This window comes from Eulemur rufifrons, chromosome 7 (assembly GCF_041146395.1).
Source record: "Eulemur rufifrons isolate Redbay chromosome 7, OSU_ERuf_1, whole genome shotgun sequence".
Lineage (NCBI taxonomy): Eukaryota > Metazoa > Chordata > Mammalia > Primates > Lemuridae > Eulemur > Eulemur rufifrons.
In genome coordinates, this window is record NC_090989.1 from 152189257 (window position 1) to 152258171 (window position 68915).

General features: G+C 56.7%; 2 protein-coding genes across 5 annotated transcripts; one reads left to right on the plus strand and one right to left on the minus strand.

Moving 5' to 3' along the window:
- Positions 1 to 14464: 14464 nt before the first annotated feature.
- Positions 14465 to 19474, minus strand: MYL3 (myosin light chain 3). 2 transcript variants are annotated; one of them, XM_069473572.1, is made up of 7 exons: positions 19293 to 19474; positions 17086 to 17113; positions 16803 to 16952; positions 15974 to 16147; positions 14947 to 15024; positions 14821 to 14861; positions 14465 to 14676 (listed from the first exon to the last, which is right to left on the minus strand). In XM_069473572.1, exons 1-6 carry the CDS (start codon positions 19419 to 19421, stop codon positions 14833 to 14835), a joined length of 588 nt encoding a protein of 195 aa, XP_069329673.1. In that variant the 5' UTR covers positions 19422 to 19474; the 3' UTR covers positions 14465 to 14676; positions 14821 to 14832. The 2 variants fall into 2 exon arrangements, with proteins under 2 accessions (XP_069329673.1, XP_069329674.1); XM_069473573.1 differs by lacking the exons at positions 14465 to 14676; positions 17086 to 17113; positions 19293 to 19474 and adding an exon at positions 18042 to 18051 and having other exon boundaries at positions 14833 to 14861.
- Positions 19475 to 33556: 14082 nt separating this feature from the next.
- PTH1R (parathyroid hormone 1 receptor) lies at positions 33557 to 57593 on the plus strand. Of its 3 annotated transcripts, XM_069473575.1 has the most exons (16): positions 33557 to 33679; positions 35880 to 35935; positions 38212 to 38334; positions 47672 to 47774; positions 49856 to 49981; positions 51736 to 51846; positions 51960 to 52078; positions 52253 to 52347; positions 52563 to 52755; positions 53221 to 53374; positions 54874 to 54934; positions 55245 to 55311; positions 55577 to 55671; positions 56306 to 56447; positions 56528 to 56569; positions 57055 to 57593. In XM_069473575.1, the coding sequence occupies exons 3-16, from the start codon at positions 38260 to 38262 to the stop codon at positions 57439 to 57441; spliced, it is 1770 nt and encodes a 589-aa protein (XP_069329676.1). In that variant the 5' UTR covers positions 33557 to 33679; positions 35880 to 35935; positions 38212 to 38259; the 3' UTR covers positions 57442 to 57593. The 3 variants fall into 3 exon arrangements, with proteins under 3 accessions (XP_069329676.1, XP_069329677.1, XP_069329675.1); XM_069473576.1 differs by lacking the exons at positions 33557 to 33679; positions 35880 to 35935 and adding an exon at positions 37013 to 37030; XM_069473574.1 differs by lacking the exons at positions 33557 to 33679; positions 35880 to 35935 and having other exon boundaries at positions 38049 to 38334; positions 56528 to 57239.
- Positions 57594 to 68915: the final 11322 nt, after the last annotated feature.

A 68915-nucleotide genomic window follows, 5' to 3' on the forward strand; every position in this document is an offset into this window, starting at 1 on the left:
TGAATAGATACTTCTCCAAAGAGGATACATAAGTAGCCATTAAACACATGAAAAGAGGCTCAACATTATTAATCATTAGGCAAATGCAAATCAAAACCACAGTGAGATACTACTTCACACCCATTAGGATGGTTAACAAAATAGAAAAGAAAAGAACAAATGTTGGAGAGGATGTTAAGAAATTGGAACCATGTGCCTTGCTGGTAGGAACGTAAAATGGTGCAGCAACTGTGGAAAACAATATGGCAATTACTCAAGAAGTTAAAAAGAGAATTACCATGTGATCCAGTAATTCCTCTTTTAGGTATATACCCCACAGAACTGAAAGCAAGGACTCAAACAGATACTTGTGTTCATATCCCCAAAACCTGTGAATATAAAAGGAACTTTACAGATGTGATTAAGGTTAAGGGCTTTGAAATGGGGATTTTATCCTGGTCTATCTGGGTGAGCCCAAGCTAATCACATGAGTCCTTAAAAGTAGAGAACCTTTCTTGGCTGTAGTCACAGGCAGATGTGAAGGGTCAGCGAGATGCAACATTGCTGGCTTTGAAGATGGAAGAAGGGCGATCACGGGCCAAGGAATGCAGGTGACATCTAGAGGCTGAAAAAGCAAGGAATGAGATTCTCCTCTAATCCTTCAGAAGGAACTGGCCTGCCAACACCTTGATTTTAACCATCTAAGACTCATTTCAAACTTCTAACCTACAGAATTGTAAGAGAATAACTGTGTGTTGTTTTAAGCCGCTAAGTTTGTAGTAATTTGTTACAGCCACAATAGAAAACTAATAAACACAGTCCTACTGATGAAAAAGCTGAAGCAATTAAAAGGATGCAATAGAACAACCTGCACTGAAATAGGCACACAGTTAAATAATTAAAGAAAGAATGCAAAAGGGAAGAGCAATGTACACCACGTAAGCCCACTCGGGTAGCAGCAGAAAGCTCATGCTATATACATAGCTGTGTATCTACACATGGAAGCCCAGTGTTTGCTGAATATCTGCCTTGGGCCAGAGTCCTCCTTTCTGTAACTACCTGCCTCCATTAGGTGCCCACAGGTCTCTGAGAGGCCCTGGGGAGGCACAGAAGCCAGCCCTTTGCCCAACTATGGATATATTCACCATTATCCCATCCTAGGCTATAACTGTTGGGTCAGGAATAGCAGGCAACCCTGTGCTAGCCAGTGAGACTCAGGAAAGGTTTACAAGCACCTCAGAAGAATGGGCTTCCTCACTCTCCTCAAGAAGCTTCTAGCAGAAAGCACTACCCCCGCCCCACCGTGAAACCCCTGAGAGTGAATGGATTTGGGTGCACTCACTGGGATGGTACAGACCCCCTGCAAGCTCACAGGAGCCAGCCTTTGATGTCATTGACCCTAAGGATGGCAGAGCACAGAGGAGTAAAACACACACCCACCAAAACTGCCTGACCTCTGAAATGTCCAAGGACAACCATCCACCAGTCTCCTTTACTCTTGGAGCCACGTGACATCAATGTTCTGTTCCTTGCAAGAGAGCATCTTCTGATCGACATAGGCATTCATTCCACTTCCTCTTGTTGGAGTCTATGCACGGCTCTCTGGGTGCCCAGACCCACGTTGAGGCCCAGACAGGGGACCAAGCTTCTGCCCCCAACCCCAGGGAGGCCAGCAAAGGTACCTGATGGAGACGTCTCTCATTCAGGCTCTTTTGAAAACTTAACCTCTCAATCTATGAGGGGAAAGGAGGAAAGATGAGGAAGAGAGGGGAGCGAAGAGAATTAGAAAAAGAGGAAGGGAAGGGAGGAAAGGTGAGGGAGGTGAAAAGAAGGGGAGGAGGGGAAAGGCAGGGGAAGAAGGGGAGAGGAAGGGAGGAGTGAGGTAAGGAGGAGAAGGAAGGAGGGGAAAGGAGCGAGGGAAAGAAAGAAACCGAGTTATACATAGGCAGGAAGACATAAAATGCATCATTTACAGAAGATACAACTGTCCTCTAAAACAAATCCAAATGAACTGACTGAAAAATTAATCAAACTATAAAAGAATAAACTAAGAGGGCTAGAGAAAAAGATCAGCATACAAAATCAACAACTTCCTACCCAGCATCAATAACAATTTAGAAAACATAATAGAAAAAAGATGTTCCATTAATAATAGCTATATACACTTTTAAAAATACTCAGGAACCGCCACATGGCCTTGTGCCATCTGGCGGGGTCCCTCTACCCCTTTTGTGCCCTCTCCTCCTTGCTCACAGGGCTCCAGCCACACCAGCCTCCTTGACCAGCCTCCAGGCCACCAGCTTCTTGCACTGGCTGTTCCTTCTGGCCCCAGATATCCACACAGCTCACTTCCTCACCTCCTGGGTCTGTGCCAGAGTCAGCAAACGTTTCTGTAAAGGGCCAGATCATAAATGTTTTAGGTTTTGTGGGCCGAGAGACAAAATTGAAAATATTAATGTAGGTATTTATATAACAAGAAAGAAAACAAATTTCTGCAAATTTTTTATTCAGGAAATTCAAATATAATAACCACTTTTTTTTTTTTTAAGGACAAGTCTACTAAGAAGAAGAATGGAATTTTTTTAGGGGGATAATATCAATGTTAGTGTTCCCTATCATGAAATTGATTGCAAATGTTCTTCTGTAAAAAACATTCTCAGTTCATGGGCTAAGACGCGGCGGGGGTGGGGAGGGTGCAGACTTGGTGTATACTCAGACAGTAACTCCTCAGTGAGGCCTTTCCAGGATACCCTCAAAACTGTGTCCCCCATCCTGTCCTCCCAATCCCCCAATCCTCCTCTCATTTTCTCTGTGGCACTTCTCACAATCTGATATACTCACGTATATTTTAGCTGTCTTCCTCTTTCATAAACTCTTCCTCCTGTAAACCTTATGTGGGCAGGGTTTTTTGTCTGCCTTGTTTATTGCTGTATTCCCAGCACCTGGAACATGTCTGGCACACAGTAGGCACTCAGTAAACATCTACTGAATGAATGAATGCCTGAGTGAATTAATAAATAAATAGAATTGTAGTGAAGATAGAACATGTTGACACCTATAAGTGCTTAGAGCACTGCCCAGCACACACTAAGTGCTCGGTAAATATTAGTCACCCTTATTGTTGTTATAGTTGTTACTTTCAGGAAGGACCCCAAGCATCTGGAAGGTGCAGGCACCAGAGAAAACAAAATCCTCCAGCCACCATAGTGTCCAGCCCCAGCTCCCCTGCCTACTGCATCTCCTCCTCCTGTCTCCCTGCTCCTTCTGTGGCTTCTGCTCTCCATCCCTCCCACGGGACCCTGCATCCCCCTCTGGCTCTCTCCGTCTCTGTCCCTCAATTACAGATGGGATTTCCCAAGACCCCTCACTCCCCGCAGTGCCTGGGGCAGAGTCCCCCCTGATACCCAAGATACTTTGAACCTGACTGCCTGGTTCCACTCACCTCCATTCTGTCCCCCTGCCCCACTCCACCCCTTCACTGGTTCCAGCTTCCAAGCCATTGCCTAAAATCTTGCCCCCCCCCCCCCGCCCTCGCCGTGTCTCCACCTAAGTGCGCCTCCTCTGGGTGCCCACAGCCCCCTGTGCAGATCCCTCAATGAACACTCTCATTGTGCCCAAACACCTGTTGTGTTCCTTTCTTCTCCCAGGCTGACAATTTCCCAATCCCTTCCCCTACCTCTGCCCTAGGAAGTCCAGGGCCTGATCTCCACCCCTCAGCTCCCAAGAGTCCCCTCCTCCGGCACCTCTGGAAATGTTCCTGGGGTCTATCTATTCTCCCGGCACTGATCCCCTCTCTAATCCCTACAACAGTCCCACTCTACAGTGGAGGATATATTATAAGATGTGAGAGATTAAGCAATTTGCCAGGATCGCACAGGTATAATAAAGCGGGGCTTGAACCCAGGCTCCTGGGCAGGGCTGAGGTGCAGCGGGTTGGCGGGTACCGGCCCGGGGTACACACACAGCACACAAATAGATGGGTAGATTTTTGGATGAGCCAGCAGCTGAGCTGGGACGAGAAACCGGAGCCTCTCCCCGTGCAAGGCCAGGAGCTCACACGGGAGCCGGCTCCCTCCCCCTGGCCCACGGCCAGCCGTCATCCCCATGAGGTCAGCCACGGCCGGCGATTTCGGGGAAATACCAGCTCCTTATTAAAAACAGGCGGTGGTCAGGCCCCCGCTGCTTTCCCAGTAGAAACCGGAGTGTTTGTTCCAAGAGGAACAAGAGTGGGCAGGGCCTGGCCGCGGCCCTGAGGCGGGAGGCTTGAGCCGCAGTACCTGGTTGAGTCAGGGCGTCCAGGGGAACTGCGAGGGGCTGGGGCAGTGCGGGTCCCCCGTGGGGCCCCTGGGGCTCTGACCCCGGCAGCCCGGGTGAGAGGTGGGCACCGGTCCAGGGAGGGGACCGTCACACAGCACACGGGGGCTGCCCCGACCAGGGAGGGGTCGTGGACTGTGACCCCCACAGCCGCCCCCACGAGGATAGAACGAAGGAAAGGCGGGCGCGTGACACAAGGCCCTCCTCTTCCGGGCGCGCAGCCCCCGACCCGCGCGCCTCCGCCGCCGCTCTCTGCCCGGCTCCCCGGGGCCCCGCCGAACCCCGCCTGCAGGGAGCGCCAGAGCGCCGCGCCCCCGCCCGCGCCCGCCCCGCGGCTCTCGGTGCGGCAGAGGCCGCCCGGCATCTGGAGCAAGTTAGGGCTGGCGGCCTGGCGGGCGGCGGCGTGAGCTCATCCCGGCCCGCCCCGCTGCGGTTTCCACGCGGCTGTGAAGGGAACAGAACACAGAAGCGCCGCGCCGAGGGCCCGGCCGGGGGAGCGCGGCGCAGCAGCCGCTCCTCCAGGGATGTGGGTGGAAGCGCGAGAGGCGGGAGTGTGTGTCACTGGCGTGTCGCCGAGAGAGGCTGAGCCCTGGGAGCCGGCCGCCAGCATGTGTCGCTGGCTGTCACCGTGCGTCGTGGCTTGCGAGGGTGTGTGTGTGTGTGTGTGTGTGTGTGCACAGTGCCTAGGGCTCACCTTCCCCTGACACACAAACATGCTCTTCCTGGTCACCAACCCCCACATCCCCAAGGACCTCAGGCACGCTCCCCGTTCTGGAGGGAAGAAACCCCTTCACACCAGGGCCATGGCTGACAGTGACACACAGCCACACAAGGAGACAGGGACAGACCTAGATACAGACTCACACATGGAGGCACAGGGCAAGGGAAGTCCTTTCTATTCTAGGAATCCTAGTTGGGAGAGCCAACAGGCAGGTGGCAAGGTGGTGACAAAGCTTGGAAAGGCCTCTTGTTGTGATGCCCCTACCCCCTGCCTAGGCTGGAGGTCACCGAACCCTGCACCTTAGGGGCCTCAGCTCCTTGCCATGGGCCCTGAGGATACTGCCCCAGTACTCTCAGGGCCAGGAGCCATGGTGGGGATGGTGGGCAGTCAGTCACCAGACCCTGGGTGGGGAGCTGGATTGGAGTGGGTGCCTCAGAGCATCCAAGGCTTCTCACACCCATTAGGCCAGTCCTCACAGTGGGCTCTCGCCTCAGGGACCTACTGTCCTAGCTTTGGGCAGATGTAGCCCAGCTGCCCTGGAGACCCCAGGGTGCATCCCTGGCCACCCACGACACACCGGCCAGGGCTCACAGGGTTGTCATGCTCTCGTCCTCCTCCCTTCACGCCACAACTGGTGTGTGGCTCTGAGACAATGACCCTGCCTGCAGGACAGGGCACATGAGTCTTTCAACCTTCCTTACCAGCTATTGCCCCTGTGGCCCACAGCACAGAATTGCAGAGGGTTGGCGATGCAGAGCTCACTAGGAACTCAGGTCCTTCACATCCCCCCCTGTGAGACAGAGAGGACACCCTGTCCTGGCCAGGCCACCACAGGGCACATAAACTGTAAAGGGGTTTGCAGCCACAGGGGTCTTCAGCTCCCAAAACTCGGGGCAAGCTGGGTGAGGGATTTTTTTAACTGGAATGGCTATGGTTTGCGTAACCAGAGCTTCCAAATTACTTAGCAAAACATGTTTGCTTTTTAATTAACATGTGCTTGGAAAACAATGGTTTTAATTAAAGTGGGTGGGGGAGAGAAGGGACAGTGGGAGAGAATATTTCAAGGAGCTCCAAGTCCCAGGCTAGACTTCTTAAAAATAAAGTAGGAGTCTTGCCCCAAGCCAGCATCGGCAGCATTGCTGGGAGGTGAGAATTCCTGGGGAGCCCCAGGAGCAGCCCTACCTGCTTGCTCTCCAGCTCCCTTGCTGAAAATTTGCCCTTCTTCAGCACTGAGTTGCTCGCTTATCCACTGTTCCCTGGGCTGCTCTGGGAAGGGATAGACTTGGAGAAAGCAGCCTTAGGGGTAGATGCATGGGGTCCAGCAGGCAGATAAGGGAGATAAGCGTGAGTGAAGACCTGAGCATGTGGGCCTTGTTGGGGGAACATTAGATTTACTGGGAGAGAAGAGAGGTGGAGAGAGGTGTCCTGTAAAACCATGGAAATGTCAGATCCCCTTCCCCAACTGGTGGACTGGAAGGGCCATGCTGGACCTGGGAGCCACTGATGTCCAAGTCCCAGCGAGACTGGGGAAGGGGGGACTGAGATGGTGCCAGGGACATAAGGTTGGAAGGAAGGGTGACCACACATGGGGCAGAGGGGTATGTGAAAAACTGGCCAGAGAAAGGGGAGGGCTTGGAGACTGGAAGCAAGGGTGTTCTGCATGGAGAAGGCACTCAGTCGGCACTCAATAAATGCTTGTGGAAGGATAAGAATGAGGAGATGGTCCCTCGGGGTCAGCCACACCATCTCCCCCTTCTGGGCTTTTGGGGTTAATATCAGCATGAGGTGCAGTTTGGGGTCAGATGTCAGCACAGAGTTGGGAAAACACCCAGCCCTTCACCCATGCAGACCAGGGGAAGATTGAGAGGAAGCCTCTGGGGAGTAAGGGCACCTCCAGGGGTCGGGTCAGATGGCCCAGAACCCCTGGCTCCCAGCGGCCCCATCCAGGACCTGTTTCTCATTAGGGGCCTTCTTGCTTCCCCAGCCCACACCCCCACATGAAATGTGCCTCCCTATACTTAATTCATTACACCAGCTGGGTGGGAGGCCCGGCGGGGGGAGGGGCACTTTTTCCCCTGAGCTCAGACATTCCTCACTTTATTATTCTCCACATTTCAAAGCAGCTGTTGCCTCCCCCAGGGGCCCCCCCGCCCAAGCTCAGAGTCCAGAAGGGGCCTCTCCAGGGCTCAGAACGCCAGAGTCTCCAATACCTCCAGCTGGTCGGTCACAGGAGGGAAGTTGAGGCCCAGAGATGCATGGGGTAGGGCATTCCCCCAACAGTCTGCACCTGAACTTATCCTCCCCTGTGTGCCTGTCACCCTCCCATAACATTGCCTTCCTTGCTCTGTTCAGCCCTTGCCTCCCATCCACTTTCTACACAGGTGACCTCAGTGGCTCCTCCACAATGCACAGAGACAACCTTTGCCTTCCTGCTCCTGGAGCAGGTGCTAGAAGGATCCTCAGAGTCCCTGCTCTGCTCAGGGCCCTAGCAAACTGAGCCCCCACTGAGCAGGTGGCCTTACACAGGGCAAGGCCCATTCCAGAGCAAGAGCTCAACCTGGAAAACAGCAGGGCTGGAGGCAGCCTAGAGGACCACCCGGGGCCAGGCCAGGGGACAAACAGCTCTGGGGACTCAGCTGCAGAGAACAGGGGAGGCCCTGGGCAGATATCTATCTGCCCCACGTCAGAGAGCTGCCCATGCAGAGCTGCCTCAACAGGAGGTGAAATCCCTGTTGCTAGGGGCATTCAAGCAACTAGCAGTTTGGTCAAACTTGCCCTGGAAAAGAGATTGGCCCAGGTATCTGAGGCCCCTTCCTGCCCAAATTTTAGGTCAGAGTCTAGGGCTGGTGGGCACTCCAGAGGTAAGGAATTGGAGTCCCTCCTCACTCACAGGCAGCTGGGTAAGTCCAGAAGCATAGGCCAAGGCACATGGACAGAAAACCCAGGAACTTGGCCAAGCCTAGAGTAAGACCTGGCCAAAGTGTTTTTCTCATTGGTTCACTACAGTGTCTTGGCACCTAGCAAAGGGTTGGGAGCACAATAGATGTGTGGCCACTGTGTACTGATGAGCTTGGAAAAGACATGCCCCATTCAAGGGTCTTTGTCTAGGGGTTTGGGGAGATGTTGATTGCAACAAACTGTGAAATTTCCTCAAAATTTAAAAACTGACTTGTAATGTTTTATTTTGCCAAATAAAGACGTAGAAAACAGCAGCTACCAGCTACCATCATCATTGTTTTGTAAACAAAAGGATATTCTCAAGGCAAAAGAAAAGTACACAGGATGCAATCTTGGAAGAAAGGCAGGCCTCAAAGATGCGTAAATTGGGCTTCATGGAAAACACAACATAGGACTTATTTTTCTCTCATCAAAACTTTCTTTGGTATTGTGATAGGTTGGGCCCTGGGGCTTGGGGATGCCCAGGTGCTTCCAATATCCACCAGGGCAAGAACTTATGCAGTCTTCCTGGCTGGGATTGGTTCCCCTCAGTTTGCACACTCCTCAGGACAGGGTGCTCACTACCTCTCACAGTTAGCTCAGGAGGATGCCATTCTAGAGCACCTTTAAATGGCTTCCAAGTCCACCATGGAAGAGAGGGAGAGAGACCAGGAGCAGGGTGAGATGGCAGAGGTGCTGAGGGGAGGGAAGACAGAAGCTTCCAGACCCAGGGCTCAGGAATGGTGAGGACAAGGGACTGCTCATGTTTAGCTGGACCAAAGCATAAAAATCAGAACACTGGCTAAGACCTGAACTTTCCCAGGGGGCACCTGGAAGTCCTCAGTCTGAAGTCCCAGGGTCTTCCAGCTGTCCCATCCCACCCTCACCAGCCCTCCAGAAAGGCTCTCGTGCGCCAGTTCGCACCAAGGCCTCAGTAGATATGTGAGGTGCCCACACCCACAGACCAGAGAAGGGGCCGGAGACTGGATGTGGAACCCCAGGCGTCCTCAGCAGACGGGAGAGGAGGGGGCAGGCGGGGGACCTTCCCAGCCCCGGGCCCTGGCTGCTGAGACTGGAAGGGCCCGCTGGGCTGTCAGGCCTGGGGGGCATCGTGTGCACACTCACACACACAGTCCGCATTCCAGTTGTGCTCTGTCAGCGTTTGGGCAAACCAGGATTGTGCGGCTTGGGGAGGGTGGGGAGCAAGTAACCCCCACACTGGGACTGGTTGGAAGGAACTTGGGAGAACCCCAGGGAGCCACTCTGTGCTGGGTCACCAGGTTCAAGGGCTGGGTCTTCCTGCTGTTCTCTGAGGTGACTGGGTCAGCACTCCCCCGGGTGGGGCTGACCTTGCTCCCAGGCCGGTCCCGTTTTCCCCTCCCCACAACCCTCACTGCCATCCAAGGCCTCAGGACGGACCGCGGAGCACTGCAGCCTGGCATCCCAAACACCCCCTTATGCAACAAGAGCGCCTGCTTGTCACACTGCTGCCCGATTTCTTCAGGGCCCTCCCTCCCGGTTTCACACATCCCTCTGTCCGGACCCTTTTACTTCACCCTCTGACGTCTCCTAAGGCTTCATCTGCTTCCTGTCAGCCCCTCTGCTGCTGAGCGCTTGGAGCCCCAGGGTCCAACTTTTCATATCTGGTCTGATTTCTTTCCTTCTTGTGACCTGGCAAAATTTCTGTGCAACGCCTGACTTTTTCAAGATCCTGCCTGACTTCATTCTACCTTGGCATGAACTTCCGGCCTCCCTGGCCTCCCACTCCATGCCATCTAATTCATGTCCCAGTGGTGACCCCAGGATCCCTAGGGATGGTGTCTGGAAGAGAGGATGCAGGGTGTGGCAGGCTGCCAATAGCCATGGGTGGCCACATAGGGACATCAGAGCAGTGGAGGGACAGTTTGTTCTGGGCCCATCGCAGGCCCAGCTCCCATAATTCTCTGCCCTTTGGGCTCAAGTTCCAGATCTCAAAACTCTGCCCTAAAGCAGTGAGTTCAAAGGGTCCGTTAGAATTTTGTTCCCACAATATCGCTGGACCTTCTGAGTTAGGTTCTACGGTTTCAGGGGGACTGCCCGACCCTGCCTGGCATCCTGATGATGAACTCTGGACTTCCACTACCCCTGACTCTCTGATTCAGCCTGGACCAGGACTAGAGAGGCGGCTATTCCTCCACCTTGGAGAGACCTCAGAGATCAGGCCTCAGGCCAGATGAGGGAAGTGGGGCATAGAAAGACCCCAGAATAAAGCCCATCCTGTTGGGGCACATGACCTGGCACTTCAGGCATGGATGGAACTGAGCTGTCAGGAGGGCAAACCCCTTGCCCCCTCCCATCCTTTCCACTGGCCACAGGGCCACAGGCTGGACCACCCTGCTTGAAGGGGGAGCTGGGACCAGTGTTTATGCAACTGTGGGGAGGCCACAGCCTGGCTGGTAGTGCTGCCCGCCCAGAGCCGGCGCTGACTCAGCAGAGCCCCCCAGCACGGACACACTCAGACACGCATGCAGATACGAGCACACACACAGCAGTAAACCCACATGTACATGTGCACGGACAAATGGGCACATGCATACACAGGTATATACACGTGGGCACCTCCACGCTCACAGACACACACACACAACACACAAGCACAAGCACACACTCACAGACACAGCTACATAGGTACACATGCATACCTGTGGACATATGCACACAGGAACACAGAGAAATACACACACATCCCACCCAGCCAGGTGGGAGGGCTCTGAGTAAGGAGAAGGCTCACCTCTGCAGCTGAGTTCCAGCTTCTAGGTACCTCCACCCATCCACTCTGATACCCACAGCCAGTGACCCAAGCCCAGGAACAAGTGGTCAGTAGAGCCACATATAACAGGTAAATGGCCCCAGACTGGCAATGGCTGGAACAGAGGCACATTCCAAATGGAGCTGAGCCTCAACAAGTGGGACCAAACTGCCCCAGCCAGGGCTCATCAGACACAATAGCCCCGGCCCGGCCCTCACCAGCCACCCCCAACCTGTCTCCTCCCAGTCCAAGTCCACACAAGAAGATTGGCAGCGTAGGGGCCACAGAGTGTCATGGGGGGATGTGTGGGATGCTCCCTCCCACCACCAAGCCAAGCACAGTGGGGTGGTAGCTCCTAGGAGCCAGGGGACCTGTAAGATGGAAGGTATGTTTGGGGGAGGGCTGGGAGTACTGCAGGGCACTCTGGAAACCAGAGGAGGGGCCGTCATTCTTGAGAGAGGAGGACACGTATGCCTGGGGACCGAGACCCAGGTAAACTCGGAGGCAGGGCCACTCCTTGCCTAGAGATGACTGAGAGCAGGTGCAGTCCCTGCTCCGGACTCCAGCTCAAGGTAGGCATCCCCAGGAAGAAAATGCTGAGATCACCCAGTTCCATGCAGACTTGCGAAGGGGCGCTCAGTGGTTCCTGGGCTTGGTGTCCAGGGCTGCCCTGCCCAGGAAGAGTGGTGGAGCCTCATTAGGGCCTGCTCTCCTCTGAGGGGTCCGCAGCCACTATTTGCCCAGGGAGGCTGGCCGGAGCCCAGTAAGATCACACATGCACACAAAGACACCCTCCTTGGCTGAGGCCAGCATAGCAAGGCCCAGGGACCTCTGTCTCCGTCTCACCTGCCGACAGACTGGGCACCTCTGAGTGCTTCGATGGTAAACTGTGGAAGAAGAGATCACGGCCCAGCCCTGAACCAGACCTGAGGCTGGAGTGGACTGAGCTTAGGTAAGGAAAGGAACCGAAAGCCTCAAAATCTGCCCTAGAGGCTGAGGTACTTTCAGCACTGGCCTGGAATCTGGCCGCCGTGACTATCGCTCCTGCCAGCGCCCTGGGCCAAGCCTGCCTCTGCTTCTCTCTCCCAGCCCCTCCTAACCGGCCTTCCTGCTCCTGCCTGTTCCCCGCACAGTCTGTCTCCGCACAGCAGCCAGAACAGCACTGAGAAACATCAGCACACACCAAGGCCCTTCCCACAGCCCTTGGGCCCCCCATCACCTCTCTGACACAGCACCTGTCACCTCCCCATCGTACTCTCAGCTCCCATTGCAGGGCCTTCGTGCCCTCTGCAGGGACGTTTTCCCTCAGATGCCCACAGGGCTCCCTGAAGCAGATGCTGATGTTCCACGGGAATGTTGCAGCCTGCCTAGGGGCCCTGCCCGCCAGGGACAGAGGGAGTCAGTGCATGGTCTGGTTTCCTCAGCCCTCAGTGGAGCAACGCCACCATCTCCCCAAGGTTCCCAGCAGGGCTGAGACCCCGTGTCCACGGTGCCCTCCGCTCCTCGTGCACCTCGTAGGATCTGTCTTCCTCTCCCAGCCTCCTTCCATGCTGCTCTCCTGTGCTCCCTGGGGTCACCACCCAGGGACAGTATTTGCAGGTGGTCCTCATACCCAGGGTACTCAGGTGCATGTCTCAGGGTCTGTTTCTGGGGGTGCCTGGCCTAAAACACTTCATCTCTCCTCTCCTTTTTTCCCCTTTAGCTGTAACTCCCCACCTCCCCTCCCCCGAGCCCCGACCATTCTACTTTCTGTCTCTGTGAATTTGACTGCTCTAGGAGCCTTATAGAAGTGGACTCACACAGTATTTGTCTTTTTGTGACTGGCTTATTTCACTTAGCCTAATGTCCTCAAGGTTCATCCACGTTGCAGCAGGTGTCAGAATCTCCTTCCTTTTTAAGGCTGAATAATATTCCACTGTATGTATCCACCACATTTTGCTTATCCATTCATCTGTTGATGGCCCCTGCAAATGCTTGTACCTTTCCGCTATTGTGAATAATGCTGCTATGAACATGGGTGTACAAATACCTCTTCAATACCCTACTTTCAATTTTGGGGGGTGTATACCCAGAAATTGAATAGCTGGGTCATATGGTCGTTCGATTTTTAATTTTTTGAGAAACTTCCATACTGTTTTCCACAGTGGCTACACCATTTTACTTTCCCACCAGCAGTACACAAGGGTTCCAATTTCTCCACATCCTTGCCAACACGTGCCACTTTCTGTTGTGGTTGTTTTATAGTAGCCATCCTAGTGGGTGTGAAGTGGTACCTCCTTGTGGTTTTGATTTGCATTCCCTAATGACGAGTGATGTTGAGCATCTTTCATGTGCTTATTGGCCATTTGTATACCTTCTTTAGAGAAATGTACATTCAAATCCTTTGTGCACTTTTAATTGGGTTGTTTGAGGGATTTGTTGAGTCATAGGAGTTCTTTGTATGTTCTATTAAATAAATATTATCTCCTCTGCTTTACATCTTTGCCCAACTATTACCTTCTCAGATAATTCCTGACCTCATTATTTAACATGTCAACTACCTCCCAACTCTCTCTGTCTCTCTCTCACACACACACACCCCACAGCCTCCCTGCTTTCATTTCACCCCATTTGACACGCTACAGCCGGGACGTGTCTGGGTTGCATGAGCTCTGCAGGGCAGAGATTTCTACTGCTTTCTCCAGTGCAGTTTCCCGTGCCTAGAACAGAGGTGACCCACAGGTGGTGCTCAATAAATGCTGACAGAATGAAAGGAAGATGCAACAGGCTCCCATGGCACACCCACACCCCTCACACATAGTCTCTCCCACCCGCTGCTGGCACCCCCCCACACACACGCTCTCCCACGTGCAGTCCTGACACGCTCACTCACACACTCAAGACTCCCGCCCCGCACACCACCTCGGGCAGCCTGACCCATGCAGGCCCTTGAACTCACACTCGCACACCCACACCCCCTCGCAAGCAGACGTGCAGCAACTGACATGGGAGTGCAGCCTGCTGGAGCCGCCCTGGCCTCCTGGTGCTCCTGCCTGCGGGCGGTTTCCTGCCCTGCTGGCCCACTCAGCAACCCCTACCTCTGGGCCCCCAGCCTCTCTGCAGAGCTTTGCTCTTCCTCTCCTCAAGCCTATGTGGCTCCCCTCACCCACTGTGTTCCAAGGCCCAGGTGAGGGGAGCAGGTCAGGGGCTTGCAGGGGGTGTGCACCTCCTCCCACCACTTCAGGGATTGCACACTGTCTTCTGCTGAGAAGCCTGGGGCTGAGGAGCCCACCCTTGCCCTAGTAAGGCCTCTACCTCCAGCCTGGAGCCATGCTGCAGGCAGAGTGCCTCAGTTTCCCCACCGGTGACACGGGTGGCTCTGGGCCAATGCCCTGCAGCCGCCTAATTGCTGAGCATGGAGTAAGACAGCTCAGACAGTGCTCTCAGGCTCCTGGTGCCGTCCTCCTGTTGTGGACACAGCATGGCTGCCATGCACAAAAGGCAGGAGGAGCAAGAGAAAGGGAGGGGGTCCATGCCTCCTCCAGCTCAGCTCCACTCCAGCGTGTGTCCATGGGCCGCAGGATTCACAGAGGTTGGCCAAAGAGAGGCCACAGAGAGGAAAGAAGGATGGAGGGAGAGATGGAAGGGAGGAAGGAGAAAAGAAAGAAAGGAAGGAGGAAAGAAGGAGGAAGGAGGAGGAAGGGAAGAAGGAAGGGAGGGAGGGAGGGAGGGAGAAAGCCAGAAAAGAAGGCAGGCAGGAAGCCATTTATTCATGGGACCCGTGGGGTGGGGACAGAGATGCAGTCACAGGTAAGCACAGCCCGATGGGGCCAGAGATGACAACCATGCAGAGAGGTCTGAGGGCTTGCACAGGAGTCTTGAAACCTCCCCTCCTTCCCACATGTCAGCATCACACATAGGAGAAGAGATGTCCCCAGCACGGCCTGCCCTGGGCTCCCTGAGAGCAAAGGCAGCCGTGCGTTACAGAGGAGGAGGGAGACAGAGGCAGCAGGATGTCAGCTACACACTGGAGTGGTGGGGACAGGAAGGTGACAGCAGCAGGTGTGAAGGGCACTGGGGGCTCAACTGGGTGGGGGCTCACCTGGGTGAGGGTTCAGCTGGCCATGATGTGCTTCACGAATGCTGGAAAGAAGGGGAGGGTGAGCCGCCAAGGCTGGGCCTGGTCCCAGTGCTCCCTCCTGGAAGCCCCCGCCCTTGCCGAGCCCACCTTCGTAGTTGATGCAGCCGTTGGAGTCCTCTTGCCCCGCCATCAGTTTCTCCACTTCGTCTTCCGTCAGCCGCTCACCTGGCAGGAGCAGGAGGTGAGTCACCACCGCTGGAAGTGGGACAGGCTGGGGGGACCTGCCGATCCCTGCATGGTGTCTCCGCCTCTCCAATGTCCCCCCCACCCACCGCCAGCATTGCTCACTGCCCTTGACCATCACCCCGACTCCTGAGGCCAGGAGAATCAGTGATCAGAAGGGCAGGGCCTGAGCCTCAGTATCTTGGTGTTTGCATGACCAGCGTGTACTGTCCTTTGTCCCCACTAGGCTGCAGGGGCTTCTCCATCAGGAGGAAGCCAGGCCCCACACCCCTCTGGAAGCAGTTGCCTTGGGGCAGCCCTTTGAGGACAGAAGAAGGGCCCAAGGGGTGGAGCTGGGGACCTTGGGGGATGATATGGAGGGGACCAAGAGACCACCCACTGCTTCCTAGACAAGTCTGGCACTTTCCTGCCTTGGTACTTTTGTGTGCTGTGCTGGTTCCCCCATTGGAGTGCCAACAGCAGCTCCCCCACCCCTCGCCCCTAGACACACACACATACACATACACGCATGCACACACAAAACAAAGGGACCAGCACAGGCCTGAACACAGTAGGCACTCAATAAATGTTTGCTGCAGAAAAAAGTCACTTTGAGGAGGGGCCCCCAACCAGCCAGGCACCTGCTGGAGGTGGCGTAAGTGGGAGGTGCACAGGGCCCCACGAAGGTTGGTATGCCCACCCCGTCCACATGAGACCACTTAGTGCTGTGGCCCTGGAATTTGACCTTGGAGCAATGAACACCAGGAGTTGATCTGGGTGCACCTTCCTGCCCTGCCCCACTCCCAGAGCTGTCCCTGCTGGTTCTGTATTCCCCACCTAAATGATGTCACTCTCTCCATTTCATGGGTGAGACACCGGCCTGGCAGATGACAGAGCGGTTTCTCCCAGGATGTCCCAAAAGAAGGAGGGGCGGGGGGGAAGGTGCCCTCACCCAGTGTGGCCAGCACATGGCGGAGCTCGGCGCCCATGACCGTGCCGTTGCCCTCCTTGTCAAAGACCCGCAGCCCCTCCACGAAGTCCTCATAGGTGCCTGTGTCCTTGTTCTTGGAAATGTGCTGGAGCATGGGCAGGAACGTTTCAAAGTCCATCATCTTGGTATTGAGCTCTGCAAAGAGATGGTCCAAGTCCCAGTGTCTAAGGGGTGTGGGCACACCCTTCCCCTGTGCCTTATAATGAGGAGCTGTCACCTCTCACACAGTTCCCAAAGCAGTCTACACCAGTTTGCCATTTGCAAAGCATGCCACCACCACAAGGCACAAGTCTGCTGAGAGATGCATTGTTTCCCTGGCCCTCTGCTGTTCACAAGGAGAGTCTGCTGCCGTGCTCCACCGCAGGGGCTCTGTCCCGTACCCCTTGTCTACTTTTGGGGAACAGTCCTCCCCTAGTGTCATTTTCTTACCGACTTCACAATCCTCACCACCTGTGATTAGTCAGGAGTGGCGGGGCCAACTCGCGACCCTCCCTGGGACTGGAACCTGTGGGGAGGGCTTGGGTCTCACTCTTCCATAGGTGTCAGTCCCTGTGGCCAGGAGGCCTGGCGAATCAGCTTGGGGCCAGATGGCCCAGCAAACCATCACTGTCTGTCACTATGTCAGCATGGCTCTGAGACAAGCCTCAGTGTCCTCATGGAGACAATGGAAGGATATCAGGAAAGGACACAGCAAGCAGGTCCTCGTGCTGTCCCATCACTGATGGCAGCCCACCCTGGCAGTCTCCCCTGGGACTGGCACTAACGGGGGCTCTCAGGCAGAGGGTACTACCTTCCTGTCTAGGCTTCCCCAGGACACGGAGCACCTCAGCCTGTGTGGGGTTCTGGCCCAGCGCCCGCAGGACATCCCCACACTGCCCATACGTGATCTTCATCTCACACTTGGGTGTGCGGTCGAACAGCATGAAGGCTTCCTTGAACTCTGCCAGGAGAGGACAGTGAGCTTTGACACTCCCAAGTGAGCCCACCTCACTCCCCCGACACCAGGGTTCCCCCTTCAGGCCTGGGAACCATAGCCCAACCCTGCAACCCCTGGGCTCCAGACCGCTGCTCACCTGCAATCTGCTCTGGTGTGAACTCGATCTGAAAAGAGACCCCAAAGACTTGAGTGCCAGGCTCAAAGCGTGGGGCCAAGCCTCTTCCTGGTCACTCCATGGCCAGCCCAGGCCCCAGCTCCTCAGCTATCCCAGCCTGTCCCACTCCAGCATCCCAGCCTCCACCACCTAGGACCTCCTGTGGTCCACCCCGACACCCTCCTGCCTCCTTAACCCCCACCCCCACCCAATCTGAAGGCCTTGAGCTTGTGCATGCCCAGACCCTGATGCCTGGCGGGCCATGGCTGGGTAGTGGCGAGGAGGGCAGCCTGGCTCCCCAAGGCCTCAGTCCAGGGTGAGCCTTACCTGATGCTCCTGGTCCTAGACAGATGTGCCTTAAGCCATAAGACCTGACCCCGATAGCTTTGCCCGGGACCCAGTGGGCAGGATTGTCAGCATGAGGGATGTGGGAGGCCTTGCGGTGGCAGGAGGAGGGAGGGTGTGGGTTCAGGCCAGAGGGTGTGGCAGCACAGTGTGGGGGGGTGTGCATACATGTGTGCATGTGTGTTCACATGAGCGTGCATGTGCGTGTGTCTATATGTGTCTGCCCACACAGAGCCCCGGGGCCCCTGGAGGCTGGGCACAGCCACTCACACACCCTGTCTGTGAGCCCCAGTGTAGCCCCCACAACCCAGCAGAGCGTGGGGCCTGAGTGATGCTGGCCACATATTTGCTGAGGCCACGCTGCGGCCACCCTGAGGTGAGGAGGCCTCCTGGACCCCATGTCCCCCTCCTCACCCGATTCCAGATCTATTTTTATCGTTGCAGTCATTCGCCTCAAGGTCAAGGTCACACAAGGGAAAGGAGCATGGAGGAGGGGGCGTGACTGGTGCCTCTCCCACTGCTGCTCCCTGGGAGCCCCACCCACCCCACAGTGCGCCCTGCCATGGTTGTCCTGCACGGCTTCTGGCTCAAGCCAGTGCTGGGAAGAAGTTGTTGACTCTCTCCCTCCAGAAGACCTGCTGAGATTAAGGTCCCTGGGCTCCCAGCAAAGGCCCCCTGTCCTTCACGTGCCAGCTTGAGGGAGCACATGAGGGGCCTCATTATCCCTGCCTCTCAGAGGGGGGTCTGTGCCACCCTCAGACCTGGCACTGCCGTGGGCCCCGGGGTGGCTGGGGGACAGGGAGCCACCTCCGAGTAACATGCTCTGAATGGTCCCCATCAACCCTGCAAGGGGGGCTCATCGCCCCGTCTCACAGCTGAGGAGACCAAGCCTCCTCAGAGCGGCAAAGGGGCTTGGCCACTGAGAGGGAGCAGACCTGGGATTTGGACCTTTGGCTCAAGGGACACAGGTAGGTGCCTCCGGGAAGGGCTCATGAACAGGAGGCACATGTGAACAGGTGGAGTGTAGGTCTTGCTGGGCATGAGGGGTTGGGGATGGCCCCACAGGGTCCCTCAGGAGGCAGCAGGGCAGCAGTGGCTTGTGGCCAGCCAAGAACAGGGAGCAGGCAGGACACAGGCGTGCCGCTATGCAGATGCCACAGGTGGGAGTCATAGCTCCCTCCAAGTTTAGACTCTGGGAAAGACTTCCTAGTGGGGGTGGGCGTGCTCCTGAGGCCACTGGCCATAGCTCCACCACCAGCTTCCTACATGGCTTTTGGGATGTCCCTACCCAGCCTGTGCCTCAATTTCCCCACCTACAAGCTGAGGCCCAAGAGCTCTGGGCTCAAAGACCTTGAGGGGGTGAGTGTGACCCAGCCTGGGCAGGGGCCCCACTTCCCCTTACTTCCCACCCTATCCACCCTTGAGGACTTGGCATGAACTTGGGACCCCTCAGCCGGACAAGGAAGATCCCTGTCTGGTTACAGGGGATAGGGGGACAGCTAACCCCAAGGATGTGAGGTCCAGGAAGAAGGGCAAGGGAGAGTCAGCTTCCAAAACCACCAAAAAGACATTCCCTTCAAAGCCCAGTCCAGAGTCCTCCCTCGAGTGTACTGGGCTCTGAGTAGCACCAGGGGAGTCCTGCCTAACGTCTGACCACCGTCTCTCCTGCTACAGTCCTCCTGACACCTGAAGCAAGCAGAGCTTGTCTGACTCCTGCACAGAAGCTTCCAGCTTCAGCTCAGTCAGTGCTCACTTCTGGATCCTGACGGGCCACTGGGTAGATCTATTCTGGGATCCACTCACCTGCCCAGCCCCTCCTGCCACAACCGAGCTCCCACACCCACCTTGATCTTAGAGGCATCAAACTCGACCTCCTTTGGGCGCTCCGGCTCAGGTGGGGGTGCGGGAGCTGGAGCTGCCTTGGGGGCTGCCTTGGCCTCATCCTTCTTGGGATCTGGCTTTTTGGGAGCCATGGGGGCTATAAGCACAGAGAGAGCTGAGAAGAGAAGGGTGCAGACAGCAGGGTAGGTGAGCCGCCGTGTCCAGTCCTTTATCCTGCCTGGACACCTCATGACCCCAGCCCCACCCCTACAGTGCACAATAGGGACAGGGCCATAAAAGGACATTGGCTCAGCTCAGGGGCTATTTTGGGGTCTGGGGAGGGCATTGTTCAGGCTCAGGAATGGGTGGGGGAGGGAGGCTCTCCATTCCTCCCAATCACCTGTTGGAGAGAGGGAGGAGGAGAGGGGGACAAAGGCCACCGCTCAACACACACATATGCACACACTCATGTGCACACGCACACATACCAACACAGGGGCCCTGCCGCCTCTCAGCAGGTTAATAAATCGAACAGGTGTAGAAGCCTGGCCCAAGTGTGTGCTGCATGCTATGTTGGGGGCACAAGGACTGGAATTACCCAAGGACACCTCTTGAGTTAAACTTCCCATCTATGCATCCAATTACCCTGTGTCTGCGTCCGTGTCCACGGGGGGGGGGGGGGGGGGGGGGGGGGAGGTTGGCACGTATCTGTGTGTGTTGTCTCTGTGTGTCTGTGTCTGGGTGCCTTTAGGAGTGTGGGGGTCTGTGTGTGCCGTGTCTGTGTCTACGCGGGGGATGGTGTGTATCTGGGTGCTGTCTCTGGGTCTGTATCTGGGTGTTTACAAGCATGCATCTGTGTGTGTCTATGTGAGTGTGTCTGTGGGTGTTGCTTCTATGTGTTTATGTCTGGGTGTTTATATGTCTGTGTGTGTGTCTAGTAATGGCAGGCAGCTGCAGCCCTAGCTGTGGGTCCAGGATTCTCTGGGAACACCCCAAGGGGCAATAGAACGAGTGCTGCTCCCTCAAGCACAGTCACCCCAGGCCAGTCCAGCAGCTCAGGCCCCCACAGCCTCCCTCAGCAGCTCCTGCCTGGCTGTGAGGCCGGCTTCTCAGGTTTCACCCGGCTTCCTACTGCCCCTCCCTACAGCTCCAGTGACCCACCTTTCCCTACACGCCCAGTGGCCTGGTCCCCCCCCCCCCACCCGTCACACACTATACCCCCTGCCAGAGTGCCCTTGCCCCTCCTCTGCTTGGCACTTTCAAACCTCCACTGTGGCCTGTTCCAGGAAGGTTTCTCTCATGCTGTTCCACAGCCCCACGCCTCCCTCTGCCGACTCTCTGGCGGGGCCCCTGAGAGGGTCTTCATCTCTGAGGGACCCCAAGGTGCCGAGCAGGGTTTGTGCCTGGTGTCAGCCCTCGGCAGATGGCAGTGACAGAGTCAGCCTGGCTGGGCCGCCATTTGGGGAGGTGGGAAGGCTGAGGTGGCGTGAGGCTGCTCCGACATAGGACACCCAGAACGGGGACATCTTGCAAACACATTGGGCTCTGTTGCTTGCCCAGTGTCTGTGTCTAGGGGGTGGGAAGGAGGTGTTCCTGGTTATTTTTAAGTGTCTGGAGCCTTTGATAGAAACTTCAGAGGCAGTGCCCACCCCCACTTCCCGAGGGCCTTCCCTGGTGTGGAGAGGGCTGCAGCCCCAGCCTGAGAGGATTCCCCGGGCCTCTACCTGGGGCACCCCCACCTTCCTCCTGCTGGGCCCAGTCCCTCTCATCCTGTCACTCAGCCTCATGGTGAGGGGACAGCAGTCCAGGCCTGGGGCTGGGCCCCCTCCTGGCCAGAACACATTCCTCCCCTCATCTGGAGGGCAGAACACCCCACATCTGGAAATCTGACAACATCCGGGGCTTTGAGGGGGGGCAAGTTTTTCACTTTTCTTCCAGATGTTTGGCAACAGTATTGAGAAAGAAGGGGGTGGGGGGAGGGTCGGCAGAGATGAGCCAGGAATACCACAAGAGGAGAAGACAGCAAGAGGGGGACACACAGAGAAAGGCCCCCAGGTGGTCCCATCGCCCAAGCCTGCTGACCCCCAGGACAAAAGTCACACAGGAGCCCCCACACACCCATAGCCAACAAGACCAATTTCCTTTCATCCATCATGGGGGAAACTGAGGCCCAGGGCAGAGGGCATACCCAGGGCCCCCGCCCCCATCCCATTTCTTTCATCCCCACACAACTGCTCTCCCTTCAAAACCACCCAACAGCTGCTCAAACAGGGTAAGTCAGTGACATGAGTGTCCCAGGCCTCAGTTTCCGGGTCTGTGCTCTGGGGTGGGCAGGCTCATGCAGCCAGCCAGAGCCACACAGTGCTACCTTCCCCTGCCTGTGTGTGGCAGGGTGGAGGGAATGGTTGGTCCGCTTCCCTCACGCACAGGGCAGATGTCTTGCAGTCGGGACAGGGTGCACAGAGCCACCCTCCATCCCTCACCAGGGCCCAGATCAAGGCTGGGGCGGGGACTTCAACTGTCTGAGCTCTGACTCTGAGCATGCCCCTGCTGGCGTCCCAGAGCAACAGTGCCTGGAGCTCACCCACAGGATGACCTTCAAACTATAATGAACGCCCAGCCCTTAGCAGGGACTCTGTGGGGATCAGCCAGAGCCCTCCCAGGGCCTGCCCCTTTACTGCCAGCGGGACAAGGCAGGGTGTGAGCAGGTATGCACAGGTGGACAGGGCATGGGGGCTGCAGCAGGGAGGGGCGGGTGGCAGTGGGCAGTGAGGACAGGCCACACCACGGCTTGGTACTCAGCTCTCTCCTAGGTCCCAGCCTGAGCTTCATGCCCTTCACGAATGGCTGCCGAGCAGACAAGATCCTGGCAGGACCTGCACAGCCTGGATCCTACCCGTTTCGGCTCCCCCAGCCCTGATGCCTGAGTTATGGCCCAGTCTGCTGCAGACTCGCTCATGCCACGTTCCGGAGTCCTGTCAGGGCAGCCACCTAACTCCCCCTCCCCCAGCCAAGGGGATGCAGGGGAAGATGTGCGCCCTGACTTCTAAGGGGCCTGTGGATTAAGGCAGGAGACCCCTGGCCACACTGGCCTCCTTCCAGGTGCTTTCTAGGCCGGCATGCCTTTGAACAGGCTGTTTCCTCCCCTTTGGATGCTGTCAGGACTCTGGTCTCAGTGAGTGTCACCTCCTCTGAGAAGCCTGCTCAGACCACCCTGGTCCTGTTCTCTGCCTTGTCGCTGTCCCTAACCCCTCATCCCTGTGCCCACTAAAATGAGCTTGTTTCTTTGTTCTCTGGTCTCTTCTGTGTGTCCTCCCTCCCATGAGTGTCGGCCACCACAGGACTGTTTTGTTCGTCCACAGCTATATATCCCCAGGACCTGGAACACAGTAAATACTGAAGGAACAAATGTCCCAAATATCTCAGCTTAACCATCTCTCACAGGGCGATTGAGACCCCTTGCCAAACCCCAACCCTGAGTGGGGTGAGGGGCAATAGGGGGATTTGCTTCCTGATTGACAGGAGCTCTGGTGATGCAGAGGGCACCCTGGGACAGTAGTGCAGCAGCAGCTGGCCCCAAGCCCACCTGCAACCTCCCCACGCCCACCTCGATTCAGGCCTGCTCTTCGCGGCCTGAGGAGGTACTTGACCACAACTGGCCAGCAGGGGGCGTAGAAGGGATGGGAACGGACATTTGCTTCCTGGACCTGAACTCTAGAACCCAGGGTCCCAACCCAGACCCTAGATCTGGAACCTGGAAACCCAAACCCAAACCCAAACCCCAGATTCAGATCCCACAGTCTGAACCCCAAACTCAGAACCCAGAACCCAAAGTCCAGGACTACACCCCACACTGGGGACCCAGACCCAGATTCTGGCACTGAAACCTTGAGCCCAGACTCCAAAACCCAGGATGCCAAACTCAGACCTTAAACCCAGACTCCAGATCCTAGAGCCCAGCCTCAGGACACAGGATTCTAAACACAGACCCCAGATCCAGGATTCAAGACCCAGTACTCAGGACTTAGGACTCTAAACCCAGACTTCAGGACCATAAACCCAACCCAAACTCCAGATCCAGGACAGGAGCTGGTGGTTTTCCAGATCTGCACGGACTGTTGCCCTGTATGGACAAGGGCAGGGTGGGGGCAAGGGGTAAACTCTTGGCAAGCAGCGGGGTGGGTGCTTGGCAGACCTCCCTGACAATTTTCAGAAGGGAATGAGGAATGTCCCTCATCCCGTCAGAGCCAATTTGGGGAGCTCAGAGTATGGTTGCCACGTGGAAGAGCTTGTGGGGAGGTGAGGCCTGGCCGTCCCTTGGGCCCAGGAGCCAGAAGCAGGGGAAGAGGGTCGGGTTCCCCACGTGCCCTTGTCCCCTGGGCCACAGGCTCCGCAGGCTGCCCTGGCCCGCCCTGGCCCGCCCCTCCTGGCCCACAGCCTCTGGGCTGGGACGCAGGCCCACACTTCCCGGAGGAGTCGAGAACGCGGCCTGGGCCAGACCCACAGCCTTAGAAGTAGGTCAAATGTTGCCGCGCAGCAGGTCCTGGGGACCCTGTCCTCATGTGGGCTGGCCCATGGGCTGCAGCTCACTCACCAGGGCACACATGTGTGTCCACATATATGCGAACTCACCACCACACGCTGGGTGTCCATGAACACAGATCCCACACAGGGCCCCTAGGTCCCTACCCAGTTGCACCAATAGGGGTGCCATGGCCCCAGGGAGGGCAAAGGCTGCCCAGCAACTCTGACTAGAGGCGGCATGAGGCAGGCACGAGGACCAGGAGAAGATGAATTTCTGCACCATCCCACAGACCTGGAGCCGTGGGTGAAAGTCTGACTCCAAGGAGGACTTCCCAGCAAGGCTGCTCTGCCACTAACAGGATGTGGCCCGCTTCCCGGAGGCACAGCTCAGGGCCTTGAAAGATGGGAAAGAGTGTCCAAGGGGGAGGCAGGAGACTCCCCATGCTCTTGTGACCCAGCTTGGTCCCTGCTCCTCTTGGCCTCAGTTTCCCCACCTGTACAATGGCCACAGGTGGAGCAAGGTGATCTTAGGTTCAGAGGACAGCCTCTGCCCCGAGACCCAGCCCATCCTCACTACCCCTACACCACACACAGACAACTCTGTCCTTGGGCAGGCCAAACACAACCCTCAGGCCCCTCCCTCTACCCACTGTGCTGACGGGGACCAGATGCTCCAACCTTGTGGTTCTAGGGGTGGGGGTGGCAGGGCCCAGCGGGCTGGCAGGCAAACCCTGGGTTTGGCCCAGGGACCTATAATCAGCTCCTGCCCCTCTGATCCTGGCCCAGGACTGACGCTTGGGGCTGTGGTGTCCTGGCCGGCTGTGGCCACGGCCGCTATATTTGGGAGCCCAATTCAGCATGAGGGAGGGGTGGGCCGGCAGCAGCCTCCAAGGACCAGGGCCTCATGGAGGATGGTATGGGGGCAGCATTGGCCAGACTTGGTCTGTTGTGGAAGGTGGGCACAGCCCTGACTTCAGGGCCATGGTCTCTCCTCAAGAGCCTGGACAGGGGGTCATTAGCCCTGCCCTTAGTGACTAGTCCAAGGAGGGGACTGAAATTGTGTCTGGGAATATTGAACCCCTAATTTAGCTCAAAAAGTCAGAATGCCAACTGGGGTGTGCCTTCTGATTGCATGAGGAGGGGTGGGGGCTGTTGAGGGTGCATGGGGGGCACAGAAAAGGCTCTTGAGGGGTGAGGTTCGGGGTAGAAGGGTCTGGGATGGGGGTGCCCACATGCTGGTCAAGGGAGCCCAGAAAACAAAGGCCGTGGGTGGTGGGCAGAGGGCACGGAGTGAGGTGTGGCCCTGAGCCCCAGCTCCCCAGCTCTGCCTGCTGCTCCAGCTTCCGGACAGGGGCCCTGCCCCTCCCCCCAGCGTGGCCTGTGGCCTCCTTGAACTGCTCTGGACATTCCCTGCCACTGGGCCAAACCCTGTACTCTCCCACCAGCAGTTTCCCAAAGAGCAAATATTTATTGTCCTTGGAAGAAAAAAAAAGAGTCCCCTTTTAGGATAGGGGTCTGGGAGCCGCTACTGAGGTTTGCAGGGGCTCAGCAGCGGCCTGAAATGACCAGAAACCCCACCTGGACAGGCTGAGGGAGGGGGAAGGAGGGTGCGCACGACGTGAGCCGGCCTGGGAGGAGAGGGTGAGCGGCTGCCCCAGGCTGCTGGGCTCCGGCTCTGCCCGCTCAGGACCCTGGGCCGCACTCTTTGCTCCCCTTGCCTCCATTTCCCCAAGGCATCTCCAGAACAGCTCTGAGGGGACACAGACACTGCCACGTGAAGCATGAACATGTGTGTGACTGTAGGGGTGTGTGTGGTCTATGTGTATGTAACCATGGGCACGAGGATGGGACCACATGCGTGCTTGTGTGGGAATATGTAATCTTGTGTGCTTACGTGTGTCACCGTGAGCGTGAGGCTGTGACCACGCGTGGGTATGACCATGCCTGGGTGCTCCTGGCTCTGTGTGCGTGTCTGTCTGTGAGCCTGTTCATCTGTTGGCATGGGCGGGGCGGGGGCCTGTGGACACAACCTCTGTTGAATGGCCAATTCAGTCAAAAATGCAAGTAAATTTAGCAGGGGGAAAAAAAACCCGTCAGTCAGATGAGGAGTCTGAATTGAGTGGTTGTTTGACTGGATGGACCAACTGTCTCAGGCAAACAGTTCCCGCTTGCTGGGAGGAGGAACGGGCTCCCCCAGGCCATCATGGGGAAACTGGAGATGGGGACCCTTGACTGTGGCAGAGACAAGACACAGAGACTGCGACAGAGACGAGAGGATGGAGAGAAATGGGGCAGATTCAGAAACGGGGATAGAGGGTTGGTAGGTGGACCAGGGACAAAGGTTGCCCTCGGGAGGGTGTAGTTCCCAGAGCAGTCCTGTCGCCCCTAACCTCAATTCCCGGCTGGCATAAGGCAAAGTCATTCCCACCCCTCACCCACCTTGAAGCAGCCCCCGTGGACAAGGAGTAAAACCAGACCAGGATGCAGGAAAAGAGGGTGGGCATGGGCTGTTGGACAGAGGGGACGGGATGAGAAAGGAGGCAGTGCCGGGGACAGGGACAACAGTGGTGGCAGTGAAAGCAGGAGGTGACAAGGAGGTGATGGTCGTGATGACAGTGGAGAGGCAGAATGGGCTAGGAGAGCCCCCCAGTCCCCTTGCAACTAGCTGTGGTGGCCCCCCCAGACACAGGGCTGTCCCCACTCTGCCCCACCCAGCACCAGCTGTGGCCTTGCCTCCAGTGGCCACATAAAAACCCTCTGTGGCCCAGGGTGTGGATGCTGCGTTAAAAATGGCCCAAGTCCCCAGCCAGGAATAGTTAGGGTCGATTCCGGTACCTGCCTGTGTGGGTATTTATATATCCACCCACCCAGTGTGATTATGTGTGTCTCTCTCTCTCTTTCTCTCTCTCTCACACACACACACACACTCTCAGGATCCCCAGTCAGGCTAACCCACCCCTGCCGTGTGTCTGTGTCTGTTGTCTGTCTGGAGATGTCCACTGGTCCCTGGACACTGCCCGCTCCACCTTTGCCCGCTCTGCCTGGTCCCCTTCCACCAGCACTGGGGTCCACGGGAAGGACACGTGCACACACACACTCAACCAGAAACCCTGGCCCACAGCTGCTTGGGCCAAGAGCAGACACACTGTGCCCACATCCTTTCCACACGTATCCTCACGCTGCATAGATGCCTTTGCACTTATGCACTTATGCATACACATCCACACACCTTTGCACAGACATGCTTTCACACACATATTGCACACATGCACATGCCTTTGGACGCACATGCACACACCCTCCCCCCCACACCTAATGCACCACATCTTTGAGCTGCTCACAGGGCTAGAAAGAACACCCAGGTGTGACTTTGGGGTGGAAATTAGGAGCACTGGGGAGGAAGAACAAGGCTGAAGGCAACAGAAATCAGGGGACCCTACGAGGTCTGGCACGGTCTGTGTGTACGTGCGTGGAGGGCCATCCCACCCACCCTGTTCATGGAAGGGGAAACAGAGGCCCGAGCAGAGCAGCTGGGCCCGGAAGGTCAGCGTCCCTGATGTGGGGCTCTCCAGCCGCAGCATCTGTGTTGTTCTTGGCACATCCAGGCCAGATAAGGACGGGGTCGGAGCTCGGCTCTCGTGGGAAAGGACTCTCTGGAAGGCTCCCGACCCATTCCTTTCCCAGATCTTAGACCCCAGTGCAAGCAAGAGGAAGGCAAAAGGGAAGAAAGATGGCTGGGAGACAGGCAAGTCCCCATCAGGCCAGCCTCGAGGGCTGTGGGGAGACCATGGTAGGTTCAGAGACTCACAGATGCTCAGGAACGTGGAGTGACTCCTCAGACCAGCATGGGACCCCCCAAGTGCAGGCTTTGGAGCAGATGGGGAGGGGCAAAGCCAGGCACCCAGATTTCTGAGCCCCTCTGCTCCAGGGAGCCTCCTGAGGTTCTAGAGCCAGGGCTGAGATTGGAGGCTCTGTGTCCAGTGGTCTGGAGCTGGGATGGATGGAGAAAATGTTTTGGGGGGACAGTTGGATGTTTGGAGACACTGGAGCAGCATCATCCCCCTGATACAAAGCAGATCAGGGTGCTAGTCCTGGGATTGGTACCGGGGCCAACTGGGGACAGGGGATCCAGTTCTGGTCCTGGTCCCATCACGGACTCCTGGAGCCTCTTCCCTTCTGGAGACCTCAGTGCTCTCACCTGTACAATGGGGCATCCCTGATGTCAGTGTGGGTCATCCTTGGACCTGGATCTCCTTCTCCCCCTGCCCAGGTCACAGGGAATGGGGAGAGCTGAAGCTTAGGGCCAAGTCAACAGGGGAACAATTGGCTGGAATTCTGCATAACACAGGGGCTCAGGCAACATTGCAGATAGGCCAGGAGGGACCGTGGTATTCCTGGGCCCCAGGGAGCTCTGTTGGACTGTGAGCCCCACACATCTGAAGGGGGCCTTGCCTTCAGGAGTCCTGGCCTAGGGCATAAACAGGAAAGCCTCTGCGGTGGGTATGGCAGGGGATGCCTAGGGCCCCGAGACCGAGACCCGTCCCCCAGCCCTCCCGCAACTAGCATGCTCACGCCCTGTAATCACTGTAGATGGAGTTCCCAAGGTCAGGCTGCCAGGAGTCACCACCACCTCCAGGCCCCTCTTGCCTGACCTTGGGGTCTAGAGAGAGGACATGCCAGTCTCCCTATCCCCATTTTCCCCCTGAGGGAGCAGCTGAAGGGACAGCTGGGCTGGGCTGGGCTTTGGGACCAGGGTGGGTCCTCCCTGGCAGCCCCAGGCCTCCCAGGCTTCAGTCTTCCATCTCAGGGTCAGGCCAGAATCGCTCCAGCTTGGCCTTTGGGCTGCTCCCTGATCTTCTGAGAACTTGCCATCGGATGTATTCAATCTCACAAGGCTCCCTGGAGGAGTACGTTCTAACATTGAATGACAGGGACTTGTCCAATGGCCTGAGAACTGTCCTTCTTAGGTCCTGGGCTCTTCTCCCTCCTTATGAGGAAACAGAACCTCCCACAGCAACTGACAGACAAGGGCTGCAGGGCCAGGGTGTTCGATGTCCAGAACTCAGGGCTCACAGTGCCTTAGGACAGAGGCAGCAGTGCATTACACCCAGCACTAAATTCCCCAGTCAGAAATCATGAGGTCCAGGTCTCGCTCTGCTGGAGGTTTGGGGTGCAGACCCAGGAAGACTCCAGAGAACAGGGTGTGTCTGAAGGGCATACAGGAGCCCCCCAGGCTGAGAAGGGAAGGACAAGTCAGACAGGGCAGAGGCCAAGAGCTCACAGCAGGCTCGGGGGACTGGGAACATAGGGCAGTGCGGCCAGGCACCCTGAGGGCGTGGGCCAGACCGGCCTCATTCTCCAAGTCTCTGGGGACGGGGGCGCAGCCCAGCACACAGTAAGTGCATACTCAAGGAGCCAGGGAAGGCAGGGCCCAGCTGTCAGAACACGGTCCTTTCTCCTCTCTCTCCTCTATCTGCTAGGTCATCACTTCCTTGCCCCCTCCGCCCCCAAGGAGCCCTCTGTGGTTATGCTTGAGTGGGAAAATGGATGCGGAGCCACTGAGCTGGAAGGGGGGGGGCACCCACCCTTCCATCTTGGACCAGCGCTGCTCACTGGGTGGGAATGGCTTCCGGAGCCAGCTGTGCTGGGAGAGGGTGTTGCTGTTGGGGACAGGATGTGCTGGATGGCCAGGAGGTCAGTGCTCCAGTCCCCTGCCTCTGTGTCCCCCGCCTCTGTGTCCCCCACCCCAGCTCAGGAAAGGACTACAGTGGGGCTGGGAGAGGCCTAGACCACCGACCTCCCCGAGGAGTGCATGACTGAGTCCAGGAAATGGGACTTTTCACCAACTCCTGAAGAGGCAGAGAGGCCCCGGGGACAGAGTGGTGGCTGTAGCAGGCAGGAGCTGGGCGTGCTGTTGCCTTCACTGAGCCCGACCAGCTGCCAATGCCCCGCCAGCTTCAGGAAGGTGTCTGAGCCACCTTGCTGTTGTCCCCAGAACCAACTCCCCAAGCCAGCAACCTACCTGTCCCCAGTGAGGGCCCTTCGGCCTCTCCCACGGAGGCTCACCTCAGAGGGCAGGGTTGTTCGGGAGGCCTGGGTACTTGGTCTGGATGAGCGGGGTGACCTCTGGCACGCTGTTGCCCCCCTCTGGATGTCGCTCTCCCAAACACACTTTTATAAACTTCCCCAAAGTGCTTCCCCTTTCTGGCCAGTTCAGCCAACGTCCACGGTGCCTGCGGGCCAGGCTCTGTGCCGGGGACAGGACAGCCAGGCAGACACAGGCCCGATCCTGGCCCCAGAGACGTTCCCAGTGTCCGCCAGCTCGTTGCCTCACCCCAGACAGTGTCCCCTGAGGCATTCGGGATGAGAGGAAACTGAGGCCCAGAGAGATGGCCCAGCTAGAGCCAGGACCACCCACATAGAGGGCTCCTCCAGGCCCAAACAGGGCCAGAGTGTCAAGACTAAGGGTTGCCACCCAAGGTCTCCCTGACATAGCCCCCAGCAAGGATCCAGTGTCTGAGCTAACCCCCTCCCCACTGCCTTCTCCTTCCTGGCCCCCTCCTCCCTGCAAACCGCAGGGCCCAGCCAGCCTCTGGAACGCGTGCCCAGGACCTCGGTGATATTTTGAGTTTAAGAAAACTTTGCAGTCGGCAGGAGCTCTTAAAGGTTATAAATAGCAGCTGCGGGAGCCCATGCCGGGAGAGGCGGAAACACGTGTCAAACACGCCTGGGAGGGGGCTATTCCGAGGCACAGACCCTCCCCTCACACACACTAGGGACCCACCAGGCTTCTGGGGATTTTACAACCCCTGGAGCGGGAAGTCACACCCCACCCGGAAGGCGTCTGGGAAACAAGACCTCCCCTGGCTCCCCACCAGGGTCCCCAGTGGCTGGCCAGGTTGCCCGGGGCATGGGGGGGGGTGCTGCTGAAAGGGGATCCAGGGTGGGAGGTCTTTCTCTTACCCCCGCCCCATACCACCAGGGGTCTCCCTCAGAGCTGCCCCTGGGAACAGCAGGGCTGAGGGGTTTTGGACTAGAGTGTCCACACCAGCCCCAGTCAGTGGCTGGAGGAACTGAAGGTGGGGATGGAATTGTTTCAAGGGGGTTTCAAGGTTCAGTGGGGAAGCTGGGCAGGGTTTGAACCCCCAAGCCACAGTTCTCCCCACCAAACGCTGCTGCTGCCTCCTTTCCATTTCCAGGCACCACTGGACAATGCTTTAACCCCCCCAAATAAGGTGCAATTGAAGGGCTGCAGACAGCGTGCAACACCAGGGTAAGCAGACCTAGGGCCTCGCCCCTCAATGACCTGTCCAATCCCAGTGTTTCTGCTTCCGATGAAGACCCCTGTTGAACAGATGAGGACGAGAGGGCTGGAGAAGATGAGAGACTTCCCCCACTCCGGTGGGATGCGTGCCCATGCCCACCCTGCCAGAGTGCGGATTGTCAACAGCCCAAGGCCAGGTATGGGCTCTCCACAAGGAAGTCAGCTCTGGTTTGGGCCACTGCAGTCTCAGGCTTGCCTCGAAGGCCATACAATTTGAGGACGTGCCCGCAGGAGCCTACTGTGAGGGGACACAGCCCTGCCTTCTGGGGCCTGATCTGAGAAAACAGTTTTGAAGGGGCCATCGAAGGAGCACTTCAACCTCCACCACCTCCCTGGATTTCCCCAGCTGCTCAGCAACGTGCCTGGGGCAGGAAACGTTCCCCCAATGCAAAGACCTGGAAACTGAGGTGTGTCTGAGGCTCCCGCCCCCCATCCCCAGTCCTGCCTCACTCATGCCCCACCTGCTGCCCGTGGCCCCCAGCGGGTCTGGGGGCGGCAGCCAGGCTTGGCGTTCAGGCGTTCTGAACCTCAGGGAGCCCCAAAGGGTTTATGGGGCTCCCAATGAATGGGAGCCTGTTGAGCTTCGGAGGGGGCCAGCCCGAGTAAACATGGCTGGGTCTGAGCGGCCATTCTCCCCCTGCCTCTTTCCCCAGGACCCAGGACCAAAATACGACTTCCTGTCCCCGGAGCTGAAGGCTGGACTCGCCCCTCAGAGCCCTGGGCTGGGGCCCACTGGAGGAACACAGGCTGGCCTGCACAGGCGGCCCCAAGGCTTGAGGGAGAAAGGGCTTTGGGTTTTCAGACCCATATGACTCCCTGCATCCAAGACCCCTTTGAGCCTCAAGCTACCCATCTATTAACGACAGATCAGGAAACTGAGGCCACGAGCAGCAAGGGGCCCAGCTCAGCGCCCCACAGGTCGGGACAGAATAGGCCCCAGCCTCCCGATTCCCTGGCCAGCGAGGATGGGAATGTGGAGGAGCAGGGCGGTGCATGTGGATGCAGCAGAGGGAGAGGCTCTGAGTGGAGAGTCGGGGAGGAGGGAAGCTTTCAGACAGCAGCGGAGCTCTTCCCGCTTTAGACACAACTGCCCACTGACCTGGGAGCTGAGGTCTGGGCCCCGCTGGCCTGGTCACAGAATGGCCATGCATCCTGGAAGCAGCACACTTCAGAGTAGCGTAAGTGCTGCTGGTCACAGGCTTGCTATGTACCCTGGCCAGCCCATTCTGCTCTGTGGGCCTCAGTTTCCCCCACCTGGAGGCCAGGTAATGACAAGCTCCCTGCCTCCCTTTATAGCTTGTGAACCAAAAAGTACTTTGAAAACTGTAACATGTGGTACCCTCTCCAGGAGCCTAGAAGACTGAGGGAGAGGTGGCTCCTGGGGCCGGGGGCCTAGGAATGTACTCCAGTGGCTGAGGGGTGGTTGGGGCCAGCAGCCTTACGTGCTGGGCACCGGGGGCTGCAGCTGGAATGTGCTGAGTGGCAGCTGCCACGTGAATCATTACACCTTGTCAGGCGGATCCTGGGACTTTCAGACACAAACCAGCTCAGGCTGGGCTCAGGCAGAAGGGCGGCCTCCAGCCGGAGTTACTGGGCCCTGGGGTGAAGTTTCCAGGATCTTACATGGTCTCTGTCTCCCTCTCTGCCCACATCTTCATCCTAAGCATCCAGCCCTGGTTCTACAGACCCACAAAGGGCGGTCAGCCTGTCTACTCTGTGACTGGTAACTGCATAAACAGACCCTGAGCTATGGGGGAGGGACCTGGGGGGCAGACAGAGAGGGCTTCCTGGCTGGCTCCGCACCAGAAGCCCACATTCCAGTGGGCAAGGAGTCAGATATGGTGTATCTGTGGGGCTGCAGGGGTGGGGACAAGGGCTAGAATGGAATGAGGTCCTTACATCTCTCCTGGCTGGGAGCCACTGGATAGCCAGTGCTGGGAGGCCAGACCTTCTTAAGATCTCGGTTTTCCTGCCTGTGACACGGGTCTGAACCACCCCAACCCTTCATCTGATTTCTCTGGGTGCCTAAAACTTGAATGAAGTCACTTGTAGGAGCTGTGTTCATATCTTATGGTGGCCTGATATTCCTGAGATGTTGGAAAGGACCAGAAGGGTTAGACAGGGACACAGGGACAGACAGAAGGGGAGTTGGAGAGAGGCTTGGCAGGACAAGAGAGGACGACTGAGACACACACACACCTGAGGGCCTGAGTGGCCAGGGCACCTGGCAGGCAGACCCATGGGTGTTGCGGGGAGGGCCCATCCCAGGGCATCTGAACACTGGCACATTTGGACCTGCCACTCCCACCCTCCTCCCGAAGCCCCCGCCCCAACTAGGGATCTGGGACAAAGTCCTGGGCCAGTTCAGGACTTGGTAAAAAATAATTAATTTTTCTCTTCAAGTGAAAGTTCTGACTCAGGCCTTTTCCTGTCCCCAACAGCAACATCCTTGCTTAGGCCTGAACCACAGAAGCTGCTCAGGGGCTATCGATGGCCTCCCCGTGGCCAACCTGAGTCTGCTGTGTGGCTTCAGGCCCTACTTGGAAGGCCTGTGGGCTCCAGGTGAGTGGGGTCCGGGGAAGCCTAGAAGGCCTCAGCACAGCTGGGAGGGGCAAGGCTGTGGTCCCCCGTGGGGTGAGTGTGTGCATGACCCAGGGCTGTACGTGCCACGGGGCAGACAAGGAGTGCCTGCATAAAGACGTGTCTGTGGACCTGATGTCATGACAGCAGGGGGCCTGAGAGCATGGGACCAGCAGGGACAGGAAGCTCATACCTCTGGCAGCCTTGGGAGTGCCCGCCGACTGGGACAGAGCCTGCTGGCCCCAGGTGCTCCCACTCTCCTTCACTTCACCTTCCTGAGAGCCGAGAAAGCCAAGCAGCCAGGCTCCTGCCGCAAGGGGAGGGGGCTGCCCAGCCAGCTGCTGTGGGAGCCTCCAGTGACTCAGCTGGGTGGGGGGTGTTTATGAGCAGCCGAAATGGCTGTAAAAGTGGCACCTCGCTTCACTTATGGCCTGGCCATCCCCTCCCCTACTGGCCCCTTGCCTCAAAACGCTTCCCAAGGGGCCTGGAACCCGAGAGATCTGGGGTTGAGGCCCGGGGTGGAAACTCAGCCTGGGGTCAGGGTTCAGCCAGGGGCTAGAAATCAGAGTGGGATAAGAACTCGGCCTGGGGTCAGGGTTTGTAATGGGGGAGAGCTCAGTCTGGGATTAGGGCTAAGCCTCAGGTTGGAGGCTAATGCTGGGATGAAGCATTGGGGGAGTATGATGCCAAAGAAGCAGATGTGGGCCATTTGTCCCAGAGACCCCTAGGCTGGGGCTTCCTGAAGGGTTTTCTGATGGAGTGAGGCTAGGCTGCAGAGCTCAGAGAGCTGAGCCTCTGCCTTTCCTGTTGGAGTCTTGTGCCCACCCTGGCCCCAGGGTCTGTGTACCTTGGCCAGAGCCCTACTAACAGTGGCATGGCGGCAGCAGAGGCCTGTCAGCCTGGGGCTGCCACACCAGCAGGGGTGGAGCCAGGGCCCAGCCCTTGTTCCAGTTCTGAGCTCCAGTGACCATCTTGGCTCCTCCTCCTGGGCCCCAGACTAGGCATCAGAGACAGGAACTCACTCCCACTCCCCACCCCCAGCCAGGCCTTTCCAAATCCCATTGAAACTGACCTGAAACTAACCAGAAACTGACCCCTAAAGCCCTGGGGCCTGACTGTCAAAAAGGGTAGGTTGGCTCTGCTGGGGTGCTACCAGTTAACGTGTGACACCCCCACCCTCATGGTGGCACTTTAACCAGAGGCCTGAGGGTGAGTTAGGGGATCAGTGGCCCCACCCACAGCTGTGGAATGTCCAGAAGGGGACTCTGGGGTGAGGCACGTGAGTTACAGCTAGGGGAATGCCCTTAAGGGGCCCAAAGCCCACCAGATCCCTGTCTGCAGCCCTGTCCACAGCCTCCCCTCGTCTTCCCAAGTACAAATATTATTCGTTTCCAAATCTCAAGCTTTCTTGTGTCAGAACTGAGAACTCCCCCCACCCGTCAGCCCCTAGTTTTACCTCTCAGCCCTTCCAATGCCTCTGTGAATGTTCTTTTCTCATCACCGAGGTGGGTGGGTGGGAGGTCAGGGGTCATAGAACCATAAAACTTAAAGTCACATAGAAACAGAGACATAAAGCTGAGACTATCAAAATATAACGCTGAAGAACCACAAGTGTTCCTTGGGTGCCAGCATAGGAGGCAGCCCTGAACTCAGAGCTGTTCCCAGTAATGAGGAATGTGGGGACACAAGGAGGGAGGGGTGTCCTTTACACAAAGCAGAGGAGCACAATCCTGGCAGAGGAGACAGCAAAGACAGAGGCAGGGGAGGGAGCACGGTGAGAAGGCTAGGAGTCCAGCGGACCGTGCCTGTAGAAGAGAGGCATCTTTGGAGGAAACTGTCTCAAACAGCACAGTCCTTCAATGCCAGGACAGACACTTGAAGGCAGTGGGCACAGAGGAGGAGTGTAGCCATAGAAATGTGTGGAGAAGACAGCTGTGGGTGCAGTCTGGAATATGGGTGGGCTTGAGACTGGAGATGGGTGACTTGAGCTGGACTAGGCCTGAGGGCCCATTCACATTGACGTTTGGGGGGCAGGTTTGGAGGCTCTGAGGAGCTCAGTTTCCACAGGCTGAGTCTGGAGAGCCCCTGTAACCCATGGGCCTGGACACCCACCCTTGGGGGCACTAAACAATAAAGCTAAAAGTGCCCTTTGAATCAGCTGGTCAACTCCCCCATTTTACAGATGAGGAAACTGAAGCCCAGACAGTGAGAGAGTTTAGTGCCCAGGGCACACAACTGGTAAGTTGGCAAGCTTAGCCCAGATGACATTTTCCACAGCCACTTACATTAGCTTCCAGCTTCCCACAACCATCCTTAAAGCCCCCTGGCTCCAGGCATCCCAGCCTCTCCCTCACCCTCAGCTTCCCCACCTGGTACAGGGGGTGGTAGGCTTGGGGTTGAAGGGCCCCCCTCTTAGAGCTCGGCGTCCCCTCCCCGGCCCCGCACATAAGCCCCGCCCCCGTCTGGCCCCAGCCCGCTTGTATTCCCCCCTCCCTTCCCCTAAATTGAGGGTCCCGGGCAGACCTGAGCTGGCCGAGAGCATTTGGGGGTGGGGATGAGGGAGGGAAGTGAAGCTCAAGGGTGAGTGTTGGGGCTGAGCCCCCAGTCTTGCAGCCTCGAACCGCCAGAGTTGGGGCCAGGGGCGGAGCTGAAGAGGCCTGGCCAGCAGCTGAATGGGTCGAGACTCGGAGACTGGGACCCGTAGAGACACTGGGCAGGGAGGGAGCGAGACTTGGCGGCTGGAGACCCGGGAAGGGGTGGGGGCGGGTCTAGAGCCCAGCAGACCGACCTTTTGGGGATGGAACGGAGGGCGGCGGTCGAGCCAGGCTCGGGGCTGACAGCCGAACAGCCTCCCCAGGGACCCCGACCCAGCCCGAGCGGGAGCCCAGCTGGCGGCCAGACAGCGCCGCGGCCAGGGACGCGCGGGGTACCGGGCGGCCTCCCCAGGGGACGCTCCCGTGAAAAGGGGCTGCTTCTCAGCTGAGGGTCGCCATTCGCCAGCCCGGGCCGGAGGATCAGAAAAAATTAAAAATTCCGTGCTTTCCCGAAGAAGAGAATGAAGCGGCGGCAGCGTCCAGGGCTCCGTTCTTGGGTCTCGATGTCAGAGCTACCCCCGCCCCGTCCCCCAACACTCACATCCCACCGCTGTACGACCCTGGGCCACGGCCTCTAAAGAAACGTCTCGGGGCAGGGGGCAGCGGGCTCTGCTCTGCCCCTCCACACATCCACGTCCGAGGCGACGGGAGTGGGTAGGGGCGGGAGAGGCCCAGGGAGAGCGCGGGGGAGGGAAGAGGCGCCCAGGCCGCGGGGGGAGGGGGAGCGGCAGACGCCGAGGCGAGGGACGCGCGCGGCGGGCGGTGGCTCCGAGCGGCGGCCGGGCGGGGGGCGCTGGAGGCCAGGCCGGCCAGGGGGGCATCCCGAGAGCTCCATGAAGTCCCCCCGGGGCCGCAGACGGGGCGCTGGCTTGGGGAGGCTGTCGGGGGGGCCCCGACATCCATGGCAAGGCGGGGGCCGCGGCGGGGCGCTCGGAGTAAGTCGGGGCTGGGGGCAGTCGCCGAAGGGAGGTACCCGGGGTTGGGTAGGGATGACTCCGGGCCTGGCCGGGGCAGCCACGCTGGTCTGTCTCGGTGTCAGTCAGCTGCGCCTCTTCGGAGCCCTGCGAAGCCGCTCGGCTCGGTGGCTTTTTTGGAAAGTTGCAAATGTTTTCGTAGAGAGAGAAGGGGGAGGGGAGGGAGGGAGCGAGGGAGTGACCGAAACCGAGCTGGGGCCGCTGGAAGAACTGAGGCCAAGGCTGGGGGAGCTAGAGACGGACTGACAGACAGGCAGACAGAGCATCCGGGCGCTAGCGCGCTCAAGCCGCGCGGGCGCAAGCAGGGCTCCGACCGAGGATGGGGAGTGGGTGCGGGAGACCGCTGCCGCGGGGATGGGCGGCCGAGGGGGCCGAGGGGCTGGGAGTGGCGGCCCGAACACCAAAAGGCTCAGTGTCGTTGCAAAGTTGGGATCGCGTCCGCTAGCTACGTACGCCCCGCGCGACTCAAAACGCGCCCCCAGCCCTACTGCGGAAAGCCGCGGAGCTAAAAATAACAGCCCAGTTCACCCCCTGCAGACCGCGACCCCGACCCCTCCTCCGCCCCCTCCCCCACTGGGCGTGGGGCAAAGCCACAGCTCCCAATTCCCCAAAAGAAAAAAAAAGAAAGAAAAGGCGGCGCGGGAGGGGGACGGGGGGCGGGCCGGGGGCGGGGGGCCCGGCCATATGGATGTGATTTCTCCGCTCCGAGGCAGACGGGCCGCTCCACAGCGCTCGGCGCCCGCCCGCCGCCCGCCGGGCCTCCGGCTGCCTCGCTCCCTCCCACCCTGCCTGTCTCCCTTGCGCTCGCTAGCTCGCTAGCCCTCAGCGCATGGGCCCCGCGCCGGGCCCCGGGGCCTCGGGCCGCCGGGCCGCCGGGGTCCCCTAGGCCGGGGCGTGGGCGGGGCTGCCCAGCTTGACGCAGCTCTGCACCCCCCACCATCACCAGGGCCGGCGGCGGCGGCTGCCCCGAGGGACGCGGCCCTAGGCGGTGGCGATGGGGGCCACCCGGATCGCACCCGGCCTGGCGCTCCTGCTCTGTTGCCCCGTGCTCAGCTCCGCATACGCGCTGGTAAGTCCTCCGCCGCCAACACTTCAGGACAGGCTGCGGGCTTACTCTGGGGTCCCTGGGGTGGGTCTAGGGCACGGAGCCTTGGGTTACCCCATAAGTCTGAACTTTGGGTGAGAGTCCCCTCTGACCCAGGATCCTGGGTGCCTGCTGTCTGTAGGTTGTGTGGACTGTGGGTTCCAGATGCCTGAAGTCTCCCTATTTTTGAAGCCTGGGTTTGGGGTCCCAGGTCTGGAAATCTGTGGTTGGGATTTCCCTATCCTCTGCTTCTGTGAGCACCATGGCTGTATCTCCCTCGAAGATGATCGTGTGATCTAGAAGGCTGGGTTTGGCCCAGGTGTGGAATCCTACACACTGCTTTGGGGACCTCCGTTTTGTGCAAGTTTTGTTTGCAATCCCAGACACAGGGATGTGGGTCTGAGGCCAGGATCACCTAGGCAAGGGGTAAGATTTAGGGGCCCCCTCCAGCTCTGATGATCACACACATACATACATGCATACACACATGTATGACTTTACTCAGAGTGGAAGCTGCTTGCCCAGGGAGGAGGGATGGAAGTTCCCTGAAGGACACTGATCTCACAGAACACCCCTACAGAAGCATGCTTGAGGGGGACTCTGGTAAGTGAGGAGACCCCTGGGAATACTGTGCACTCCCCTGAGAGCGGACACCAAGAGACAGAATGGTAGGAAAGACTGGAGAGAGGCAGGGACAAAGGGAGTAGGGATGAGAGCTCCAAGAGCAGGAGCGGTGGACAGACCAGGAACAGCAAAGAGAAATAGGGACAGGCAGGCAGAGTCAGAGAGCTGGAACACAGAGGAGCAGCACCTCCTCATCCTGGGCTAGGGTCCGGGGTCCACTTCCTGGGGAGGGAGGTGTCGCATGCCCTCACTCACATCCCACAGCAGCCCTAGCCCAGGGCACCAGCCCATTCCTGAGGAGGCTGTCTGCCTGTGTGCCTAACTTCAAGGCCCCTTCTCCCCCACCCAAGTGGGGGCTTCTGCCTTCTAGAGAAAGGCGCAGACAGGGAGCTTCCTCCTCCTGACCAGAAACAGCTCCCTACACAGCACAGAGCCCCATACTGGGAGGCAGGAGCTCTGGGATTCCTCCACCTCTGCCTAATGCCTGTGTAACCTCGGGCTACCCTTCTCCATACCTCAGTTGCTCCATCTCTAAAAAGGGCATGAAGGAAACACTGGCCTAGGAACCCCGTAATCTGAGGCCCTCCCCTCCTCTGTGGTCCTCAGCACTCCCCGTTCGCTCGTGCCTATGCCCTTGCAATTATGGCCCCATCAAAAGCTCCCCTAAGCCAAAGACGTAGCTCAGAGGAGAACTTGTAGATGAGAAAACTGAGGTTCAGAGGGGCCCGGCACCCTGTGCAGAGACACTCCAAACTCTGGCAAACGTTGGGGGGCAGAGCCATTTCCCCACACGTCTCTCAGTGAGCTCTGTGTGTGCACACGTATGTGTGCATGTGACTGTCCGGTGAGTACGTAAGGTGATGGGTGTGGGTGTCCTGAGAGTGTGTCTGTATGTCAGAGCAGGGCTATGTGGGACTCTGGGCATAGAGTTCATCTGTGTCTGTGGTGGTGTCTGATCCCTTGTGCGAGTTTCTGTGTGTCTAAAGCTGTGGGTCTGCACATGACTTGTAGAGCACAGTTGTGTGTGCACCTGTGTGTGCATTTCCGAGCATGTGTGCACCCAGGCCTATTGTTTTCTTATTTGTATTTAATAAATGCTTCTGTAGTGCTTTCTACTTGCCAGACATTGTTCTAAGCACTTCACATGTATTAGCCAGTTTAATCTTCCCAATAACCCTCTGAGGAACGTTATTGTCCCCATTTTTAACTGACCCAAATCACACAACCACAATGACCATTATTTATCTCATGCCAACCAAGTGCCGAGCCCTGTGCTTCTATGTTTGGGGGGATACAGGTACCCAGAGCCCCACACTGCTCTTCAGTGAAGCAGAGTTATACGCAGAGACTTTGCCTGGCTTCGCCCTGGCCCATGGCCGAGGGTAGGGTAGGAGGAGAGATGCCAGTGCTGGGTTTGCCGCAGGACCTTGTTGGGGCACGTGAGTTCACTGGACACTCCCTGGCTTCAGGGCTAGAGGATTTGGCCTGAGAGGCAGGGATGCAGCCTACCCACCCATCCAGTGTCCTGTGGGCCCCCTGGGCTCAACTGGAGCCAGCAAGAGGATGACAGCCTGCCAGCTCCCTCTCCTCAGCCCAGGAGCTGTTGCTCCCATCCAGAGCTGCACTAGTGCCTCCCAAGCCCACCAACCTCATCTGATAGCCCTGTCACCAAACCTGTATGCTACCTGTCCAGCCAGCCCCAAGACCAGGTTCATATCTCCACTGAACTCATGTTTAGGGGACCAAAGAGTGTCCCACGGGTAGGACACTGGCTACGGCCAGACTCAGCTAGTCCAGCTGGTCCCTTACAGGAAAGAGCACCTTGGAGCCTGGGGGTCAGGGGGACCGAAGTTTGGAAGAAGGGAAGGGTCTATAGATTGTGAGTAGGAGGCAAAGGGGCACTCTTGTTCTTGGGGATGCCTCGTCCTAAGGACACCCCCAATATGCATGCATGTGGAGGAGACACTGCAGTGGGACAGGCTGAAGCTCAGTGTGGGGCAGGCCTTGAGTGTGGAGATGTGACCACTGGGTAGGACTCAGAAGAGACTTCAGTGAGGACTCACAGGCTGGGAGCGTGTGGGACCCACCCCTCCCAGCCTGCTCCAGGGGCAGCTCGGCCATGACGCTTGCTTTTAAAGAAAGAAAGGGCATGTATTGAACACTGGCTCTCCCCAGATTCTGAGCTAGAATCTGTCACAAATGTTTTCTCATTCCATCCATTCACCCAGCCATCTTACAAGAAAGGACCCTGGGGGGGTCACACAGTCTGTGGCACAGTGAGATTTGAACCCAGGTCTTCAGACTGCTGCCCTGAGCGCCTTCCTCCAAAGCAGCATGAGAGTCGCTGCTGGCAAGAGATCCCCATGTCTCATGCTGGGCTTTCTTTTCCTTCCTTTTCTTTCTTTTTTAAAAAATTAAATCCTTGTGTTATTTTACTTTCTTATTTTTAACTTCGTAACTAATACATGAATATGTTCTTTCTTATGAAAGAGTCACATAATACATTTTAAACAGAAGTCCCCGTGATCATTACCAAACCCCGTTCCCCCTTCCATAGAAAACCATGTCTAACTGTCTGGGTGGAGGGTTTGTCCTCATACCTCTTTCTGTGTGCTTCCAAATGGTACCTCTTTGGGTACATGTCAAATAGATGGTTTCGTTTTGTGGTTTTCTTTTTGTTTGGTTGACTGTTTTTAAATAAATGACATCGGTTTTTAGATAGGGCTCTGCCATATACATTTTTCTACTTAAAGGTGTGTGTTGGAGATCTTCATGTCAGTAAATATAAATCTTTTTTTAATGCTACGTAGTATTCCAAAACCTGGGATTCATTAAGCAGTCCCTAGGAATGTACGTTTAGATTGCTTTTGCATAATGTCATGTGTGTGTGTATGATTCCAAATGGTGACAGGGAAGTTCCTTGAAATGCCCTCTTATGTCCGTCCCCATGTGACTCTTTCCCAGTAGGATATTTCTAGATTTTGTCATTGCTGGGTCTGAGAACATGCACATTTTTTATTTTAATAGGCATGGCCAATTTGCCCCCTAAAAAGCTTGTGCCAATTTATACTCACAACACCAAGACTGACTAGGAGGACTCTCTCCTCACACCCTCTATCTCACAGGATCTTATGAGGATTCCTTCCATCTCACCTTTGCTATTTGGAGAGGTGAACGGTGGTGTGCCTTGTCATTTTAACTTGCTGATTACCAATGACTTTTGCACTTTACATTGATTTATTATCCATCTTCTCAGAGAGCTTGCTCAGAGCCATTACCCATCTTTCTATGGGTTATTTATTTTTTTCATATTGATTTGTTGAAGCTTTTTATATCACCTGCTCTTAAACACATCCCCCCCCCCCACCCCAGCTCTCGGAACTGCCTGTGGACAGAGCAGTAGGAGGGGGGCTGAGCCCTCCCAGGAACTTGGGAACTTGGGTTTTCTTCGGAATGTTTTAATGAGGCGTCAAGCAGCCTCCCCGAGATTCCTGTTGTGGGCCTTCTGGGGACACTCCCTGGTCCAGCCACCACATCAGGAAGGCAGCTATTTCAGAGAGAGAGTCCCCAGGAAAAAGAAAAGGTGGGGTGAGGGTTTTGCAGACCCTTGAAATTGTCTGCAAAATATGATGTGACTGGGAGAGGGTGCAAAGTTTTGCTCAGTTTACAAAGACATTGGAGACCTCCAAACCCTTAAGAACCCCAACTCTGGGGCCAGCCTCGTACCGGAAGGGAAACCTGGTAGGACCCCATTCTGCTAACCAGGCTATGGTTAAGTTAGGCCATGCCATCCTTCCAGGTCTTGGTCCCCCAGCCCAGGTAGGAGCCGCTTGTGAAGATCCACAGGGTCCTAGCAGCCAACTCTGCCATCCCAGGCTCCATCCCACTGCCTGCCCTGAAGGCGGCCACGCTGGCTGGCCAGGATGAGAGGCGTCACAGTGCCTCCCCCCCAGCCCCTCCCAGCCCCAAACACAGGCAGCCTGTTCAGGAAGGCCTGGCAAGGGGGAGGAAAAGTCAGCACTTGTCAGCAGTGGCAGGGCAGGACGAGGAGCCTGCTCAGGCCAGCCGGACAGACAGAGGGCAGCAAGGGGTGGGGGAGCAGTCCCAGCCAGCTGGCATGGGAGACATCGAGGGGTGCCAGCATGGGTCCCAGTAGTGAAACCTGGCAGAGGGCTGCAGGAAGGCCAGGAGGTCATGAAGGGGTCTCCTATTAGCCAAGGTTTTCTCCTGGCTTTGCTGAAGGCATTGACTGCCATGGGCCTGTCTTCTGCTCATTTAGAGCTGGGAACAGGCTGCCATCACCACCATCACCTCTGTATCTACTTCCACCCCTAAATTACCTTTGAGAAGGCTGCCTTAGGGGGTCTGCAAAGAGATGCTTGTTTGACACAGCAAAGGGTACAATCTGGAAGATCTCTGTGGAAATATGGTGCTGTGGCTGGTGCCAGGGGATCCAGTGGCCGGGTGCTTCCTCCTTTCTGTCCCTTCCTCCAGGGCTGCTGCTTTAGTGTCAAGTGGACCCTTGCCCCATTCCTGGCCCTCCTCTTTCTAACTGTGACTCTTGGCCTCAGTGTCCCAGTTTGTAAAATGGGGATGTAGAAGGTGAGGGAAACATGGGTAAAGCTCCTTGAACACGGCGTGGGGAGTGGGTGCACTAGAGCAGAGGGCATTGGAGCTGAGCTCTCTGATGGTTGGATCAGGGAGAGTCACGCCAGCCCAAAATGCAGATCACAGGAGGGATGTGGGGGGTACGGGACACCTGGTATAGGGCTGGGTGGCCTCACCATGGTGGATATGGACTAAGTGACTCCAGGCCAGGACCGAGTCCCCAGTCCCCAGTCCTCACCCCTGAGACCCAAGATCTGCAGACTCTCAGGATCTAAGGTGATACAAGTCTGAGTCCTCTGCACCCTGGAGCTGGGCTGAGAAGACAGGAACGCTCCAAGAAGGGGTTGGTGGGTGGGGGAAAGGGAGTGGCAGACGGGGATGCCAAGCTGGGAGGCAAATCATAGCTGTCAGCATTTCCCCCTCTTGCCCAGAAGATAAGACTTCCCCAGCCAGGGCAGAGGCAGAGGAGGGGTCCTCTAAACCCCCAGGCCCAAGCTTGGGGGCCCTGACAGTGACCTTGCATCCTAGTATGAGTCCATGGTGGATCCAGAAATGCAAAGAGTCCTTGGGATGTCCTTCCACCCACAAAGTTTGCCAGGCACACCTTTGTGGGCCCTCTGCCCACAATCCTCCCAGGGGTTCCACCTCCCATCTGCCCTTCACTGTTGCCCCCGGACCCAGTCATCTAACCAGACAATCTCTACCTGCCACCCTGGTCCCTGGCCTGGAGGCACCCATGTCACCTGGCAGCAGGGGACCCACTGCTGCTGCTATTAACAGTAGCAACAATAGCAACCAGTTTTCCTGAGCCCCACCCCTGCCCTAGCTTTTCATGTAGCACCTCATTTAATCCTCACAACAGCCCTGTTATTGCCCTGTTTTTAAAGGAACACTGAGGTACAGGGATTAAGCAACTTCCCCAAAAACGCAAAGCCAGTCCGGTGTGCAGGTGGATCCAAGCTCCAGTGCTGGTGGCAGAATCTCCCTGGATGGGGGGAATGTGCAGCTGGAGGGAGGGATGAATGGGGCTGGGGGGGCATTCCGGGCTGGGGGGCATTCCGGGCAGGGGAGCTGTGCTCTGAGGCTTGGAGGTGGGAGTACAATTGGTGTGGAGCTGTCCTCCTCTCCTTGGGAAAGTGCCTGCTTAACTCTGACCTGAATTCTTGCTGCAGTGGCAGCTCTGCTGTGACTGGGGTGACAGAGAAATAGGTCCTAAAGTTCAGGGAGGCCAGAGGTGGGGCCACCACTCCTGTGGATGAATGAAGGAGTTGGAGGGGGGCATGGCATGCTGGGAGCACATACTGTCCCCTGTCCCAGACATTCCCAGATCCCCCATAGAAACAAGACTCTGGAAAAGGGAGAGTGCCTCCTCCTGGCTGTGGAGAGGGTGAAGACAACAGCAGTAGGTAGAGGCTAAGGAGACTCCATGGGCTTGTGAGAGGGTGTGTTGGTCAGTTTCTGGTCTGCCAACTGGGCAGTCAGTTTTCAACCCATGACTGCCTGCCTCTAGCCTAAGCCATCAGCTGTGACCCTCAGCCACATCAGTGGGCTAGTCTGTTGGGAGGGCTGGTGAGTCAGCAAGGCTCTGGGGACTGGTGGGAGCATTGGTCAGTCACTCAAGAGCTCTGCATCTTCTGGGAAGAATGTGGTACATTATCTGTCTTGAGAGGGGTGGAGGTGGGCAGAAGGAGAAGGGGAGTCAGGTGTGGGGAGGGAGTGAGGACAAGATGGCAAAGATGGTGTAGACAGGGGTTACTGGGCAGGTGGCAATATTGGTGATGGTACTGATGTTGCCTTTGGTGATAATAGAGTGGTGGCACTGGTGCTGGTGGAAATGGAGGTGGTGGTGGTGGTGGCGATGGTAATGGAGTTGTGCTAGTTGTGATCATGGTGATGGTGGTTCTATGGATGGTAACAGTAGTGCTCATGGTGGTGATGGTGCTGCCGGTGGTGTGGTGGTGGTGGTGATACTGGGAAGGGGTGGTGATGGTTGTGTTGGTGTTAGTGCTGGTACTTGTGGTTGTTGATGATGATGTGATGGGGGGATTGTTATCGATGGAGGTATTAGTAGCAAAGATGGAAATGGTGGTGAATGGTGCTGTAATAACAGGAGTCGGGTGGGCAGAGATCAGACCCCTCAGCAGCCTGAGTCCCCAGTGTCAGAGGCAGAAGGAGAGCTTCAGGCTAGTCTGGAGACCCCTGGATCCTGGGCAAGCTGGAGTTGCCCTCTCTCAAGCCCCATCACCTTGCTGCTACTTCTGCCCCAGCCAGCTGAGCCGTAGCTGTGGTAGGGAAGCCAAAGGATAGCGGAGCCGTGGGCCAGCAACCAGGACATGGGAATCTGCTCCAGCCCTTGCAGAGGGCCCATTAGCATTGGGTCCAGCTGAGATCTCGGGGTCCTCCTCAGCTCCCAGAGACAAGCAGAAGCACAGGACGCCCACGGACGCGAACGCTAACGGGCTACCGCATCACACAGACGCGCACACGCCGACCTTTGTCCAGAAACACACGTGCACGTTCACAGGCACGTCAGGCTCACGTCCCAAGTTTACGTGCCGGACGAGCGCACGTGGGAACGCCCCGAGACGGGCATACACAGGGCACACGGCGGCCCGACGGCGTGCGCGCGGCCACGAGGGGTGTGCCGCCCGCGCACGCGCACAGATGCGCACGCTCCTGCACTAAGTGAAACCAGCAGAACCCGAGACCGGCAGAGCCAATTGGAGACTCCTTGGCCCTGAAAGCCCTAGCTGCTGCCGCCAAGAGACGCGGTCAATTAACTTCTCCCTGCAGCCGGGCTCCCTGACCCGTCTGCCCGCCCCTTCCCGGCCTGCCTCCCCCTGGTTCTCCCGCCCCGCGCAACTCGGCTCCGACTGAAGGGCCGGCCCTGCCGCGGCGTGTCTGAGGGCATGCAGCTCTGCCAGCCCAAGATCTAAGGGGATGAGGCTCTGCCCTGTGGCATCTGAGGGGAACACAGTCTTTTGGGGTAGGGGGGTCGTGTCTGGGGACATGGCCCTGCCTAAGGGTCTGTGGAGACATGGCCCTGACCTGGGGGGGGCGGTCTCAGGGAATGCATTATTAACCCCTTGTGGGTCATACTCATAGCAGTGGCTGGGCTGGGCATACTGAGCTGTTCCCAGGGCAGCATGCTGCCTTGGCCCTCTGACTCCTTTCTTCCCAGTCAGGGGGACAGAGGCTCAGACCCTTTCCAGCAGCCACCTTTGCAGGGTGAGACACTTCCTCCCCTCCCCCCCCCACCATATTTTATTTCCTTCATTATAATGATGCTTGTGAGTCCCAGTGGGTGGCAGCCAATGCCCAGGGTGTGCAGGTTGGAAGGAAGGGAAAGGAGGACATTCCAGGCAGAGAACAGCAGGAGTGGCCTGTCCCATGTCATCAGAACACAGAGTCTTCTTGGATGGAGGGAGCTCCCAGACAAGCAATGGAATGAGGGGGACTCCCACCCGCAGCTTGCATGGGAGTGCCCAACCCAACTCAGGCCACTTGCCAGCAGTGTCTCCATCCTCTCCCTCTTGGGATGATCCTAAGCGGGAGGGGCCGAGGCATCACCATTCACTGGGAAAAGCATTGACAGGGGAGCTGGGCCGGGATGGAACCTGGTAACTCCCAAGGTCCTCCAGGGCTCCAGGACTTGAAGGAATCCAGGCTGGGTTTGTCTTCCCAGAGTTCACCACTCCTTATCCACCCCCACCCACCAGGTCCCCAGCAGGCAGCCAGGATTCTGCGAGGATCCATCCTGGGACATTCCATCCTGTTCCCATGTTCCCCTGGGGAAAGAACTGGACAGAGAATATCAGTGGCTGCTGCCTACAGAGTTACTGGCGGGCAGGCAGGGGACAGCCCCCTCCTTTTTCCCTTTGATGGAGCAGGCCCTACCGCCCAGAACCACAGCTGCCCATCTGTAAAATAGAAGCTACGTAGGGCAGATTTCCTCATGTGGCAGACTTTCCACATTCTCCCTAGAGTCACAGCCTTTGGAAAGGGGGGAATCCCTCTGGGAGGATGGATGGCTCTGGGGCCACTGCTGCACTGGAAAGTCCTGCCTGTGGTCTGACCTTTGGCTTGGCAGGTGGACGCAGATGATGTCATGACCAAAGAGGAACAGATCCTCCTGCTGCACCGTGCCCAGGCCCAGTGTGAGAAGCGGCTCAAGGAAGTCCTGTGGAGGCCAGGTGGGAGCAGGGCCGGATGAGGAGGGTCTGGGGATGAGGTCAGGAGAAGGAGGGGCCAGATGAGGGTGGGATGTAGAGCCAGGTGAAGGCTCTAGGTGAGGGTGGACTCAGGTAAGGGGGCCAGGCCAAAGTGAGGACCAGAAGTAGGGTGGGTCATGCAAATGTGGAGTCAGCAAGCTCAGGTCATTCTTGGCTTATCATAAGTCCTGAGGACAAGGTCTTGTGCTGCCTGCCACCAGCCTTCAGACATCCTCATCCCCACTCACATTCTCTTGAACACACACACGTGGTTGGGAGTGGGGATGGAGAGAGCCTTTGGCAGGGTCTGCCCAAAGATGTGCAGGACTTCCCCTCTTGGGGTGGTGGTAGGACAGTGTGAAGGCAATTAAAGTCCAAATCATCCCCAAAGGGCTTAGATCTGGTGGGGCAAGCTAGGATCAGGAGCTCTGACTAGGGTGCCAGCCCCAGCAGGGTGGGCTGGGATAGCTTCCTGAAGGAGAAGTTAGCCAAGCCAAGTCCAGAAGGATGGGTAGGTCTTTGAAAGAGGCCACCTGGGCAGAGGGCAAAGAGGTCTCTCCAGGGTAGGGAGAATGGAGGGGTCCATGGGGCTGCATGGGCAAGGGGTGAGGACAGAGGGATAGGAATGGGTATCTCAGATTCACTCATGATCATCGCCTGGCAGGGAGGGTGCTTGACCTGGGTAGGGAGTGTTCCCTCCCACAAGCACAGCATCTCTGTGGGACCCCTGCTATGAGAAAGGGGAGCAGCACCTGATTTCACTGCTCCTGTACTCCCTCTCAAGCTGGGCTCTTCTCTGCCCACTTTCTTGAATCCATTTCCTGGAAGCCAAAATGGGGCCTCATTAGCACCCATCCAGGCCTTTGATGTCTGGTTAATCTCATAAACTGGAAGAGGCCCAAACCTACAAGAGCAGCATCCTCCCCTGAACTGGCCCTTAGGCTGCTGGGGGGACCACACTGATGCACACCCAGGACACAAGAACACAATGACACACGCACCCTGTAGCACATAGACTTTGCTCACGCTCACAGAGCCTCGCATGGTCTCTATAGTCACGGCCCCACCCACCAGTGGCTCCAGTCACATCAACATCTGGGGGTCGGTCAGGTCGGCTCATCCCCCCTCTCTCCAGGTCCTGAGCCCAGCCCTCTTCCTCATTGTAGAAACCTGCGAGGAGCCTCTCTCTGCCCCCTCCCCATCCACCATGGAGCCTCTCCCTTACCCCATCCTGCTACCCACCCCCCAACAATGATGCCTGAAGGTAAAGACAGGAAAATGGACACAGCCATTCTCAGGTCATCTGGACTCAGTTTCTATCCTTTCCACAGACCCAGCGTGGGAAGGCTGGGGGCCCCTGGCTTGGGCTGTAGCTAAAGGGGTATAAGCAGGTAATGAGGAGGGCTTTGCAGCTAGGAAGAAAGACCTCCAGCATCTTTCCAATGGAGAAAAAGGCCAGGCTCCATCTCAGATGAGTCTCCAGGGCTACTGTGGAAGCTGCGAACCCCTTACTGGAGTATCCTAGGGCAGGGTATGGGGTGGGTGGACTTGCCTGTCCACTTTGACAGATGGCCCCACCTTGCTTTTGTCTTCCTCATCGCCAGCGTCTCTACCTGCACAGCACTCCGGCCAGACTTCATGGTTGCTGTGTAACCTGTCTGTGGACATCACCCCCTCTGTCCACGTTTACCATGCGCCCTCTGGTGGGCCCTTCGCTCCTGTGAGCCCTTGTTTGACTCCCTGGTGGAAGGACACCACCTCTGCTGTCTCACCCACATTTACTGCTCAAGCCATTGGCGGAGCTGATCCTACTCTCACATGGTGTTCACCCATTGGAACCCTGGCTGACAGTCCATCTCCTCTCATTACTTTTGCACCCAGCAAGCACTTCACAGTTTGTGGAGCACTGCCTCACCCATCGTCTCAGATCTCCCAATAGTCTGGGGTGTCAGCAGAGCAGGGGACAACCCCCCACTGTTCAAAAGGGGAGTCTGGTGCAGGAGGGTACCCCAGGTCTTCCGTTGTAGCACAGCTGACAGCCATAATTACCCTGATTTCTCCAGCTGACATAATGGAATCGGACAAGGGATGGACATCTGCATCCACATCAGGGAAGCCCAGGAAAGAGAAGGCATCTGGGAAGCTCTACCCTGAGGACAAGGATGTGCCCACTGGCAGCAGGCACCGAGGTTCGTCTGTGCCTCCGTGCATCCCTCTGACCTGGGCCTGGGCCTGCTCGGTTCGTCTGTGCCTCCATGCATCCCTCTGACCTGGGCCTGGGCCTGCTCGGTTCGTCTGTGCCTCCATGCATCCCTCTGACCTGGGCCTGGGCCTGCTCGCTCCCACTGCTCTGTCCCCATATGTGAGCCCTCTTGTGGAAAACAAAAGGCTACAGCCCCCTCCCCAGGAAAGCAGGGCAGGGGCCAGGGGGAGACAGAACCTAGAGGTCAACATGTGGAGGGGCCGGCAAGCTGGATGGGCTCAGGCCCCTGGGAGATAAATGTAGGGAAGTCACCCAGCACCACCCTGCAGGGGTGGACCCAGGGCTTTAGCCCCACCCATGGAGAGGAAGAGAGATGACAGTGAACCCTGGGAGACAGAAAGGCAGAGAGAGATACACAGAGACAGAGAGGCACACAGAGACATGAAGACAGAGATAAAGAGAGACAGAGTCACAGAGACAGAAAGGGGACCAGGAGGTACAAACTGAAGGTCTGGGACTCAGTGTGTAAGAGGAGGTACACCAGGACACATAGTGAGTAGAGAAACAAAGCAGGAGGGGAGGGCAGCAGCAGAGGGATGGGGCCAGAGACAGTGGGACAAGGACAGAAGAGAAGGGAGGGAGGGAGATGAGGAGACACAAACACAGAGCCCAGGCTTCGGCCACAGGGCCGGTTTGAACCGGCTGGGTGGGCAGCAGATTCCAGATGGGCCACATCTGGGAGGCTGTGGTCACCCTGTGGCTCCCTGGGGACTAGAGGGAATTGTGGGCCTGGCTGGGCGGGGCTGGGAATATGGCGCCCAGGACAGAGAGCCTTTCACCAAACTGGGTGGGGCCAGCCATCAAGGCAACCTTCCAGGATGGCTGAAGAGTCCTGTGGTTGGAGCCCTACAGGAGGAGAGAGAGGGGCTGCAAGCTGGGGGTGGAATGTGGAAGATCCAGAGGCTGGGGACCCTCTGAGGTCACTTAGCATCTGTGTAGTGAGGCTGGGGCCCAAAGGTGGGATGTGTCACCCTTCTGTGAATCCCACCATTAAGATTTAGACTTGGGAGATGGTATCTCTCCCCACCAGTGGCCATGGGTATCTCATAGCAGGTACTCAGGGCAGGCAGTGGGTGGTGATAGAAGTGCAGACTGATAGGTTAACCCAACTTCCCAATGAGGAAACTGAAATGCAAAGACTGGGGACACCTGCATGATGTGGGCAGCTCGTTGTCCAGCTGGCACTAGAAACCAGACCTCCTGCCTCCTGTCCATGGTCCCAGGGGAAGGGTCACATAGGGAGCCTCCCAGCTGAAGGAGAGTTAGTCTGGAACCTGACCTTCTTCAGGGACACATGAAAGGTGGAAGTAAGGGCAGAGAGAAAGGAGAGAGACCTAACTTGGGGCTGAGCATTGGAGGAGGGCAGGGCCCTATGTTGTATGACCTCAGCGTGTCACCCACCTCTCTTGGCCTCTGCCAACCCATCTGGAAAATGGGGCCCGTGCCAGTACCTGCACGGAGGCTGTAGTAAATTCTATATGGCCAGGTGGGCGTGGGGCACAGCAGGGAGTAAGGGCACAATACGGTTTCTCCGGAATACTCGAGCCTGAAATTTCCAGTCCCAGGGCACACCTGTCCGTGCAGGAACCTACAGACACAGGTGTGCTTATCCCTCAGTGTCACTAACCATGGACTTGACTCTCTCTTTGTGTCCCCTACCCTGTCTGTCTCTGGGCACAGGGCGCCCCTGCCTGCCTGAATGGGACCACATCCTATGCTGGCCGCTGGGGGCACCAGGTGAGGTAGTAGCTGTGCCCTGTCCCGACTACATTTATGACTTCAATCACAAAGGTAAGGCCAGGTGAGTGGGGTGGGGAATCACAGGGATGCCAGGACTTGGAGCTCGGGGCTTCAGTGACTCCAGACCTCTCTCTGCCTGCCCTGACTTTCCCATGGACCTGCAGGCCATGCCTATCGACGCTGTGACCAAAATGGCAGCTGGGAACTGGTGCCAGGGCACAACCGGACATGGGCCAACTACAGCGAGTGTGTCAAATTCCTGACCAATGAGGCACGTGAACGGGTGCGAGCCTTCCTCCTCCCTAACCCGACCGTGAGAGTTTCGCTCCTACCCCTGTGCTATCCCCCTAGAGACCCCTGAGCTAGCCCCGACTCTCGACCTTGACTCCTCCAGCAACCTTACCCTGATGCTCACGCTGAGTCCCAAGGCTCTGACTATGTCACCCCACCTGCACAGGAGGTGTTTGACCGCCTGGGCATGATCTACACCGTGGGCTACTCCGTGTCACTGGCCTCCCTCACCGTGGCTGTACTCATCCTGGCCTACTTCAGGTGGGTGGGGCGAGGGGCGGGGCAAGGCCGGGCAGAGGAGGTGAGGGCGCGGTCGAGGGTGGGGTGGGGCGGGGCCGAGGTAGAGTGCCTCCTCCCCCACTTCATTGCACCCCTCACCCCTGCTGGGGTCCCTACCCACCGCGCACAGCCCAGCTTCCTGCCGGCCCACCGCGCGTCCCGTGCCCCCACCCACGGTGCTGTCGCGCGCCCCGCAGGCGGCTGCACTGCACACGCAACTACATCCACATGCACCTGTTCCTGTCCTTCATGCTGCGCGCTGTGAGCATCTTCGTCAAGGACGCGGTGCTCTACTCCGGCGCCACGCTCGATGAGGCCGAGCGCCTCACGGAGGAAGAGCTGCGCGCCATCGCCCAGGCACCGCCGCCGCCCGTCGCCGCTGCCGGCTACGTGAGTGCCCCTCCGCGGCCAGCCGGTGCCGCCCCGGCTTGGTGGGAGCCCCCACCCTGTGCGCCTGGCCCTCGCCCCCGCCTGGCTCCTGCTACCACCACTAGCTTAAGGCACTCGGACCCACCTCACAGGGTCCCTCGCACCCCTCAGCTCTGCTGCCAGCCCTATCGCTAAGGCCTCCTAAGTGACCCACACTCCTCGCCTATGAGTGACGCTTCTGCCTCAGCCCCGTACCCATAGCCACGCCACCCCATCACCTGGCCGCCTGCCCCCACAACACCACACACCCCTCAGGGAGCCCCCCAGTGGCACTCGCCTGTTCTTGCCTGCTTGGCCAGCACCACTTGTCCCATCCCACCAGTTTCCCATCCCCGGCTCCCCCCTCCCAGCGTCCAGTCCCCAGCCCGGCCCTGGCTTCCCCAGATGCAGGCCCTGCCCTCTGGCTAACTCTAGCTGGTCTCTTAGGCGGGCTGCCGGGTAGCAGTGACCTTCTTCCTTTACTTCCTGGCCACCAACTACTACTGGATACTGGTGGAGGGGCTGTACCTGCACAGCCTCATCTTCATGGCCTTCTTCTCAGAGAAGAAGTACCTGTGGGGCTTCACGGTCTTCGGCTGGGGTACGCAGGCACAGGGGTAGTGAGGCGCAGGCAAGGGTGGGACCAGGGGTGGCAGGGTGAGAGGGCACCACTGAGGGTAAGGCGTCCCCAGCATATCCTGTCCTAGACATGGGACAGCAGGTGGGAGGCCTGCCACCCTTCTGTGACAGACCCCATTCCAGACTCGTGGAACAGGGCTTGACCAGGGGTCAGGTTCACATAGGGTCAGATTCAACTGGGGTTGTGGCTAAGCCCAGGAGAGGGAGAGGTAGACTACCAGGTCAAGATTCAGCTCATGATCAGGGTAGGATCTTGGGACCCTCCCTCCACCCTGAGCCCTGTGGGCTAGGCCAGCATCTGTGACCCCACTGATCCACTCACTGGGATGGACTGGGGGAGCTGCCCACACCACCGCCAGCCTTCATAGGCTTGCAGGGTCCATGGCCCAGGGCCGTAGGCCCAGCCTCTCAATGCCACGTGGGCTTCAGCAGCCCCTCTGCAGAATGGGTTCCTGGGGCTGTGCTCTCCTCCCCGCCCCCCACGGCTCTCGGATCTGGTTACCGATAATTGTCCATTATTGTTGGCAGCTGCAGAGCTTGGCTGGGCTCCGGGGCGACTGGCCAGACTGCAAAGGGGTGGGCCGGGTGGCTGGAGCCCTCTCCGTGCTCAGCACCCAGAGGCCCTCAGATCAACAGCTACCACCTCCCTGCCCCTTGGCACACACCCTAACCCTGACCTCACCATGAGAAGCCCCCAAGTTAGGGGAGACCTGGACCTGGTCCCGGGAGCTGATGCAGGCTCTGGAGCTAGGAGGTGTCCGAGTGGGCTGGAGACATGTGGACTGGGGAGTGCAGAGCACCCTGGGGCAGAGAAATGTCACAGCTCTTTTTCTTGCTGTAAACCCAGATCACACTCTATCCCTCCAAGGGTACGTCAGGCCTAGAATCAAGTTGGTGGGGGGAGGACCTGGGGCTCCTTCCCCAGAAGCAAAGCTCACTCAGAGGTACTGTGTGCAGCCTGAGCCGGCTCGGCCAGGACACATGGAGGTTTCCCTGTGGCCCCTGCCTGGGACAAAAACTCTCGCCCCATCCAGCCTCATCCATGAGGGCTAGAACCTTTCAAACCTGGCTGGGGCGGTGGGGGGCTTTGCTGGGACAAGAAAAGCTGGCAACAGGCTCCCCCATGGGAGGGAGCAGCACCCTTCGGAGAGGGGAGGGCATAATGGCCGGGCACAGAAAAGTTAGGGAGAACATATTGTTTCACCATGTGCCCCACAGGTATGTGTATGACACAGCACCAAGATGGGGCAGGGGGCTGAGCTGGGTCCTAAGGGCTGGAGCCCCAAGGGCTGGCTGGTGGGGCAGCACATGCCAGAATGTGGCACTGTCACCAGGCAGCCCATGTGCCTGGGGTGAGGGGTCAGGGCAATGGTGGGGTGAGCTGGGGGTCATCAAGGAAGAGGGTGAGAGATGTGGGCAGCACCCACAGCCCCTCACACACTGCCCCCTCTGTGCCCACAGGTTTGCCTGCTGTCTTCGTGGCCATATGGGTCGGCGTCAGGGCTACCCTGGCCAACACGGGGTAGGTCCAGGTGGAGCAGAAGGCCAGGCCAGAAACATCCCTGGGACCCTCTCCCTCCGTGAAGCATATGAGGGGGCCTCCTATACCCTGGCCCTGAGTAGCCCCAGCTTCAGGAGTTCTCAGTCCACTCTCTAGCTGGGAACCCCCTCAGAGTCACAGGGGACTACTTGCAAAAAGGCCTGCGAGGATGACCTCAGGCCTGGTCACACCCAACACCCCCGTCCTGTGTCCCTGACAACTCTGGGGCCTCTGTGGGCAGGCTTAGGATGGGAATGGAAGGGGTGGGGACTAATGCCACAACCTCTCCCAGGTGCTGGGACTTGAGCTCTGGGAACAAGAAGTGGATCATCCAGGTGCCCATCCTGGCCTCCATAGTGGTGAGCAGGGGTAGGTGGGGGTGTGCCCCTGGGCCCTATGACCAGCCCCGACAGGGACCTGTGGCAGCTTCCCTGGACCCCAGGGTCCGAGCCACAAGGGCTGAGGACCAGCTGGTCCCCACTCCAGTCCAGACAGGGAAGCCAAGGACTCAAGGAGCCACCTAGAGACCCATGGCAGAGCAGGGCTGTGGCAGGCCATGGGCCAGAGTCCTTGCCCCACCCCGCTGGGCGCAGCCTCGAGACGCAGCCTTCCTCACTCCCACAGCTCAACTTCATCCTCTTCAGCAACATCGTCCGAGTGCTGGCCACCAAGCTGCGGGAGACCAACGCCGGCCGGTGTGACACGCGGCAGCAGTACCGGTGAGCCACACCTGCCGTGCCCTGGCTCTTCAGAGCCAGCAGTAGAGTTCAGGGGTCATTGAATCCAAGCACTGTGTACACAAGGAAAGACAAAGGCAAGGGAAGGATCCAGCTTTGACTCCCTGGCTGTCCCCACCCAACTGCCAGCCCCAGGCACTGATGGGATCTTGCCCTGTTTCTGGAGGCCCTGGGGGAACCCCAAGGCCTAGAGCTGGGCTCTGCGAGGGTGCAGACTCAGACCTCCCCCCAAAGAGCTGGTCACAGGGAGTCCGAGGGACAGGTGGTCAGTGGGTGGCCCCAAGAAGGCCACAGCTCAGTTGAAGCCCTCAGTAGGCAACGGGCCATGGGAGGGTGAGTGCATGCCAGCCAAGGGACCAGCAGGTGCAGAGGGCCCGGGGATGGGGGGGCCATAACTTGTGGTCCACTCCAGGACAACTCTGAGAATCAAGGGGCCCTATTCACACTTTGCATGGACAACAGCCATCCCGAGGGAACTGGGTTATCCTCCTGTGGTGGCCAGAGCCTTGGGCCCCTTTGTAGCTTCTGGAGCCCAGGGCTGGCAGGGTGCGAGGTGGCAAAGTGCTTGTTGAGGGGGAAGTGCCTGGGCCCTGACCTACCTGCCCTGCCGGCCCAGGAAGCTGCTGAAATCCACGCTGGTGCTCATGCCGCTCTTTGGCGTCCACTACATCGTCTTCATGGCCACGCCGTACACCGAGGTCTCAGGGACGCTCTGGCAAGTCCAGATGCACTATGAGATGCTCTTCAACTCCTTCCAGGTGCGAAGCTCTGCCAAGGCCTGGCTGAGGGTGGGAGGGGGCGAGGCGCAGGCCCTCATCCCAGACGCCTCTCTCCACAGGGCTTTTTTGTCGCCATCATATACTGTTTCTGCAATGGTGAGGTAAGCAGTAGGCAGCGTTGGGGCATGGCAGGGAGGAGACAGATGTGCCAGGGGCTTCTTCAAAGTCTTGTCCCTCGTCTTCTGCCCCATTCTTTCTTTGTTCTTCCAAGAAAATCCCTGAGGACATTCGGAAGGCAGAGAGAAGTCTTTCCAGATGATTCAAGCTCAGGATGTGCTCGGATCTGGGGGCTCTTCAATCTCTGGCATAGCCAAGGGTCTTCCCAGCCCTACAGTGGAATTCTCTGTAACCCCGATTGGAGGACTCAGCTCCTTTTGGGGCCATTTGAGCCTTGTAGATTCTGGGTGTGCCAATTGCCTGCAGCCAGGCATCATGTTCTGAGGATGGTGGGATTTTACTTGGCCTTTGAATTTTCTAGTAGCCCCCACTCCTGTTTTCATTTAGTGCTGGGTGTTTTGGGGGCAGGGATGGTGGCACTGTTGGGGTTGTGGGCACACCTAAGCACCCACCCTCCTACCGCCCCCAGGTACAGGCCGAGATTAAGAAATCTTGGAGTCGCTGGACACTGGCACTGGACTTCAAGCGCAAGGCACGCAGTGGGAGCAGCAGCTACAGCTATGGCCCGATGGTGTCTCACACGAGTGTGACCAATGTAGGCCCCCGTGCAGGACTCGGCCTGCCCCTCAGCCCTCGCCTGCTACCTGCTGCCACCACCAATGGCCACCCCCAGCTGCCTGGCCATTCCAAGCCGGGGGCCCCAGCCATGGAGACCCTCGAGACCACGCCCCCTGCCATGGCTGCTCCCAAGGATGATGGGTTCCTCAACGGCTCCTGCTCAGGCCTGGATGAGGAGGCCTCTGGGCCTGAGCGGCCACCTGCCCTGCTACAGGAAGAGTGGGAGACAGTCATGTGACCAGGCACCGGGGGCTGGACCTGTGACATGGGTGGATGGACAGATGAACCAAGTGACGGGTGGTTGAATGGTTGCCCACTCAGGACTGGGGCTGGGAGGAAAAACAGGGAAAAAAAGAAAAGAGAAAAAAAAAAAAGAAAAAGGAAGAGGAAGAAGTGTGGCTTCCTGTTGTCTGAACTGGGGACTCACTCTGAGTGGGGAGGGGCTGGGCGTCGTGGGAGAGTTGTGGGGGGACTGACCCGGGAGTGGGGGAGGGGCCGTGGGTCAGGGAGGAGTCGTTGGGTCTCACTCCAAAAGGGGGAAGGATCCAGAGGCGTGTGGCACAGTCCAGCATAAAGAGCCCAGAAAGGCTCGAGTTTGCAGGGGTCACGCCGAGTGGACCCATGTGGGAATCGGGCCTCAGCCTTCTGTCACCATTGCTACCTCAGCCGCTCCTTGTACCTGTACCCAGGCCCCTGCAGGCCCCCGATCACTGCCCACCCAGGGCTAATGGCAGATGCCTCCTCTGCAGACCCTCAGGTGCCTGGCTACACCCCCAAGCCTGGCTTGGGTGACCCTTCCCTGGCTGTCTGGTGGCCCTCAGGGAGCCTTCCATACATGACACTCACCCCTGCCCAGGCCTGACAGGCCTCCAGCAACCAGACAGAAGTTGCAGGGGCAGTGCCAGGGCCGGCAAGTGAAAGGGGGCTGGGGTCTCTGCTCTGGCTCAGGAACCGTGGGGGGCCAGGAATCTGAGCCCAGAGCTTGGACACATCCACTCACAAGGCACCCAGGACAGCCACCAAGCATCCCCACCTGACATCCACCTACCACCTTACCCACCCCCGTGGGCCCTGCCCACTCCCATCTTGGGCCATTCCTGGGTCCCAGAATGACACAGCCCCTCCTCAGCCTGACACCCTGAGGACTGGCCCAGTGCATGCCCGCCCCATGCCCCGGCCCAAATGAGCTCCTTGCTCTTGCTCAAGCCTGCAGATGGCACTGCCTCTGGGTCAGTGCACAAGCTGGTGTCCCTGCCCGGCCCTGCCTTCCCGTCTCCAGCTCGAACCACCTTGCTCTTCTCCATGGATGGCGTCCAGGAGTGCTCCTCATTTCCAAGAGCCCATGCTCACCCAGTGGGGGCAAGGTGAGGGGTCATGAGCCCCAAGACAACAAAGCCACTTGGGTGGTAGGTGGCATAAGCATGCACGGAGCAGCCTCAGACCCGCCCTGCCTGCCCTTCCAGATGGCAGGGTCCCCGAGGGTCAGAGCTGGCTAGGCCTCAGGGCCCCATCATCTCCCAGCCCAGACTCCTGAAGTCGTGAGCCCATGCGGCCCACTCACCCTGAAACATCACTCGACTGGGCACCCCTGGACAGGGCTGCATCTTCCTCCGCAGGCTGGCTGCCCCAGGATCCTCTCAGACTGAATCCTTCTGGGACAGGGTTTGGCTTCTTCCTGCAGATCGGGGACACCAATCCCTACCCCAGCCCCAGGACAGGGCTGTCTCCCCGCTCAGACTAGGTACCCTGAGGACAGAGTTATGTCCCCCGCTTAGACTTCTTACCATCTTCCCTTTAGATGTGCCCGCCCCTGCCAAGATAGGGCTATTCTTCCCTTTTAGACTAACTGCCCCCAGAACATGCTAAGTACCCTCATCTCAGGTTTCGTGTCCCTAGGCCAAGGCCAGGCCTCCCATATCCAACCAGACACCTCCTACATGAGGACTGGCCCTCCCTCCTCAGCACGTTTGCACCCAGGACAGAGCCAGGCCTCCCGCTTTAGGCATGACGCCATTTTTCTCCTCACACTGGACGCCCAGGACAGGACTGCATGTCACCCATCAGTCCAATCCCCCTCGGCCAGGACCAGGTCTCCTCCCTTAGGCTAGGAGCCCCTGGGCCAGGGCTGGCCTCCACTCAGAGAGGCCCCTGAGCCCCACCTGGGCCATCCAGGTGTTGGCAGAGGAAGTGGGAGCCCTCAGCAGGCCTGGCCAGCTGTCAGGACCCTGTTTGCCTAGAGCAGGGGCTGGAGCCAGGTGGTCACTTCTCCCTTCAAGGCCCCACGGCCCAGCCAAGCCGCAGGGAACACGTAAACAGCAGCAGAGCCGGGTGGTGGGCGGGCGCGGGAGGGTGCTGATGGACTCCCACTCCTCAGCCCCCGTGGCTGCAGTACCCAGGCTGCTCTGGACGCCAGGTCAGGCCAGGGAGGTGGCCAGGTCCAGCTCTCACCTGTCTTGGGCATGTGGACAGGCCCTGCCCCTCCCTGGCCAGTCTCCCTCAGCCCAGACTGAGAGAAGGACCTCTGGAGACCCCTGGAAGGAATGTACCCTCCAGGGGGCCCTGTCCAGCCCTGGCACACAGGCCTGGCCCCAAGACAGGGAGGAGTGAGTCCACAGCTCCCAGCTCAGGGTGGGGTCAAGGGGATCCAGAGCCACCCAGAGATACCTCTGCCCACTCTCCTGCAAGCCCCTTTTCGAGAGCAAGGACTGGGCTGGCCACAGCGGGCAGGCTGTGATAGTCCACACATGTCAGCCCTCACCCTGGGGAGGTGACCAGAGGGAGAGCAAGCAGACAGAAAAGGGGGCTGAGTTGTCTGGAGGTTCAAGAGAGACATGACCCTACCCCCATGGTCTGAGGGGACATGGACCTGCTCTGGGGGATCTGAGAGGCCACTGGCTCTGCTTTGGTTGTTAGAAGAGAGTTCTGGCTGTGGTGACGCATTGGGGGGCTGGGGGTGTGGGGCATGCTGTGTAGCTCCATCCCTGATGGCCTCAGCCAACTCCAGGAACATTATTGCAGCCTGAAGCCACCATGGCCAACTGAAACACACCTTGGCTGAGGGACTGGTCCACTGGCCAGCATGGGCAGAGGAGGAACAGACTGCAGGGCCAGGCAGGGGCCTGGGCCTGTGTGACTCTGGGCAAGCCACCTTCCCTCTCTGAGCCTCAGCTTCTCCTTGGAGGTCAGGCCTCTGCTCAGACTTCCTGACCTGAGTGGGAACAGAATCCCACCTTTCTCCCCAACAGGCCCCCAGGCTGAGTTCTGGCTGCCTGGACAGGGATGACCCAATCCTTCCCTTAGGCAAGACTGAGACACTCAGGTCTGAAGGCTAAGGATTCCTATGTGACAGGTTCCCTCCTTCTTCAGCATCATGGTCATGCAGGCTGGAATACAAGGGGTGGTGAGTGTGGATTCTGTGCAGATCCTACCCATTCAGGGGCTGGGGCCAGCTACCCTGAACATAGCTCTGGGCAGGAAAGGGGCCAGGGTCTGGGAGGCAGAAGACCAGGATGCCAGGCTTACAACAGCCTTGCATCTGTGGGTGAGGAGAGGGTAGGTGGGACTTCTTTGTGTTCCTGCATTTATTATTACCTTTAGGCTCCTCCTCCACTCTCAGACTTGGGTTTTTTTCTTTCTGGAAACAGGGTCTGGCTCTGTTGCCCAGGCTGGAGTACAGTGGCCCGATCATAGCTCACTGCAGTCTCGAACTCCTGAGTTCAAGCGATCCTCCTGGCTCAGCCTCCAGAGTAGATAGGACTGGTGCATGCCACCACATCTGGCTAATTTTTTTTTCTATTTTTGTAGAGACTGGGTCTTGCTATGTTGCACAGACTGGTCTCAAACTCCTGGCCTCAAGCAATGTGGTGATCCTCCCACCTTGGCCTCCCAAAGTGCTGGGATTACAGGTGGAAGCCACTGCACCCCACCTTGGTTTTTTGGGGGGTAGGTATCTCCCCAAAGGCGTCTGAGTTGAAAGGCCCCAGGGTTTGGGCATTTCTCCCACCATGGTGAGTTGCAGGCAGAACTGCTGGGGGCAGGAAATCTCTGCATGTAGGTGGCCCCCACGGGGCTGCTGCTAGCCTTGCTTTTCAGTAGCAGGGAAGAGGGGGCAAGGCCAGGCTGGAGGATGGGGTCCTGGGGCATAAGACGGTGGGCTCTTGGCCACCCCAAGTCCCCTTCACAGCCCCTCAGTACTGTGGCTCTGGTCAATCTCCCCTGGGGGGCCTTCGCCGGCTCCTGGGCACTGCAATATTGTGCTCCCCAATCAGCCCGCCACAGTTTGTCCCACACCCTCCTCTTGCTCCGGCATTTTTAAGAGTCAGAGGACAATCTGGCATGGACCACACCCTGGCCCTTGCCTGGAGGTCACACTCTCAGGCTACCTGCCCCCAACAAGCTCCCATACATCAGCAAGAGAGAGGGCTGCACTGTGTGGCCGTTTCCGTGTGTGTATGTCTCTTTGTGTATTTCTTTGTATTTGTGTGTGTGTCTGTTTAGAAATGTGCCCATCTATGTGTGTCTGTTTGTCGCTCTATTTGTAAGTATGCCTGTGTCTGTGCTTGTATGTGTGCCCTTGTGTATTTAAATGTGTCTGGATATGCCTGTATGTCCATTTGTATGTCTGTGTCTTTCGGTGTGTCTGTGTGTGCGTGGCTGTATGTATGCGTACCAATATGTCTATTTTGTTTGTATGTGTGTCTGTGTGTCTGTGAGTGTCTATTTGTGTGTGTCTGTGTGGACTCGTGGTCTGAGGACGCCGCCTGTGGGTGGAATTTGGCTCACAGACATGTTTGGTTTGGCACTCACAGTATTTTCAACATCTTGAGCCAACATTTAAAAATCAGGATATTTCACATAAAAATTCAGCTTTCCAGCTTCTCTTAAAAATTCAGAAGCCCTGGCAGCCCTGGGCCTGCGCTCCCGTGAGGCCACCTCCTTCTGACTGTGCAGGGTGGCCTCCTCCCACCCTCCCCGGCCTCGCCCAGGGCTCACCCCCCGGCGCTTAGAGGATGGCTGAGCTTGTGACTCGTGTGTGGTCACAACTAGGTGTGAGCCTGCCAGGGAGTGCGCGCGTGCGTGTGCAGGTGTGTGTGCCTGTCTGCGTATGAGGCCATCTGGGTGTGTGTGGTGCGTGTGCGGATGCCTGCTTGTGCACGTGCACATGTGTGGGAGTGGCCGTGTGGCGTGTGCGGGCCACTGCGGTCTGGCATGGCCTGCACAGGCGCCTCTTCCGGCCTTTGAGGGGGAATTGGATTCCCGGCTCCTAGCTGGGCTGCCTTGTGGGATTTATTTCTGTCTCAGTGCCCACCAGAGGCCTGAGTAATGGGAACATTTAAGGAAAACCAGTAAATACATACAGAAGGGGCAGGTTGGCTGGGAAACTCAGCCCAGACCCCACGCCCAGCCCATGGCTGTCAGAGCCCCTGAGGCAGGCCTGAGCTCCAGAAGCAGCCCCAGCCCCCAGCACTCACAGCCACTTGCTCTGTGGATTGCCCACCCCTGCCCATCTGGACAGGGGGTCCCTGCGTCAACACTGGGCATCTTGACAGCTTGGCTCCAAGCAGCAGATGCTCAGGAGATGCCACCTCAGGCTGGTCCCCGGGGCCAAGGGGACCTGACCCTCTAGGTGGGCACTTTCCCAGCCAGACTACAGGGGATCCACACCTCCAGGTATCCTGTCCACGTTGCCCGCACGTGCAGACCCACCCACAGTTCAAGGAGGGGTGAAGACGTGGTGACCTGGCAGGGCTGGGCCTGTCCCCAGCGTTGGGAGGGCACTCAAGACACCCCACCTGGCCCGCACACACCTTGGAGTACCCGGAGCCTGCTCGCCCCAGGACATGCCCCTGCTGTTGTGGGTCCCGGGCTGACCGCTCCCCTCTCTGGATCATTTCTGAAGATCAGCCACTTAACAGACACCGACCCCGGGGAAAGGGCAGAGTGCTTCATCTGGCTGGGTGACGGGTGACACGCTTTACCGGGGAAGGCAGGCAGCGCCGGCCCACGCTGCCTTCAGGGGCCCGGTGGTGTCTCCTGCTGCCCCCCAGTGGCCACGTGAGGACAGTGGGGGAATAAAGGCCGCAGCTGTGCGGACTTCTGATCATGCTGCCTCTTGGCAGAGTGGACTCACGCGATGCGAGGCCACACTGTTCTGGGGGAAGGTCTTTCAGACTGGTCTGAGGGATGGGGCTTGGCTCCCAGCACAGACCTGGAGACCACCTGGAAGGTCAGCTCCTTGAAGGCAGAGCCATCTTCAGACTCCCCGCTGCATCCTCAGCGCCTGCACAGTGCCCGGTGCAAGGTGGGTTCTCAGGAACGTGCTGAACGGGTGGCCACCTCCTGGCTCGGAGCCCCGTGGAGAGGCCGCCTGAGGTGAGTGGGAGCCTTGAAGGTGGTGAGCAGCAATGCGGACCCTCACGAGGGGCTTGGGCTTGAGGCTGGACAGTAGAGTTTTCCCTTACAATTTCAGGGGCTGTGCCTCTCTCTGATCCCAGCCTACTGTTCCTTACTGTGGTTGCAAGGCCCTGCACGGGCCCCTGGGACTCTCCCTGCAAGCCCAGGTGCGACTTCCTCCCCGCTGTCTTGCTGCTTCCCCAGCAAGGAGTCAGAACCCAGAGCCAGCAAGCCTGGGTCTCTGGGTCAGCAGGCCTTGTTCTCCTGTCCTCTGCTGGGGAAGGGGCATCCAAGCTGCTGCAGAACATCCCAGGTCTGACCCCTCCCAAGATGAAGAGGCCAGGCGTCCTGGAGAACCCGAACGCGGGGAGGTTGGTCAGGGCTGTCCTGGAGAAGCGCCTGGTGGTCTGGGCGCTGCCCCTCACTGGCCCATCTCAAGCCCTATGACAAGGGGCTGCGAGGGCCTGAGGGCCGTCTCCAACCAAGGTCAGGACTCACTGCGACTAACGCTGAACTACCTCCACCTGATACTTCACAAGACTGTAGTCCAGACTCCAGAATGAATGTACTGTCTTAAACACAGAAAGCATACTTTTAAGTATATATATTTGTGTATATATACATTTTAATTTATTAACCAGTTTTTTTTTTACCAGTTTATCTGCTCACCACTTATATTTTAAAACCCTTTTTATCTTGAAATATAGATTCATAGGAAGTCAAAAAGATAGTACAGAGGTCCTGCATAACATTCTCCATTTCCCCATGGTTACATCTTCCATAGCTGTAGTACATTATCAAAATCAGGAATTTGACATTGGTGCAATGTGTGTGTATAGTTCTATTCCACTTCTTCATATGTGCAGATTCGTGTAACCGCCACCACAATCAAGATACAGAACTAGTCCATCACCACAACTATTCCAAGATCTCCTTGGAGCCACCCCCTTTATAGTCACACCTGTCCCCACCATCCCTAATCCCTGGCAACCACTAATCTGTTCTCCATCTCTATAATTTTGTCATTCTAAGAATGTTACAGCAGTAGAATCGTACAGTATGTGAGCATTTGACATTTACTTTTTTGACTCACCTTAATGCCCTTGAGATCCATCCGAGCTGCTGCATACAACAATACTTCATCCCTTTTTATTGCTGAGTAGTATTCCAAGGTATGGACGTGCTACAGTTTAACCTGTCACCTACCGAAGGACATTTTTTTCCCTGGCTTTTGGCAAATACAAGTAAAGCTGCTATGAACATTTGTGTACAGATTTTTTAATGTAAACATAAGTTTTTATTTCTCTGGATAAAAGCCCAGGAGTATGACTTCTGGGTTGTATGGTAAGTATATGTGGAGTTCTTTAAGAATGTGCCAAACTACTCCAGAGTAGCTGTACTATTTTACATTCCCACCTACAATATACAAGAGATTGTTTCTTGCCACATCCTTGCCAGCCTTTGGTATTATCACTATTTTTTATCTATTCAGATAGGTGTGTAATGATATTGTGATCTTAATTTGCATTTCCTTAATGGCTAGTGAGGTTGAATGTCTTTCATGTATTTATTTTTCATATCCTGTGTATCCTCTTTGGTGAAATATTTCATGTCTTTTGCCCACTTTCTAACTGAGTTTTGGGTTTGGTTTTGTTTTTTACAGTAGAATTTTGGGAGTTCTTTTTATATTCTAGGTATGAGTCCTTCATCAGATATGTGGTTTGCAAATATTTTCTGTGCTCTTCCTTTCGTTCTCTTCAGCGTCTTGTTGGAACAAAAGCTTTTAAGTCAAATTTATCAATTTTTTCTTTATGGACTGTGCTTTTGGTCTCAGATCTAAGAACTTTTCCCTGAGCCTTAGGTCCTGAAGGTTTTCTTCTCTTTGCATCTAAAAGTTTCATAGTTTTACATTTTACATTTAAAATCTATGATATACTTTGAGTTAATTTTTGTGGTAAGGTCTGAGGTTTAGGGGTTTTGTTAGGTTTTTTTTCTTTTTTGCCTATGAATAGCCAATTGCTGCAGTGCCACTTGCTGAAGACTATCCTTCCTCCATTGAATTTGTTTTGCACCTTTGTCAGAAATCAGTTGGCTGTGCTTAGATATGCCATTCCATTGCTCTATCTGCGTGTCTTTCCACCAACACCAGGACTTGACTGCTGCTGCTGTATCATAAGCCTACAGTGGGCAGTGAAACTGGTAGCGACTCCTGCTTTATTCTTCTAGTTAAACATTGTTTATTCCAGTTCCTTTGCCTTTCCACATACATTTTCATATAATCTTGCCTATATCCAGAAAAAAAATCTTCTTAGGATTTTGATAGTAGTTATATTAAATCTATTAATTCTCCCACAAAACACCTGGGCTTGGAGATTTTCCGGGTTTTAAATTGTGAATTCAATTTCCTTAATAGTTATGGAGCTGTTCAAATTATCTATTTCATCTTGGGTAAGGTGTGTGGCATTTGTGCTTTTCAAGAAATTGGCCCATTTCATCAATTTGCTGAATTTATGTGGGTGTTTACAGTATATTCTTCCTGGCCTTTTGATGTCTGTGGCATATGATGCCTTTATTTCATTCCTGGTATTTATAATTTGTGTCCTTTTTTTGGTCAGTCTTGCTAGAGGTTAATTGATGGTACTGATCTTTCCAACGTTTACCAGTTTCTTTGCTCACCACTTTTCCCTGCCCCCTGCCTTCCCAATATTTTCTACCCATCCTCCTCTCTCACAGAATCCCAATTTCAATCACGGTGGTTAGACTGAGTTGTGCAGGTAGGCGCATTTTAAAATAATCTGCACTGTTTGATGGATACATTCCATCTCTGGAAATTGTGTGGTTATTAATGATTCCCTGTCCCCAAATATGTTCAGATGTGGAAAAAACCCAGGTTCTAGATTGATTAATCAGTTGGGTTTTGTAAATATATGTATAGTGGAAGACCTTGTCTTTTTGTGAAAATAAATATCCGTATCTGGAAAAAATTTTTCAATCATGATGGCAATGTGCCAGCTTAAAACACCCTTATTCCCGACACGTCTCTGCAGCTGGGGGTGGCCCTGTGATACCGTAACAGCCAATCAAAAGTGAAGGCAGGCCTGTGGACGGCGTTGAAGCCAGGGTGTCTTCAGCTGGCCTGCCCTTTGCCCTTCTCCTGCCTGAAGGTCAGACCTGGACAAGGCTCTAAGGATGGCAAATGGGGAGACAGAAGAGACTCACATCCCTGGTGGGCCCAAGGACCCACTGTATCACCTTGCACTTAACGCAAGAATAAAACCCCTCCTTGTTTAAGTCCTATTTGTGGGTATCTGCAAAATGCAGTCTTGATTCCCATGCCCGCCCCCTGCTCCCACCCCAGTTCTTGCTATAGAGCATCCTTGAGTAGTTCTTTCAGCAAAGATCAGCGCACAGTAAACACTTAGTATCATAAGCCTGTCAGTGTCTGTCACGCTCCTATTTAAGAGAATTGAGCAGACTGACATTTATGTTTTCTCAGCACTTAGCAAAGCTTTACCTTCCGGTATCTACTATTGCTGAAAAGTGAAACTCATTTCTTTGTAGGTAACTTGTCTTTTTAATTTTTGTGTGTGTAGTTTGTATAATTTTTCTCTTTACTCTCCATGTTGTAATCTAGACCACTGTGGTGAAACTGCAGATGTAGTAAAACTGTTCTCTTAAAAAAAAAAAAAACCTGAATTTGAAATACAGCACATATGCCAAAGTATATAAAAATGATTATGTATAGAGAAAAAAACGAATTCCCATCATTCAAGCCAGGAAAAAGAACGCTGTCGAGACCTGGAAGGGCCCCTGTCTAGAGGGACCCGCCAGCCCTGAGTTGACCAGCACCGTGCTTCTCCACCCCGGCTCCACCACCCACGTGTGTATCCTCAGGGAACATACTGTTTCACTCTGCCTGTTTTGGAACATCACGCAAATGGCTCATTCTTCTTTCAAGATCTATCCATGTTGTAGCACATGGCTGTAGCTCATTTCATGGCTATAGAGATTTCCACTGTAAGAACCACAACTTATTACTATATTCATTTTCACTGTGTGTGTGCACACATGCATGTCTGTGCCACTATGAACAATTCCACTAGCATTCCTGCCTGTCTCCTAGTGTATGTGTGCAACACTTCTCTAGGGCACTGAGAGGAACTCCTGGGCTCCAGGGTGTGCATGTGTTCAACTTTTCCCAAGGGGTGACACCATTTCACACTTCCCCGGCAGCGGCTGGGAGGTCCCCTGCTCCACAGCACACTCGTGTAGCTAATGATGCTTCCGACAGTCCCCCGGTCTGACGTTATTCCTGCCACCTCAGCTTGCTTTGGTTGATCCTGTGCTTGATAGAGCTTTTCCAGCCCTTTTACTTCAGCTTTTCTGTTGGGTTCCGGTTTCTCTCTTAAACGGCAGCAAACAGGTTAAAAAGAAAAAGTGGTCTACTACATTAATTATTGACAAATTTCATTCACTTACTCATCGACCTTCTCTCTCTTTGCCTTCTTTTAGATAATGACTTTTTTCTCATTCCATTATTTCCTCAACCACTTTGAAAATGGTACACCCTGTTTTTACTCGCTTAGGGTTTCTCTAGAAACGTCAACCTGCCTGTTTCCCAGGGCCTTCTGCCTCTGCCCCTGGACGAAGCTCACTTCGTCCAGGACTGTAACGTCAGTCACCTCTCTCTGGCCTTACATACGGGGGATGCTACATACTCCAAGCAGCCCTTGCTTTACCCTGCAACACACGTTTGTTTTATAAGGTCAATGCCTATTTAAATTTGTACTTTCTTTCTCTTCATTCTTTTTTATTTCTTATGTTTTCCATCTGGGATTGTGCCCCCTCAGTCTGAAGATATTCTTTAGAATTTCTTAAGGAGAATGCTTTTTCTTTTTTATTTATTTATTTATTTATTTAAAATATTTTTTACATTTTAATTTTTTTTTTTTTTTTTTTGAGACAGAGTCTCACTCTGTTGCTCAGGCTAGAGTGCCGTGGCATCAGCCTAGCTCACAGCAACCTCAAACTCCTGGGCTCAAGCAATCCTACTGCCTCAGCCTCCCGAGTAGCTGGGACTACAGGCGTGTGCCACCATGCCTGGCTAATTTTTTTTCTATGTATATTTTTAGTTGTCCATATAATTTCTTTCTATTTTTTTTTTTTAGTAGAGACAGGGTCTCGCTCTTGCTCAGGCTGGTCTCAAACTCCTGAGCTCAAACGATTCACCCGCCTCGGCCTCCCAGAGTGCTAGGATTACAGGCGTGAGCCACCACGCCCGGCCCTTTTTCTTTTTTAAAAACAGCTTTATACATACCT

Bases quoted from the DNA above. Each gene is read 5' to 3' on its own strand.
- MYL3 (XM_069473572.1), bottom strand. From the start codon at position 19,421: ATGGCTCCCAAAAAGCCAGATCCCAAGAAGGATGAGGCCAAGGCAGCC. The intron at 16,148-16,802 runs GTAGTACCCTCT...ATCTCTTTGCAG, and splicing joins GGGGAAGCCTAGACAGGAAG to AGCTCAATACCAAGATGATG. The intron at 14,862-14,946 runs GTGGGCTCGGCA...CCTTCTTTCCAG, and splicing joins CGGCTGCATCAACTACGAAG to CATTCGTGAAGCACATCATG.
- PTH1R (XM_069473574.1), top strand. From the start codon at position 38,260: ATGGGGGCCACCCGGATCGCACCCGGCCTGGCGCTCCTGCTCTGTTGC. The intron at 55,312-55,576 runs GTGAGCAGGGGT...TCACTCCCACAG, and splicing joins CCATCCTGGCCTCCATAGTG to CTCAACTTCATCCTCTTCAG. The intron at 56,448-56,527 runs GTGCGAAGCTCT...CTCTCTCCACAG, and splicing joins TGCTCTTCAACTCCTTCCAG to GGCTTTTTTGTCGCCATCAT.